At 38.6% G+C, this 72,089-nt stretch overlaps 3 protein-coding genes and 1 long non-coding RNA gene across 4 annotated transcripts; 3 read left to right on the top strand and 1 right to left on the bottom strand.

Annotated features, from left to right (window-relative positions):
- Nucleotides 1–15,538: 15,538 nt before the first annotated feature.
- LOC107824730 (14 kDa proline-rich protein DC2.15-like) lies at nt 15,539–16,245 on the bottom strand. The gene has a single exon (XM_016651536.2). The coding sequence runs from the start codon at nt 16,181–16,183 to the stop codon at nt 15,707–15,709; it is 477 nt and encodes a 158-aa protein (XP_016507022.1). The 5' UTR covers nt 16,184–16,245; the 3' UTR covers nt 15,539–15,706.
- A 17,054-nt stretch (nt 16,246–33,299) lies between these two features.
- Nucleotides 33,300–42,227, top strand: LOC142180329 (uncharacterized). Its single transcript, XR_012708808.1, has 2 exons — nt 33,300–35,892; nt 42,001–42,227. It is a non-coding gene; the product is annotated as an uncharacterized LOC142180329 (long non-coding RNA).
- A 10,241-nt stretch (nt 42,228–52,468) lies between these two features.
- Nucleotides 52,469–52,918, top strand: LOC142179990 (uncharacterized). Its single transcript, XM_075250906.1, has one exon. The coding sequence runs from the start codon at nt 52,469–52,471 to the stop codon at nt 52,916–52,918; it is 450 nt and encodes a 149-aa protein (XP_075107007.1).
- A 643-nt stretch (nt 52,919–53,561) lies between these two features.
- LOC142179989 (uncharacterized) lies at nt 53,562–53,984 on the top strand. Its single transcript, XM_075250905.1, has one exon. The coding sequence runs from the start codon at nt 53,562–53,564 to the stop codon at nt 53,982–53,984; it is 423 nt and encodes a 140-aa protein (XP_075107006.1).
- The last annotated feature ends 18,105 nt before the right edge of the window (nt 53,985–72,089 follow it).

The raw sequence follows: 72,089 nt of genomic DNA, 5'->3' as shown, positions 1-72,089 counted from the left end.
ATTGGGGCGTGTAAGGGGCCGTTGTTTGATGAATAATTCCATATTCTAAACATATTTTATCAAAAGAAGATTCGTATTCACCATCCCTATCACTTCTTATCATTTTGATTTTCTTGTTAAGTTGCGTTTCAACTTCATTTTTGTATTGCTTGAATACATCTATTGCTTCATTTTTACTATTAAGTAAGTAAACATAGCAATATCGAGTACTATCGTCAATAAAAGTTATGAAATACTTCTTTCCACCACAAGATGGTATTGTCACGACCCAAAATTCCACCATAGGCGTCGTGATGGCACCTAGCCTCTAAGACTAGGTAAGCCGATTTCAATTACATTTTGAAGCCATTTTTTTTAAGTAATCAAAACTAACAGCGAAAATAATTACGATATACAACCTCCCAAGACTGGTAGTACTGAGTCACGAACTCTAACTGAATACATGGAATGATCACGAGGACCGAATATACAATACTGTTTGATTACAATTTAACAGTACAATGAAATGAAAAGACTCCAAGGGACTGCGACGACCAAGCAGCTCTACCTTGAATCCTTATGATCGCGCTTTAACTCTGCTCAAGTCCGATATCTCCAATACCTGGCTCTGCACAAAATGTGCAGAAGTGTAAAGTGAGCACACCACAACAGTGCCCACTAAGTATCAAGACTAACCTCAATGGAGTAGAGATGAGGTACAGTCAAGACACTCACTAGTCTAATAACCTGTGCAATATAATATACAAAATAATAGAAAATAAATAATAATAATAATAATAATAATAATAATAATAATAATAATAATAATAATAATAATAATAATAATAATAATAATAATAATAATAATAATAATAATAATAATAATAATAATAATAATAATAATAATAATAATAATAATAATAATAATAATAATAATAATAATAATAATAATAATAATAATAATAATAATAATAATAATAATAATAATAATAAGTGATATGCACAACAGACAACAAGAATATCATTAATATCACTCAACAATTAATAAACACAATTACACCCAATTAAATCAAGTCCTTCAAATAAATGTCTTTCACATAGTTCTTCCAGATAACTCTCTTTCAAATATAATTTTCTCAAATAATTATTTTTTTCAAATATAATTCATTCAATAAATCTTTTCAAATACAATTTCCTCAAATAAATATCTTTCAAATACAATTCTTTTATATAATACTTTCTAAGTAAAATCCTTCCAAATAAATATTTTTAATATAATTCGTTCAATTAAAAAGTCACCATGTGACACCTCATTTCATAATCATCAAAATACGGGTCTCAGCCCATTTTTATATTTTTCGTAACTACGGGTCTCAACCCATTTTCATATTTTCACGGCACCTCGTGCCCCTAATTAAATCCTCATATTTCCCCGGTACCTCGTGCCCTCATTTCATATCACAATTGCACGGACAATTCACGTGCCAAATATCATTATCATTTCATCACAGCACCTCGTGCCCACATTTTATATCACAACTGCACGGACAATTTACATGCCCATTTCATATCACAATTCACGGTACCTCGTACCCATATTTTATATTATAAACCTCCTGGCAATAGCCACAGGCTCCCAATTTTAACATAAATCAGATTATTATCAATTTAATAACAATAAGACAAGTAACACAAGGTATAAAAAATAAAACACAAAAAAATCACAACATCACATGAAAATTGTCAACACCACAACCCCACATCATCACATATCGTCCCTGACAATAGCCACCGTTATCGCTCCTATTGCCACCGTTATCGCTCCTATAGCCACCCTTATCGCTCCTATTGCCACCCTTATCGCTCCTATTGCCACCCTTTTCGCTCCGCCCAGACAATACCAATAGCCACCCTTATCGCTCATATTGCCACCCTTATAGAAAATATTCAGCATAAAGAAAACCTTTATTAATCCAAGTTTAGATAATTATATAAATACCTCTTCTTAAACTCATTTAATTAATTTTTCATAGGGAGAAATCCAAAATGGAATTAAATTCCAATAATTATCAAACTAGTAAATTCACGGAATTTCATAAATAATCAAATAATAATCACATCAAATTGTCATAATACAACAGGGTCAACAACAAGGATTTAGGCACGACAATTAGATGATTAAATATATGCTCACAATTATCCAATTTACTACACAATATGCTCAAGACTTTAACTTAATAAAATTTGCACATATAACCCAAGCACGTACTCGTCACCTCGCGTACATAGTTTTTAATTATACAAATTGCACATAAGACTCAATGCCTAAGGGAAAATTCCACCACTCGAGGTTAAGCAAGATACTTACCTCTTTGAAGTTATGCCGATATTCCAAAATTGCCTTCTTACTTGAATTGACCTTCGAACCGCTCAAATCTATCCAAATTAATTGTATAACTTCATTAAAATTCATCGGAAACAATTTCGGATAATAATACATCGACTTAAAAATTTTATTCTAAAAGGTCAACGCAGGACCCGCCTCTCAGAACCTGACATAATTTTCTTGAAATCCGAACACCCATTCCGATACGAGTTCAACCATACCAATTTTATCGAATTACAATAACAACTCGACTTCCAAATCTTAAATTTTTGTTTTTGGAAGATTTTACAAAATTCATGATTTTTCCTCCATTAAATCCGAATTAAATGATGGATTCAAAGACATAATCATGGAAATTAATCAAAACTGGATAAGACTCACTTACCCCAAACACCCACGCAAGAATCTCTCCAAAAATCGCCTTCTACCGAGCTCCAAATTTAATTTTGAGTTATGAACTCAAACCTCCATTTTTGGGACTTTTAATTCTGCTCAGATAGGCCTTCTTTGCGTTCGTGACCATTGCTTCGCGTTCGCGAAGGCCAAAACCCAACTGCCTCAAATCCTTCATCGCGTTCGCGACCTCCTCGCCGCGTTCGCGAAGGCCAACTGTTTCTGCCCCATCATTTCCTCTTCGCGTTTGCGAACTCCTTGTCGCATTCGCGATGACCAGCTGACCAACTCCTTCGCGTTCGCGTTCCACTCTTCGCATTCGCGAAGGCCAAACTACCTCAGGCCCCACTCTTCCTTTCTTCTTCGCGTTCGCATTGCCCTGGCCATGTTCGCGAAGGCTTGCCCAGTTCCTTCTTCGTGTTCGCGTCCCCTGCTTCGCGTTCGTGAAGGCCAAACTAGCAGCCCCTCAAATTCCTCTTCGCGAACACGGGACTCCCTTCGCGTTCGCGAAGAAGGAAACCAGACTTCAGCAACAGCAGTCCAAACAGCTCCAATTTGGTCAGAAATCACCCTGAAATACACCCGAGCTCCTCGGGACCTCAATCAAACATACCATCAAGTCCCAAAATATCATACGAATTTAGTCGAGGCTTCAAACCACATCAAACAACGCCGGAATTACGAATCGCGCATCGAATCAAATTATGAACTTCCAAAACTTCCAACTTCTAAAACGCGTGCCGAAACCTATCAAACCAACCTGGAATGATGTCAAACTTTGCAGGCAGGTCCCAAATAACATAACAGAGCTGTTCCAACTCTCGGAATCGTATTCTGACCCCGATATCAAAAAGTCAACCCCCGGGTCAAACTTCCAAAAAATTCGACTTTCGCCATTTCAAGCCTAAATTGGCTACAGACCTCAGATTCACAGTCCGGACACGCTCCTAAGTCCAAAATCACCCAATGGAGCTAACGGAACCGACATAACTCTTTTTCGGAGTCATCTTCACATAGTTCCGACTACGGTAAAAATTCTAAGACTTAAGCTTCAATCTCAGGGACTAAGTGTCCCAAATTTCTCCGAATCATCCGTAAATCAAACTCGACCACACACACGGGTCATAATACTTACTGCGAGGCTGCTCGAGACCTTAAGTCACTGAACAGGGCATAAATTCTTAAATCGACAAGTCGGGTCGTTATATTCTCCACCTCTTAAACAAACGTTCGTCCTCGAACGTGCTAAGAATTATTCTACGATTACCAAATTGATGATTTTACTTTTACACATATACTCACAGTTGATCCCACGTTACTGCATTTGAGATAAGCCCGACAACACCATCTCATTTGAGATTATTTCTTTTATCCATATTTGTGAACCTTAAGACCAATTTCTTACACTCCAAACATTTTTAGAAAGTCCGATTCTTTTCATCAACGAACGGTATTAGTCTCAACTGGCTGTAGCAACTCGTGCCTACGCACACATTAACTTTCTTGATAGTGTTGAAGTACTTCAATTTTTTTTTCCTGGGGTGTTTCATTCCTCCTCGCTTAGGATCATCTGTCCTCAAACAAATAACATAATTTATCTCTTCTTTCACACATATCAATCTCCCATTTTCTTTTTTTCTAACTCCCAAATTTTTCAGAACATTTCGGCAAAGTCTCCCCCTGTAAATAGGCCTATCCACCTGCCAGAGTAACACCAAAACGACTCCTAACAACACATCCACAAGGTATATATCAATAACACTGATCTCAGCATTACAAGTATTGCATTATCATAACGATATCCGGACATGAAGTACATCATATGTACACTCATCACCACATATCTGGTCTTAAAAGCTGTTCATAATTAATTTCAGTATCATCAATTAATCTCATATTAACCACCACCTCATTTAGAATTTTCACAATACTGACAACAGAATATGAGGCATGAAGACCTCATGATTACTTACTCAGATTAATGAGTCACATTTAACGCCACCTGGGCACTTACCTCATAGGCTAAAACTCAATGTTTACAGCATGAAAATGGCTAAATATGAACAGAAAAATATACAAGAATTATCAGATAAGCCTAACAGGCGTGACTCCCTATTAATATCATTGTACAAATTAACTTCACAAAGGAATAATTTTAAACTCATAAATATTTCACCACAAGGACCTCATCCTTACATAACTTCCATCGCGGCTTGCAGCTCGATTTAAATATTTCACATCATGTAAAAATGTGAGGATCTCATCCTCAACTCTGAATCACAAGTATGTTGCACATTGTGCCAACTGAAATTTTAAATTTCCTTTCTTTCTTCTTTTCAATATATTTCATAAATAATTTTTTTTTCACAACATATAATGAACCCTCATACCTGTAGGGCATATAATTCATAAAAATTAGAATTAATTATTTCGAAACACATTAAACCCATAGTAATGAATAATAAAAATTAGTTTTGAACTTATATCCCTCACTGGTGTACAAAAGTAAAATGACAGACACGGGTTCACATCTTTAAATCTCCCAACAGGGATAAACATATAAGTGGGTCACAAATTTACGAAGCTCACCCATAAGTGGAGCATAATAGGAGGACTCACCTCAATATTCAGAACCGAATCAAATTAAGGGAAATATCCTTTTATAATAAAAATCAGGATCGTACCTGTAACGACACCATATGGTGTATTGGCCTCAGCCAAATCATAGTGATTAAATCAACGGGTCGGGCCTCCACCTCTTTGGCGCCCACTACACACCTGTCCTCCACCTCTAACTGACTGTGCACGTGGAGTATCAACTGGAATAAAGCTTGTAGCTGGAGTGTTCTGATGAAATCCACCCTTCCCAAATCTGGGACAATCTCTCATGATATGCCTAGTATCACCACACTCATAACAACCCCTCTGAGGTCGCGGCTATTCGTACTGAGTCTGCGCCGGATAACTGGAATAACCACTGTAAAAATTTTGTGTCGGTGGTGCACTGTAAATTGGAGCACTCCGAGTAATCTAATGTGCGGACTGAGCTGACCGACTGCTCAAGCCTCCGCTATAATGGGTTCTAGCTGAAGAGAAAAACCCACTGAACCCTCCAGATCTTCGAGACCTTTTGGCCTCCTTAGACTCCCTTTCCTCGCCTAAAACGCCCTCAATCTTCATTACAATCTCCACTACTTGTTGAAATGGAGCACCAGTTTGCAATTCTCGACCCATGCATATTTTAATATTATAATCGAACCAATCAATAAATCTGCGGACCCGCTCTCTGATTGTAGAAACCAAGATAGGTGCATGACGGGCTAACTTATTGAACATGATAGCATATTCTGACACTGTCATAGTACCCTGACGCAACCGTTCAAACTCTGTGCGCCACGCATCTCTGAGAGTCTGGGGAACAAACTCTTTCAAGAACATTTCTGAAAATTGAGCCCAAGTTGGTGGTGTGGCATCGGCTGGTCTACCTTCTTCATAGATTTTCCACCACCGATACGTTGTTCCTGATAGTTGAAATATAGTAAAGGAAACTCCGCTCACTTCCACAATACCCATGGTGCGGAGAATACGGTGATAATTTTTCAGAAATTCTTGGGCATCCTCTGTAGCTGTGCCACTGAAAGTTGGTGGATTATATTTCTTAAACCTTTCAAGTTTCTTTTGTTCTTCTTCTGATGCCCCGGGCCTGACCTTAGGCCGAACCGTAATAACAGGTTGTACCGGTACTACACCCAGAACCTGACCAACGTGAACCTGCTGCTCTAGAGTTGTGATAGGAGTTTGAGCTACTCCCCCAATCGGCGAAATATTTGGTGCAACAGAGATCAATCCCGCCTGAGTTAATGTACCAAACATACTCAGGAACTGTGCTAAGGTCTCCTGAAGTCCTGGGATAACAACAGGTGCTTCTGGTACCTGTCCCCCAATTGGAGCTACTAGTGGCTCCTCAACTGTTATTCTGACAGGTGCTCTAGTCACAGCACGTGCCCTTCCTCGGCCTCTACCTCGGCTCCGGCCTCTTGCAACCCTAGCAGTATGTGCGGATGCCTGCTCAGCTAACCCAGTAGCACGTGTCCTCACCATCTGTGAGAGAATGGAGACACAAAGGTTCAGATTCCAAATTAAACAAATTCCGCACAACAGGAATGAAAGAAATGGAAATTTTCTAATAGTTTTGTAGCCTCTCGAAGATAAGTACAGACGTCTCTGTACCGATCCGCAAGACTCTACTAGACTCGTTCGTGACTGGTAGAACCTATGAACCTAGAGCTCTAATACCAACTTGTCACGATCCAAAATACCACCACAGGCGTGTGATGACACCTATTCTCTAAGACTAGGTAAGCCGATTTCCATTACATTTTGAAGCCATTTTTTTAAGTAATCAAAACTAACAACGGAAATAATTACGATATACAACCTCCCAAGACTGGTAGTACTGAGTCACGAACTCTACCTAAATACATGGAATGATCACGAGGACCGAATATACAATACTGTTTGATTACAATTTAATAGTACAATGAAATGAAAAGACTCCAAGGGACTGCGATGACCAAGAGCTCTACCTTGAATCCTTATGATCACGCTTTAACTCTGCTCAAGTCCGATATCTCCAATACCTGGCTCTGCACAAAATGTGCAGAAGCGTAGAGTGAGCACACCACAGCGGTGCCCAATAAGTATCAAGACTAACCTCAATGGAGTAGAGACGAGGTACAATCAAGACACTCACTAGTCTAATAACCTATGCAATATAATATACAAAATAATAGAAAACAAATAATAATAAGGGCAGGATAAAACAACCAGTGATATGCACAACAGACAACAAGAATACCATTAATATCACTCAACAATTAATAAACACAATTACACCCAATTAAATCAAGTCCTTCAAATAAATGTCTTTCACATAGTTCTTCCAGATAACTGTCTTTCAAATATAATTTTCTCAAATAATTATTTTTTTCAAATAAAATTCTTTCAATAAATCTTTTCAAATACAATTTCCTCAAATAAATATCTTTCAAATATAATTCTTTTATATAATACTTTCTAAGTAAAATTCTTCCAAATAAATATTTTGAATATAATTCTTTTAATTAAAAATTCACCATGTGATACCTCATTTCATAATCATCAAAATACGGGTCTCAGCCCATTTTTATATTTTTCGTAAACACATGTCTCAGCCCATTTTCATATTTTCACGGCACCTCGTGCCCATAATTAAATCATCATATTTCCCTGGCACCTCGTGCCCTCATTTTATATCACAATTGCACGGACAATTCACGTGCTAAATATCATTATCATTTCATCACAGCACCTCGTGCCCACATTTTATATCACAACTGCACGGACAATTCACGTGCCAATATCCCCATTTCATTATCACAATTCACAGCACCTCGTGCCCACATTTCATTTTATAAACCGCCTGGCAATAGCCACAGGCTCCCAATTTCAACATAAATCAGATTATTATCAATTTACTAACAACAAGACAAGTTACACAAGGTATAAAAAATAAACACAAGAAAATCACAACATCACATGAAAATTGTCAACACCACAAACCCACATCATCATATATCGTCCCTGACAATAGCCACCCTTATCACTCCTATGGCCACCCTTATCAGTCCTATAGCCACCCTTATCGCTCCGCCCAGACAATACCAATAGCCACCCTTATCGCTCCTATTGCCACCCTTATCGCTCTTATAGCCACCCTTATCGCTCCGCCCAGACTATATTCCAACAAACACGACAACAGTGAAATGCCACCCTTATAACCATATAATATCAACGGTGAAATGCCACCCTTATCTCCCCAAAATAACAATTCACCCAACACAATAATTTACACGGAAAATTATCACAACAACATAATAAAATCAACTCATATCACAATTTGCCCAATGGCCACAACCAAATTCCAAAGATATAACAAATCAATTTATTTCACAACAAATAGCCCAAGGCTCCATAAAAATGTATATAACACCCCAAAGACAATCAACAGAGATAGAAAATATTCAGCATAAAGAAAACCTTTATTGATCCAATTTTAGATAATTATATAAATACCTCTTCTTAAACTCATTTAATTAATTTTGCAGAGGGAGAAATCCAAAATGGAATTAAATTCCAATAATTATCAAACCAGCAAATTCACGGAATTTCATAAATAATCAAATAATAATGACATCAAATTGTCATAATACAACATGGTCAACAACAAGGATTTAGGCACGAAAATTAGATGATTAAATATATGCTCACAATTATACAATTTACTACAAAATATGCTCAAGACTCTAACTCAATAAAATTTGCACATATAACCCAAGCACGTACTCGTCACCTCGCGTACATGGTTTTCAATTACACAAATTGCACATAAGACTCAATGCCTAAAGGTAAATTCCCCCACTCGAGGTTAAGCAAGACACTTACCTCTTTAAAGTTATGCCGATATTCCAAAATCACCTTCTTGCTTGAATTGACCTCCGGACCGCTAAAATCTATCCAAATTAAGTGTATAACTTCATTAAAATTCATCGGAAATAGTTCCGGATAATAATACGTCGACTTAAAAATTTTATTCCAAAAAGTCAACAAAAGTCAACGCGAGACCCGACTCTCGGAACCCAACATAATTTTCATGAAATCCGATCACCCATTTCGATACGAGTTCAACCATACCAATTTTATCGAATTCCAATAACAACTCAACTTTCATATCTTAAATTTTTATTTTTGGAAGATTTTACAAAAATCTTGATTTTTTCTCCATTAAATCCGAATTAAATGATGGATTCAAAGACATAATCATGGAAATTAATCAAAACTGGATAAGAATCACTTACCCCAAACACTCACGCAAGAATGTCTCCAAAAATTGCCTTCTACCGAGCTCCAAATTTGATTTTGAGTGATGAACTCAAACCCCCATTTTTGGGACTTTTAATTCTGCCCAGATAAGCCTTCTTCGCGTTCGCGACCATTGCTTCGCGTTCGCGAAGGCCAAAACCCAACTGCCTCAAATCCTTCATCGCGTTCGCGACCTCCTCGTCGCGTTCGCGAAGGCCAACTATTTTTGCACCATCATTTCCTTTTTGAGTTCGCGAATCCCTTGTCGCGTTCGCGATGCCTAGCTAACCAACTCCTTCGCGTTCGTGTTCCCTCCTCGCGTTCGCGAAGGCCAAACGACCTCAAGCCATACTCTTCCTTTCTTCTTCGCGTTCGCGTTGCCTTGGCCGCGTTTACGAAGGCTTGTCCAGTTCCTTCTTCACATTCACGTCTCCTGCTTCACGTTCGCGAAGGCCAAACCAACAGCCCCTCAAATTCCTCTTCGCGAACGCGGGACTCCCTTCGCGTTCGCGAAGAAGGAAACCAGACTTCAGCAACAATAGTCCAAACGGCTCCAATTTGGATTGAAACCACCCCGAAACACACCCGAGCCCCTCGGGACCTCTATCAAACATACCATCAAGTCCCAAAATATCATACAAACTTAGTCGAGGCTTCAAACCACATCAAACAATGCCGGAATTACGAATCATGCATCGAATCGAATTATGAACTTCCAAAACTTTCAACTTCTAAAACTCATGCCGAAACCTATCAAACCAACCCAGAATGACGTCAAATTTTGCAAGCAAGTCCCAAATAACATAACGGAGCTGTTCCAACTCTCGGAATCGCATTCCGACGCCGATATCAAAAAGTCAACCCCCCGGTCGAGCTTCCCAAAAATTCGACTTTCGCCATTTCAAGCCTAAATTGGCTACAAACCTCAGATTCACAGTCTGGACACGCTCCTAAGTCCAAAATCACCCAATGGAGCTAACGGAACCGACATAAATTTATTCCGAAGTCGTCTTCATATAGTTCTGACTACGGTAAAAATTTTAAGACTTAAGCTTCAATCTCAGGGACTAAGTGTCCCAAATCTCTCCGAATCATCCGTAAATCAAACTCAACCACACACGCAGGTCATAATATATATTGCGAGGCTGCTCGAGATCTTAAGTCACTGAACAGGGCGTAAATTCTTAAAATGACAAGTCGGGCCTTTATAGGTATTGACTTCATGTCGCAAATATCTGTGTGAATTAAATCTAAAGGATTGGATTCCTTTTAATTGACTTATAAGGATGTTTAACATACTTAGATTCCACACATATTTGACATTTCGTTTTGTCGCATTCAAACTTAGGCAATACTTCCAAATTAATCATTTTTCATAAGGTTTTATAATTGACATGTCCCAACGTATATGCCATAAATTATTTGACTCAAGTAAGTAAGAAGAAGCTAAAATTTTATTATTGTCAACAACCATTACATTCAGCTTGAAAAGGCCCTCAGTAAGGTAACCTTTTCCTAAGTACATCTCGTTCTTACTTATTACAACTTTGTCTGAAATAAAAACACACTTAAACTCGTTTCTTGACAAGAAGTAAAATAGAAACTAAGTTCTTTCTTATTTCAGGAACATGACAAACGTTGATCAGAGTCACCACCTTGCTAGAGGCCATCTTCAGGAATATCTTTCCATAACCTTCAATTTTGGTTGTTGGAGAATTTCTCATAAAAATGGTCTCGTCGGGTCCAGCGGGAGCATATGAAGCAAATACTTTTAAATAGCACAAACATGACATGTGACTTCAAAATCAATCCACCACACCTTAGTATTTCCAACTAAGTTGCATTCAAACAACATAGTGCATAAGTCATCAATATCATCATTTATTTCAACCATATTTGCTTGACCCTTTTTCTTTTCTTTCTTTGGAGCACGACATTCTACAGCTTTGTGTCTACGCTTTTCATAGTTGTGGCAGTTTCTCTTGAATTTATTCTTGCTAGGATAGTTCTTTGGTCCAGAAGACTTCTTCCTCTTTTTCGGGTTAGTTGGAGCAGTCTCAACAATATTCGCTCCCATAATTGTTGAGTTTCTATGTGTCTTCTTTTCTGCAGCTTTATTGTCCTCTTTGATCCTCAATCGAACGATGAGATCTTCGAGTTTCATCTCCTTGTGCTTGTGTTTCAAATAGTTCTTAAAGTCCCTCTATAAAGGAGGAAACTTCTCAATCATTGCTGCAACTTGAAATGCCTCATTGATGATCATACCTTCAATGAAAAATTCAAAATTAGTAACAAAATTAATACTTTCAATAGAAGCATTAGTTTGGATTATACCTTTAGCAAGAAGATCATGAATTATAACTTGCAGCTCTTAAATTTGGGTAATGATAGGCTTGTTGTCTACCATCTTATAGTCCAAAAACTTGGCTACAACAAACTTATTCAAACCGACATCCTCGGTTTTATACTTCTTTTCCAACGCATCCCATAGTTCTTTCGAAGTTTTCACATTACTGTAGACGTTGTAAAGATCATCTTCCAGTCCATTAAGAATATACTTCTTGCATAAGAAATCTGAGTACTTCCATGCCTCAGACACAATAAAACGTTCATTTTCAGGAGTTGATTCTGGCAGAACCAGAACGTCTTCTTGATGAACTTTTGTAGAATAAAAGTAGTCAAATAGAAGAACATCTTTTATTGTCAACGTTTGAAATCAATCCCGAAATTTTTTTCGGACTTTTTCGTCGGAACCGGTGGTGGCACAGAACGACTGAAAGAAGCAACATTGCTCGTAGAGCCAACCACGGGGTTCCTGTTTCTGTCATTTCTGTTAGTCACAAAACAGAAACAAAATTAATTAATGGTGAAGTGTTTAAAATATTCGAACCGAATAAACTTTAACATAAACAGATTAAATACCACGGTGAAGATTTTATATCTTCTAATTGAATACACAACGAGTAAAAAATCACAAAAATTTTAATCTCGTAATTGAGTAGAAAGTCCCAAGGAGTAGAAAATCTGAAGGTTTTAGTCTCCAAAATGAGAGTAGAAATTATTAGTATTTAGTCTCCCACAAATAGAATATAAGATGAATACAGAAAAAAAATATTAAGTTCCTTAAGCTTGTTAGTAATCTGTATTCGAAAATATATTCAAAATACAGTAGCAACGTAAAACCAAAAATTTAGAAGAAACAGAAAATTAATCCACACTGACTTCACAGTGTACCCTTAAGGAACTTAATCCTTTCGTAGTACCCGAGGTTTAGGATTATTTTTTGCCAGGATAGAACGGATTACCCTCACTAGTGTAGCGGTACTTCAAACCCCAGTGACCAACGAACTCAAAGATCAGTAGCAAATCACACTTACGACTTTCTTTATGTTAAAAATAATGCAGAAGGAAGAAGGAAAAATCAGAATTTTCGTAAGGAAAATCTGAGGGAAAGTTCATGTATTTATAGCCAAAACGTTGGGTAATTCTGAAGAGTTGCAACTCTTCATGTAAGGCTGCAACTCAAAATGGTTGTTTTATAAAACGGTCATTTACGCAAACCGTCAAATTTAAATTCTAACGGAAAATTCAAAATGGAGGAAAAATAATTTACCGTTACAAAAAATGGCAATTTGGATTAAATTAATATTACGTTAATCTTAATATTAACAAATAAATTTGGTTTTAAAAAATTATTCAATCAAATCATTTGACCAAATCCGAAGCTGAAACCGAGCGAGCGACGATGACGGCGCGAGGCTTGCCTTCTTTTCAACTCTTTAAGAGCTAGAAGAAGTGCAATTATATATATACCCATCAAAACACTTTTCCTCCTCCAATATAGAATAATGTCCCTTTATCAAAGAGGGAAATTCAAAATTTTTATTTTTTCCTCCATTTCCCATTCACTCTATTTTAAGCTCTAACAAGCTTAAACCCAACAGAAGTTTGGAGTTGTCCCAGTTGTTATCCTCCACAAAGTCCTTGACTTGTATAATTCCGAAATTAGACAGGGTATGATTGAACTTGGCAAGATGGCCTAAACCTGTCCTATTATCCCACAAAAAAAGAGAGTTACCATTATCGATTTTCCATAGCATATGTGGCTCTGTGCACTTCTTGATCTCCATCATCTCTTTCCGACTTTGGGATTTCCCAGAACTCCACTTTCTAGCAACAATATTAGCCCTTTACAGTACTAGGTTTTTAAAAAGTTAGTCTAGAGATTATCTTGGGTTCTAAGTCTTCACCACTTTTTCATGGCAAAAGAGGTCTTGATGTCATTAAGTCTCTTAAAGCCAATTCCTCTCTCATCCTTAAGATAACAGAGACTACTCCAAGAAACCCAATGGTATTTCTTCTTTCCCTCATTGAAACGCAGTAGAAATCTGATAGATATTTCTCTATTTGATCCAAAATAGCTTTTGGTGGGGCAGTGGCAGCAAGAAGATGCATAGTTTGAGATTGAAGAATCCGTTGAATGAAAACAACTTTCCCCCCATAGGATAGTAGATTACCTTACCATCCACCTGCCTTTTTAAAGACTTTGGTAGTTATATCCTGAAAGTGATCAAATCTTTTTCCTCCTGACATATATAGGACAACCTAAATATGTAAAAGGAAATTTTTTGTGTTTGAACCCAGTATTCTTATTCATCCTATTCCTGATGTCGCTATCAGTATAAGGTGTTGTGAGGAAGCAAGTTTTATCAATATTGATCTTTTGTCCTGGTACAAGCTCATATCTTCTCAGCTGCCTCATGGTGATTTTCAAAGATCTCTTATCCCAGTAGAAAAAAAATTACCACATCATCTGCATAGGCCAAGTGATTGATCTGAGGGACCTAGAGGCATATTAAACCCTACATACTTATTCTTCAAGTAGAGCCTGTGGAGCATAATTGAAAGAATCTCAGCCGCAATGACAAAGAGAGCTGGAAATAGTGGATCTCGTTGTTTAAGACCACTGTAGAGTTAAAAAAATCCCTTTCTATTAGTTGCATCCAAAATGGAAAGTCAGTAAGGTAGAGGTAGAGAACTTTAATATGTATGGACATGATTTAAGAGGTTTGTTGATATTCAAAGTCCTCAATTAAAGAATCCTGATCCAATTTTTAGGATCAAATTCCATCAAGAACCAGGCTAAATCTGAATTTATTTTATCATATGAGGATTTGGAATAAAACCAACCAAAATTTGGTTTGGTTCTAAAAGATAGAGCTCATGATCGCACCATCTTTTTCCTCTTTATCTCTTTATTTTCTCTCTTCTTTGTGAGCATAGTCCTTTTCATAAGAAGGAAGGAGTAGAACTTGAAGTTGTTTTAATCAATCGAATAAAGTAGCTAGAATACTGTTGTTCAAACTTGAAATTTTGCGAATTTTTGTCATTCAAGTCAGCTGACAATCGACATATATATATAGCCTACAGTCACCGCATATATATATAGCCTACAGTCACCGCTTGTCTAGACACCCTCCATTTTTTCTTAAGTTTCGAAATTTCCCATTTAATACAATAAAAAGTATAGTATTATGCGTTTCTTTAGCAACATTGTCGTCCAAAAAACTAACAAAAATTACAAAGATGATTTATAGGGACGTAATTTTGTCACAAAATAATTTGCACACTTTACTTGTCACCAGGGGTTTGCGGACAAATTTCTTGTAAGTCTTGAGAGATCCAGTTAATTCATCAAGAAAAATTCTCTCTTTATCATTTTCTTTACTTTTTAGCGTTTTCCCTTTCTGTTCATCATTCATAACCAACCATAGTCTTAAGACCATAGACAAGTCCAACAAAATCCACAATTAATATGCTTATGAAACAGAAATTGATAGTACATATATTAATAAACCTCCAAAATACATATATAAAATCAATTGTGCTTTACGATCCTGCTATTTTATATTGCAAGTTCGCTTATTTAGAACTGGTAACATAACACAATTGACAAAGTGATCATAAACAAAAATTCATGCAAACGCCAAAATGACTAACATAACAAAAGCCGAATGAGGATTAATAAAATTAATCGGGTACTTCGGCTTAGCAAGTGAAGCCAGTAGGAGGATTCCTACCGCAGTTGTTGAGAACAAGGCTAAGAGAGAGTGGCACATTCAGATTTATTCCCAGCACGTTTGCCCTTACAGCTGTGCACAAGCAAACTGCCGCCTCTAAATCCGCCAGCCCCGCGATCAAGCTGCAGCACGGCAAAGTTGGTGGAGAACCCACTATCACTCCCACCAATCCACCAAGTAAATTTGCACATACCCCCAACTTCAGAGCATCTCTCGGGCACCTGCCTTGTCCATTGCCACCTCCGCCGCCATTGCCCGAAGCACCTCCGTTGCTGGAGCCGCCACCATTGCCCGAGCCACCAGTGTTACCACCATTGCCACTACCATTACCGGTGCTAGGAGGATTATGATGACAAAAGCCACAATCAGTTCCACTGACTATGACAAAGAAAAGGAGATTCAATGAGAGGAAAAGGGTAACTGAGGCTCTTGTTTTGGAAGCCATGATATAAGGAATCTAAGGCAGAATTTCCTCCCTACAAAAATTGTAAAGAGAAGTAATTGCAAAGATGAGATGGTTGAATTGTCTCTAACGTAGGGTATTTATACTGCTAGGAGGATGAATAATTTACTAACAATCCCTCCTAAGCTTAGGGGGAGATATTAAACTAGTAATGTGTGTGGTGCATGGTGTTGAAAAAAAAGTGTCATTGTTACCAACTCTCAACTCTTAGATGATTTGTAGTTTACAGCTCCTCTGCTGCCTTCATAGCTAGGGAACCTTCTGTTTCCCATTCTGCTTTCCTGTTTTCCATTACTTAACCAAATTATTAACCTCCACATTAGGAGATCGTCAATATCACAGATATCAGGGTAAGGGTGGAACTAGTATGTAGATTACGGGTTCGGCCTCGACCGGGCGGCTGCTAGGTTTTATTGTAATTATGGCATAAGCATAAGCAAAGTGTAGACTTTGTTGGTAATATTCTTTGGGACCCAAAAATATTGTATTATGTGGTGGACATCATTTGCATAAGTTGTATCTCTTCTTTTACACCTAAGAGGCGAAGACTTTTTTGCCTATAAAAGAGAAGGCAATTAGTTTATTTTAGACACACCAACAAGATTTGAGTCTTCATTTCTTATTTCTTCCTTTCTTCCTTTTTAAGAGTATTTTGTATTAGAGTTAGTGTTGGGAAGTACTTGTGTGAACCCTTTTTTTTGGAGTGATCTTGTGAGGTTATTCTCATAGGATATTTGGGATTAATTAGAGTGTTTACTCTAATTTTGTACTCTCTTTTGTACTCTTATTGTTATAGTAAAATTGCTCCTCTCCGCTTGTGGACGTAGGTCACACTGACCGAACCATGTTAAATTGGTGTCATCTTTATCCACTTTAATTATCGTTGTTATCAACTTCCATTGTCTTTGTTATTGCCATTATACCGTAGTTTGGCTATATTCCGCACTACCCAGGTTCCTGATCCTAACAAATTGGTATCAAAGCCGGATCTAACCAGGTTAGTTTCAATAGCCAAAATGACTCTAACAAAGACCTATGTTGAGAAATTTGCCCGAAGTGCAAACTTCGAAATGTGGCAATTAAAGATGGAAGTTATCCTAATTTAGGATGGCTTAGACTTGGCGTTGCAAGGAAAGGAGAAGAAACCGGATAAAATGACGGATGAGGAGTTTGCTGTCATAGATAAAAGGGCAAAAGCAGGTATCATTTTAAATCTCTCAAATGAGATTTTACGTGAACTTTCTGAAGAAACCACTGCCAAAGGCATGTGAAAAAAATTGAAAACCTTATTGTCACGACCCGAAATTCTCACCTCCGGATCGTGATGGTCCCTAACATTTCACTTGCTAGGCAAGCCAACGTTAAAATAACATTATCCATTTTTAAAATAACTTTTAAATTTGATAATAACAAGGAAGCAAATGCGGAAGCAATTTTGAAATAATCCATAATAATAACGATGTCTAAATACCATCCCAGAATTGGTGTCACAAGTGCACGTATTTCTAGAATAAATATAAATAAAGGTCTGAATAAAGTAAGGCTGTCTGGAAATAAATACACAGCTAAAGTAAAATAGACGGGGACTTCAGAACTGCAGACGCCATACAGTTATACCTCAAGTCTCCTCCGAGTAGCTGAAATCCGAGCAAGTCTATGGTATGCCACCGGGACCAACTCCAAAATCTGCATAAGAAGTGCAGAGTGTAGTATCAGTACAACCGACCCCATGTACTGGTAAGTGCTGAGCCTAACCTTGACGAAGTAGTGACGAGGTTAAGGCGGTTCACTTACATTAACATGTACGCAATATTAGTAACAACAACAATAATAGGAATAAATCAAGTAATTTATTTATAATAATTGAAGGCAACTCAACAGTCATAACCAATTATCATTTTTATTATTTCTGTTGCATCGTGCAACCCGCTCTCACAATATATCCACATTCAGTTCTATTGCGGCGTGCAACCCGCTCCTCCAACATATTCATTTTAATCAAGTCTGTTGCGGCGTGCAACCCGATCCTCCAATATTAACTTTTTAACAAGTCTGTTGCAGCGTGGCAACCCGATCCTCCAATATTGACTTTTAATAAGTCTGTTGCGGCGTGTAAACCGATCCTCCAATATTGACTTTTAATAAGTCTGTTGCGGCGTGCAATCCGATCCTCCAATATTGACTTTTAATAAGTCTGTTGCGGCGTGCAACCCGATCCTCCAATATTGACTTTTAATAAGTCTGCTGCGACGTGCAACCTGATCCTCCAACATATTCATTATAATCAATCATGTTGCGGCGTGCAACTTGCTCCTCCAACATTTTTATTTACCAATTTTTATAGAAGAAAATTTCCCAATAAATGTAACAATTAATATAAAATTACGAGACAACAAGCATACAATAATTATGGTTTAATTATGAAGCAAACAATGACAAATAGCAAATTATTATGGAAATCAGGGAACAAATAGGCAGTTTATTATTTATTATGCTAAATGTCAAATAACAATTGAGGCACATAATTCGAATAGCATGTAACAATTAATGCAGAAATTCAAGAATTTATATTTGCAAAGAATAAGAGCTAAATAATTATTATAATAATTAATTTATGATTAAAAATAATTTATGATTTTTCAAATAAGCAGGCAAATAATTAATTTGACGACGTATAGACAATCGTCACCTCGCCTATACGTTATTTACATGCAATTCACATAACAAATAATTTAAAGGTTCTATTCCCTCAAGTCAAGGTTAACCCCGACATTTACCTCGCTTTGCAAATTCCAATCAATTATTCAACCACAACTTTTTCTTTTAAATTTGCCTCTGAAAGCTTCAAATCTATTTACAAACAATTTGATATATTCAATACGAATCATAAGAATTAATTCCATATGAATTTATAATTTTTTCGGATAAAAATCCAAAATTCATTAAAATATTCGGCAGTGGGATCAACGTCTCAAATCCCGAAAAAACTCGTGAAATCCGAACACTCGTTTCGATACGAGTTCAACCATATCAAATTTGTCCAATTCCGATATCAAATGGACCTTCAAATCCAAAATTTTCGTTTTTGGAAAGTTTTACAAAAATTTCAATTTCTTCCATCTAAATCCGAAATAAATGATGAATATAGACATGGATTTGCGAAATATAATCACTTTATGATAAAGAACACTTACCCAGTTCAAAGACGTGAAAATCCTCCTTGAAATCGCCCAAATCCGAGACTTAAAACTCAAAAATGAGTAAAAATGGCTAAGACCCGATTTTATGTATTCTGCCCCAGCATTTTCGCATCTGCGGTGCCTGGGCTCGCACATGCGAGCTCGCATCTGCAAGTGAAATCTCGCATCTGTGAAAAGGGGTTGCCAGGCGATGTTCCGCATCTGCGGACAAAATGTCGCACCTGCGAAGGCCGCATCTGCGATGGATGTCTCGCTTCTGCGAGCTCGCACCTGCGGTCAAAAATCCGCAGGTGTGATTATAACAGAAGGCAGAAATACAGATTTTGCTTAAGTCCAATTCTTGATTCGATTTCAATCTGTTTCACTCTCGGGGTATTCGGGACCCCGTACGAATATACCTACAAGTCCAATAACATAATGCAGACTTACTCGGGGTCTCGTATAACGTAAAACAACGCTGAAATTACAATTCACACCCCGATTCAAACTTTGAGTTTTAAACCTTTAAATTTTCAAATCTCATGCCAAAATATATTAAATGAATCCGGAATGACTTCAAATTTGGCACACAAGTCATAAATGACATAACAGAGTTATTCAAATTTTCAGAATCGAATTTCGGCTCCGATATCAAAAAGTTAAACCCGTGGTCAAACTTGGAATATTTAGCCTTTAAATTGCTAGTTCCGTTAAATGGTCATAACTTGAGCTAGGGACCTCCAAATTAAATTTCGGGCATACGCCCAAGTCCCAAATCACGATATGGAGCTACCGGAACTGTCAAAACACTGATTCGGGTCTATTTGCTAAAAATGTTGACCAAAGTCAACTCACTTGAATTTTAAAGCTCTATTTCCCATTTTAATCCATTTTTCACAAAAAAACTTTCCGAAAAATTGTACGGACTGTGAACGTAAGTCGAGGAATGATAAATGGTGCTTTTCGAGGTCTTAGAATACATAATTACTTATTAAATTTAAAGATAACATTTTGGGTCATCACATTCTCCACCTCTAAAACAAACGTTCGTCCTCGAATGGAGTTAGAAAAAGTACTTGAGCTGGAGAAAAGGTGTGGATATTTACTCCGCATGTCCGATTCGAACTCCCAGGTAGATTCCTCTACCGGCTAACCTCTCCATTGCACCCGAACTGAAGGATAACTCTTTGACCTCAACTGTCGGACCTGCCGGGCTAGAATAGCCTCCGGCTCCTCCTCGTAAGTCAAATCTTTGTCCAATTGGACTGAGTTGAAATCTAACACATGGGACGGATCACCATGATATTTTCGGAGCATAGACACATGGAACACCGGATGAACCGCTGATAAACTAGGTGGTAATGCAGGCCTGTAGGCTACTTTACCCACCCTTTCAAGAATTTCAAAGGGTCCGATATACCTAGGGCTCAACTTGCCCTTCTTTCCAAACCTCATTACACCTTTCATAGGTAAAACTCGGAGCAATATTTGCTCTCCAACCATGAATGCAATATCACAAACTTTACGGTCAGTATAACTCTTTTGCCTAGACTGAGCTATGCGAAGTCGATCCTGAATAATCTTGACCTTATCCAAGGCATCCTGTACCAAATCGGTACCCAACAACCGAGCCTCTCCCGGTTCAAACCAACCAACTGGCGATCGGCATCGCCTTCCGTATAATGCCTCATATGGAGCCATCTGAATGCTCGACTGGTAGCTATTATTATAAGCAAACTCCGCAAGTGGCAAGAATTGATCCTAAGAACCTCCAAAGTCTATAACACAAGCGCGGAGCATATCTTCTAATATCTAAATAGTGCGCTCTGACTGTCCGCCTGTCTGTGGATGAAATGCTGTACTCAACTCCACCTGCGTTCCTAACTCACGTTGTACAGCCCTCCAGAAATGTGAGGTAAACTGCATACCTCGATCTAAAATAATAGACATGGGCACACCGTGAAGGCGGACAATCTCAAGAATATAAATTTCAGCTAACCTTTCTGAAGAATAGGTAACTGCCACTGGAATGAAATGTGCTGACTTGGTCAGCCTGTCCACAATGACCCAAACTGCGTCAAATTTTCTCTGAGTCCGTGGGAGCCCAACAACAAAATCCATAGTGATACGCTCCCACTTCCACTCAGGAATTTCTAAATTCTGAAGCAAACCACCAGGCCTCTGATGCTCGTACTTAACTTGCTCACAATTCAGACACCGAGCTACGTATGCAACTATATCCTTTTTCATTCTCCTCCACCAATAATGTTGCCGCAAATCTTGATACATTTTAGCGGTACCTGGATGAATAGAATACTTGGAACTGTGTGCTTCTTTAAGAATTAATTCATGAAGCCCATCCATATTTGGCACACAAATATGACCCTACATTCGTAGAACCCCATATTCCCCCACAGCAACCTGTTTGGCATCACCGTGCCACACCGTGTCCTTAAGGACAAGTAAGTGAGGATCATCATACTGCCTCCCTTTGATGCGCTCATATAAAGAAGACCAAGCGACTATGCAAGCTAGAAACCGACTGGGTTCTGAAACATCTAACCTCACGAACTGATTAGCCAAAGTCTGAACATCTGTAGCTAATGGCCTCTCACCAACCAGAATATACGCAAGACTACCCATGCTCACAACCTTTCTACTCAATGCATCGACCACCACATTGGCCTTTTCGGGGTAATACAAAATGGTGATATCATAGTCTTTCAACAACTCCAACCATCTTCTCTGCCTCAAATTAAGATCTTTTTATTTGAATAGATACTGAAGGCTACAATGATCAGTAAATACCTCACACGAGACATCGTAGAGGTAATGCCTCCAAATTTTCAGCGCATGAACAATGGCTGCCAATTCTAGGTCATGAACAGGATAATTCTTCTCGTGAACTTTTAACTAACGCGACGTATATGCAATTACCTTGCCATCTTGCATTAATATTGCACCAAGCCCAATGTGAGATGCGTCACAATATACCGTATACGATCCTGAACTTGTGGGTAATACCAATACTGGCACCGTAGTCAAAGCGGTCTTGAGCTTCTGAAAGCTCAACTCACACTCGTCTGACCATCTGAATGGAACACCCTTCTGGGTTAGTCTGTTCAAGGTGCTTGCTATAGATGAAAACCCTTCCATGAATCGACGATAATAACCTGCCAAACCTAGAAAACTCCGGATCTCTGTAACTGAAGTAGGTCTAGGCTAATTTTGAACAGCCTCAATCTTCTTAGGATCCACCTTTATGCCTTCTGCCGATACAACATGTCCCCAAAAGGCAACTGAGTCTAACCAAAACTCACATTTTGAAAATTTGGCATATAACTGATTATTCTTCAAGGCGTGAAGCACACTTCGAAGATGCTACTCATGCTCCTCTCGACTACTGGAGTAAATCAAGATATCATCAATGAATACAACCACAAAAGAATCCAAATAAGGCTTGAATACCCGATTAATCAAATCCATAAATGCTGCTGGAGCATTTGTCAACCCAAATGACATCACTAGGAACTCATAATGCCCATACCGAGTCCGAAAAGCTGTCTTAGGGACATCAGATGCCCTAATCTTCAACTGATGATAACCGGATCTCAAATCAATTTTCGAAAATACCTTGGCACCCTGAAGCTGATCAAATAAGTCATCAATTCTTGGCAGCGGATATTTGTTTTTGATAGTGGCCTTGTTCAACTGCCGATAGTCTATACACATCCGTATCGAGCCATCTTTCTTCTTTAAAAATAATACTGGTGCACCCTAGGGCGAGACACTGGGTCTAATAAATCCCTGATCAAGCAAGTCTTGTAACTGCTCTTTCAATTCTTTCAACTCTGGCGGGGCCATACGGTATGGTGGAATAGAAATGGGCTGAGCGCCCAGAGCCAAATCAATACAGAAGTCAATATCTCTGTCGGGTGGCATCCCCGGCAGATCTGCAGGAAATACTTCCGAAAATTCACGAACAACTGGTACTGAGTCCATAGAAGGGACATCCATACTGGGATCGTGAATATAAGCCAAATAGGCTAGACATCCTTTCTCTACCATACGCCGAGCTTTCATATAAGAAATAACCCTGCTGGAAGAATGGCCAGGAGTTCCTTTCCACTCTAATCGAGGTAACCCCGGCATTGCTAGGGTCACTGTCTTGGCATGACAATCCAATATAGTATGATAAGGAAACAGCCAATCCATACCCAAGATGGCATCAAAATCTACCATATCAAGAAGTAGAAGGTCCACACTAGTTTCAAGATTACCAATAGTAACCACACACAAACGATAGACATGATCTACTACAACAGAGTCTCCCACCGGTGTAGATACAAACACAGAAGCACTCAGAGAATCACAAGGCACAACCAAATATGAAGCAAAATAGGAGGACACATATCAATAAGTAGATCCTGGATCAAATAGAACTGAAGCATCTCTATGGCAAACTGGAATAATACATGTGATCACAGCATCAGATGACTCGGTCTCAGGCCTAGCTAGAAAAGCATAAAATCGGGGCTGGGCCCCACCACTCTAAACTGTATCTCTGGGACGGCCTCTAACTGGCTGGCCTCCATCTCTAACGGTCTGACCTCCACCTCTAATGGCCTGACCTCCACCTCTAATGGCCTGACCTCCACCTCCAACTGCCTGACCCCTACCTCTAGCTGGCTGAGTAGGCGGTGAAGCAATCGGTGCCGGTATGATGGCACGAGAATCTTGCCGAGATCTGTTACTCGCCAATCTAGGGCAATACTTCCTGATGTAACCAATGTTCCCACACTCATAACACCCATCCTGATGTCGTGGATGCTGAAGCTGAAGCTGACCCAGATGGGCCGGATAACCACTGTAGTAACTCTGGAGTGGTGGTGCACTGATAGTACTGAATGTGCACTGAATATTGGCTGCCCAGAGTAAGGCATAATAGGACCGTGACTCCCTGAAGCACCAGGAGATACATGAAGTGCTGAATGAAATGGTCTGGGAGAATGACCCCTACCAAAATTACCCCTGCCTCCAGACGACGCACCACTGTATCCACCAAACTGATGATCTCAATCATCCTTGTGACATTAGCTGTTGCCTGAAAGGAAATCTCACTTCCGGTCTCCTTGGTCATCTGAAGTCTGATAGGGTGAGTGAGTCCCTCAATAAACCTCCTCACTCTCTCTCCCTCCGTAGGTAGTAAAAGGAGAGCATGACGGGCCAAATCCACAAAACGGGACTCATACTAAGTAACAGTCATACTGCCCTGCTGTAGATGCTTGAATTGCTTGTGGAATTCCTCTCTCAATGTGATAGGGAGGAACTTCTCCAGAAATAGCTGAGAGAACTGCTCCCAGGTAAGTGCAGGTGATCCGTCTGGTCGGGTCAATGCGTAGTCTCTCCACCACCTCTTGACGGAACCCGTCATCTGGAATACAGCAAAATCAACCCCATTGGTCTCAACTATACCCATGTTCCGCAGCACCTCATGGCAGCGTTCAAGATAATCCTGTGGGTCCTCAGAAGGTGTACCACTGAAGTGAACTGGAAAGAGCTTAGTGAACTTATCCAATCTCAATAAGGCCTCAAAAGACATGGCGGGCCTATCACCGGTCTGTGCCGCAACAACTGGCTGAACTACCCCAACTGGCGGGGCTGCTGGAGCCTGATTCTGGGGAGCCATCTGCTCCGGAGCGGGAGTAGTGGGAGTTTGTGCTCTTCCCCCAGCTTGTGAGACGGCTGGTGCTACTGGAAATGTACCATTCTGGGCCACACCCTCCATAAGACTCACCAATCGGACTAGAGCATCCTGAAGCACTGGAGTTGCTATGAATCCTTCCGGGACCTGAACTGGTCCAACTGGTACATTCTAAACTGGGACCTCTGCCTGAATGTCTACCTGAGGTTCTTCAACAGGTGTAGATACTCGAGCTCTGTACTGAGCTCTACCTCGGCCTCTGCCTCTAGCATGACCTCGGCCTCGACCTCTACCCCTGACCATAGTTTCCACCGGGGGTTCTGGTCCCTGTCCATCGGTAGAGGTATTACGTGTTCTCACCATCTGCGAGAGAATAAGAGTAGAATGATTCAATCATCGATGATAGAATAAAATCGCACGACAGAATAAGAAAGAAGTGATATTGTTCCTAAACTTCATAGCCTCTAAGAGATAAGTATAGACGTCTCCATACCGATCCTTCAGACTCTACTAAGCTTGCTCGTGACTCGTGAGACTTATGTAACCTAGTGCTCTGATACCAACTGTCATGACCCGAAATTCCCACCTCCGGACCGTGATGGCGCCTAACATTTCACTTGCTAGGCAAGCCAACATTAGAATAACATTATCCATTTTTAAAATAATTTTTAAATTTGATAATAACAAGGAAGCAAATACGGAAGCAATTTTGAAATAATCCATAATAATAATGATGTCTAAATACTATCCCAGAATTGGTGTAACAAGTGCACGAGCTTCTAGAATAAATACAAATAAAGGTCTGAATAAAGTAAGGCTGTCTGGAAATAAACACACAGCTAAAGTGAAATAGACGAGGACTTCAGAACTGCGGACGCCATGCAGTTATACCTCAAGTCTCCTCCGAGTAGCTGAAATCCGAGCAAGTTTATAGTACGCCGCTGGGACCAACTCCAAAATCTGCACAAGAAGTGCAGAGTGTAGTATCAGTACAACCGACTCTATGTACTGGTAAGTACTGAGCCTAACCTCGACGAAGTAGTGACGAGGCTAAGGCGGTTCACTTACATTAACATGTACGCAATATTAGTAACAACAACAATAATAGGAATAAATCAAGTAATTCATTTATAATAATTGAAGGCAACTCAGCAGTCATAACCAATTATCATTTCCATTATTTTTGTTGCAGGGTGCAACCCGCTCTCACAATATATCTACATTCAGTTCTGTTGCGGCGTGCAACCCGCTCCTCCAACATATTCATTTTAATCAAGTCTGTTGCGGCGTTCAACCCGATCCTCTAATATTAACTTTTTAACAAGTCTGTTGCGACGTGCAACCCGATCCTCCAATATTGACTTTTAATAAGTCTGTTGCGGCGTGCAACCCGATCCTCCAATATTGACTTTTAATAAGTCTGTTAGTGATCTGCATGGCTGAAAGATCGCCCCATATTGTATTGCATGGCTGAAAGATTGCCTCATACTGCATTGCATGACCGAAAGATCGCCCCATATTGCATTGCATGGCTGAAAGATCGCCACATACTGCATTGCATGACTGAAAGATCGCCTTATACTGCATTGCATGGCTGAAAGATCGCCTCATACTGTATTGCATGGCTGAAAGATCGCCTCATACTGCATTGCATGGCTGAAAGATCGCCTCATACTGCATTGCATGGCTGAAAGATCGCCTCATACTGCATTGCATGGCTGAAAGATCGCCTCATACTGTATTGCATGGCTGAAAGATTGCCTCATACTGCATTGCATGGCTGAAAGATCGCCTCATACTGTATTGCATGGATGAAATATCACCTCATACTACATCGGCATGGATGAAAGATCGCCTCATACTACACATCATAGGCTGAAAGATCGCCAATTTATCCAAAGGCTTCATCGTCCAAAGGCACCATTTTCATGGCCTTAGGACACTTTTTCATGGCCTAAGGATCTAAAAGTTGCACATCATTATTCAAAGGCATCATAGTCCAAAGGCTTCATCCTTATGGCTTGAAGACATCATTTCATCGCCTTGGAATCCCTTTATTATACATTTCATGACTCGGGACATCATGGTATAAGGACATCATTCTCATCGTCCGACGATAGCATTCATGGTCCAAAGAGAACCCGCATCATGTTTGAATCTCACAGTCACATCTATGATATTACGACTATATGTGTATATGTTTTCTGCATTCGTTGTGTTTTAAGTTTTGCAGGTAATACGTAAGGTAACCTTTCTTCAAATGGGAGCAATTCTTGCTCCGGTTTCCGTTCAATGTTCACATTCTTATCATACCCTAAATAATTGCCAACCGATAATCAAGCATTTCTTTTTTGTAGTGACTCCCTATCATATTGCCTTAAGCAGTCATAACGGTCGTCTTCATGTCATTGTTGCTCTTACTTTCCTTTTGTGACACCAACCATTCACAACACCATCCTACTCAAAGAAAACCATTCTTCGAAACATACAACTTTTCTTAGCGAGTTCAGAGGTATTGTTCGCCTTTGGATCTAGAACTACACATAGCCTGATTCTCATAAAGCCCGAGATATGTAGGCAACTCAAAAATCGGAGTTCGACCACAGTATTTTCAAAATTCTTATTCCTCTTTTTCTTACACAAACTATCTCATCAATCGGGCAAAATTGGTTACTATGTCAATTTCTTTGCCCGATAACTCTTTCATCATTCTCGGGCAAAGAGGGGCGGTTGTTGACATCCAATTTTGTCCCTCGTTTCTTCTAATTTATTTATTTGAGCTTCTATATCATTAGTTTATCAAATGTGTTAATTTAACTTATTTTATAACAATATAAGGTCAATTTTTCATATTCATTTATTATTTTCTCTATTACTACTCTTGTTACTATTTTCTTATTATTCTTATTATTACCTACTAATTACTATTACTACCACTACTTCATTTGTTATTATTATTATTATTATTATTATCAAAAGTCATCTCACTCATGCATTTACGGGTTTTTTTTAGAGTTGATCAAGCATGTTATACTTTTCATCATAATATATTTAGTTTCACATTGCATTAAATCTACTTTTATTTTACAAATATTTATTTGGGCATCTTCCTACTTATAGGTCACGATACTTTAGCAACTTATTTTATTACATAGCTTTTATTAATATATGGTCTACTTGCTTTGATCAATAATTAATATTTACTTCTTTTTAGCTAACATATTATTAGAATTTTAACAAATAGATATATCTTGAAGAGAAGCCCAATTATATAAAAGAAGAAGGAAAAAGTCCATCCTTCTCTAACCCATTAATCCCTTTACTAATAACCCATGAATACCCAAAACCCTTCACTCAAAATTCTTTCTCCCAGAACCCATGACCAACTCAAGTCAACCCTTTCCGATTCCCCTTCGTTCAAAATCATACCGGCAAATTCATCTCGTTTCTTCTTCATTTGATTTATTATATTCTCATTCCTTTTCTATGTCCTTTCTTACTTTATTTTTCTTACTTTTCTTCCTTATCGAATCCGTAAAGCAATTGATTTTTTACCTTAATTATGAGCCAATATATTAGCTTTATTTTTAGTCAAAATCGCCGACGCGTCTGAAGATTCACCTACTCTTCTTCCCATTCACATGTTCAGACTTATCAGTTGAATGTAGACAGGTTTGAAGTAGGCGTTTCATTTGTTACTGATTGGATTATAATATTGAAAGTTCAATTACATATATTTCTCTCATGATTTTCGGTTCAAATTCCACTGATTAAGGGTAAGTATTTTAGTCCTTTTCTGTTAAATTAATCACCAACAACTCTTCTTCCCTATTTCAATACTCAAATATCGCCCCAATCCTCGAATTTCTTGTTGACAGAATTCTTGTTTTTATATTCTAAATCTTTCTTTATTTGGATGATTCTTTTTCATTTTAGTGACACGACTTAAGTCAAATTTACTACTATAAATACCACTAGTTCTATACACTAGGGGGGACCTGGAATCACGATTTTCACTATATAGCTATTCTATTCTCCTATGTTTTTCCGAGGTAAAAATCAAGGCAGAGCTTTAGTCTTTATCTTCGTTCCAGACAAAGCTAGTCTTTATATTTGCTCGATACAATCGGGGCCTATCGAGTTCGAGTATTGGTTTCTCATTATTGTTGTTCTAATTTTCGCACGGGTTGTGGCATATTCCGAAGAGTAATTGGCTTATTTGTCGCTGTTGAAGTTACTGGATTCCTAATCTTCTTATTATATTATTCTGTTCTCCAACTGGTTAGTTTCTTAAGCAATGCATTACTATCCCTTGACGTGCTAGTTGTTTGTTAGAATAGACTAGTTGTCTTCTTTAGTTTTTGTCTCTCTTTTACTTTCTTCTGCGATTTGTTCGCGCTTGGTTATGCTGAATGCTGTGCGGCATTCTTTTGAAATACATACCAAGTAAAATCCCAGGTACGTCACTTGAATCTCCATATGTGCCTTCCTTCTATGCTTGGTTTAAAAAAATTAAGCAGAACCTTATGGTTTGGTCATCTATACATCATGTTCCGGGACTAACCTTGCTATTTTTAAAGTTGTCTCCCCAACTGGATATATGCCATGCTTTTTTTTTCTTCTTGTTTTGAATATCTAGATGGTCTGTAGATTATATAATAATTAGTTAAATACTAGAGATCCTACCTTTAGGATTCAATGGTAAATGAGGTCGACAATCTGTTTGTGGCAAAATCTATCTAGATGTATGTCTTTAATGTGCTCTTATATGACTGATAGGCAATTGGCCTGAATTGAATATTAGATATCATGCTCTAATGTGCTCTTATATCATGCTTTTAGGATTGAATGCTGGCCTGGAATCTTATTTCTTTCCTATTGACATGTATATTCATATTTGTGTGAGTTGACTTGACAGGGTCTCAAACTCTTGTTTGGGCTAAGTTTTGGATCTAAGTTGGGAAGGTCCTAAGATGTGATGACCCAAAATGTCATCTTTAAATTTAATAATTAATTTCGTGTTCTAAGATATCGAAAAGCATTATTTATCATTCCTCGACTTGCGAGCGCAACCCGTATAATTTTCCGAAAAGTTTTTATGTGAAAAATGGAATAAAATATGAAATAGAGCTTTAAAACTCAACTGAGTTGACTTTGGTCAATATTTTGAGCAAACGGACTCGGGTCAGTATTTTGATAGTTCCAGTAGGTCCGTATCATGATTTGAGACTTGAGCATATACCCGGAATCGAATTCCGAGGTCCCTAGCCCGAGATATGGAATTTTGATGAAAAATTAAAAGTTTGAAAGCATAATAACTTTTATGAATTTACTGATGTTGGATTTATTGATACCGGGTCCGTATTTTAGTTTCGGAGCCTGGTATAGGTCCACTATAATATTTATGACTTGTCTGCCGAATTTGGTGAGAAACGGAGTTGATTTGACGTGATTCAGACGTCTGGTTGTAAAAATATAAGTATTTAAGTTTTCTTGAAAATTTCCTTTGATTTGGTAGTAGTTCTAGGTGTTATTTTGGCGTTTTGATCACGCGAGCAAGTTCGTATGATATTTTAGGACTTGGTGCATGTTTGGTTTGGAGCCCCGGGGGCTCGGGTGCGTTTCGGATAGGCTACGAGATGATTTCGAACTTGGAAAAATCTGATTTTCTGCAAACTTCAGGCTTCTGGTGTGTTCTTCTTCGCGAAGGTACTCTCGCGAACGCGAAGAGCAAATTGGGCTGGCACGTTTTGTGCTTCGTGTTCGCCAAGGGTCGAGGTGCAAAGCTTCGTGTTCGCATTCGCGATCGAAGCCTCGCGTTCGCGAAGGGAAAGAGGCTGGCCAGAAAAATTTGCCTTCGCGTTCGCTAAGGGCATCTCGCGTTCGTGAAGGCCAAGCGAGGCAAGCATCGCGTTCGCGAGGTAGCCCTCGCGTTCGCGAAGAGTAAAATTTGGACAACACAAATTGTGCTTCGCGAACGCGAGGCACTGATCGCGTTCGCGAAGGGTAAAAATTCAAGAAACAGAACTTAAGTTCTAGAAAATGGGATTCGTCTCATTTTCAACCATTTTCCATTTTTGAGCTCGGGTAAGGCGATTTTTGGGCGATTTTTACGGAAAAATATTGGGGTAAGTGTTCCTTATCCTATATTGATTATATTTCATGATTCCATACTCATTTATATCATGAATCCGTAAAATTTTGGGAGAAAAATTAGATTTTTATAAAATCTTCCAAAAATAAAAATTTAAGATTTGAAGGTCCATTTGACATCGGAATTTGATAATTTTTATATGGTTGGACTAGTCTCGGAATGGGTGTTCGGATTTCGTAAGTTTTTTCGAGATTTGAGACGTGGGACCCACTGTCAATTTTTAAAGTGAATTTCGGATTTTATCCGGAAAATTAGTAATCAATAAAGGGCCAAATATACCCCTCTACTTTCGAAAATGGTCTAAAAATATCTCTCGTTATACTATTGGGTTATCTACACCGCTGCAGTCATACTCTGGGTTCAAATATACCCCTCATTTAAACGGAGGGGTACGTGTCATCGTCCTGTTGGTCAATTCTAAATATCTCCTAATTAATTAAAAAGACACATTACTCACACCCGAAAAGTAATTTTTTAAGCAATTCTTTTTTGTAACAACTGGAAAAAACTAAAATTATTTTTACTAAAAACTAAATAAACGAAAATATTTGTTTTTTCAGTTTTTACAAAAAAAAATGCTCTAGAAAAAACTAAAAAATATTTTCTAAAGCCATGCTTTTGTACAAACTGAAAACAAAAAAAACTGAAAATCAATTTTCTAAAGTAATTTTTTTAAAAAAACTGGAAAAAACTGAAATATTTTTTACTAAAAACTGAAAAAAACGAAAATATTTTTTTTTCAGTTTGTACAAAAAACTGCTTTAAAAAAAGCTGAAAAATATTTTCTAAAATAACATTTTTGTAAAAACTGAAAAAAAAAACTAAAAAGCAATTTTCTAAAGCAATGTTTTTGTAAAACCTGAAAAAATAAATATTTTCTTTTTTTTTAGTTTTTAGTTATAAATATTTCAGTTTTTTCCCAGTTTTTAATTGCTTTAGAAAATTATTTTTCAGTTTTTTTTGAAGTTTTTACAAAAATATTATTTTAGAAAATATTTTTTAGTTTTTTTAAAGTAGTGTTTTTGTAAAAGCTAGAAAAAAAATATTTTCATTTTTTCAGTTTTTAGTAAAAAAGAAATTTAGTTTTTTTCAGTTTTTACAAAACAAATATTATTTTTCGGGTAGAAATTTAGTTTTTTTCAGTTTTTACAAAACAAATATTATTTTTCGGGTATGGGTAATGTGTCTTTTTAATTAATTAGGAGATATTTAGAATTGACCAACAGGACGATGGCACGTGTCCCTCCGTTTAAATGAGGGATATATTTGAACCCAAAGTATGACTGCAGGGGTATAGATAACCCAATAGTATAACGAGGGGTATTCTTAGACCATTTTCGAAAGTAGAGGGGTATATTTCACCCTTTGCCGATTAGTAAATTCATATAAAATTAATTCCTATGATTTGTATGGAGTATATCGAATTGTTTATGAATAGATTTGATGCTTTTGGAGACAAATTCAAAAGGAAAAGTTGTGGTCGAGTAATTGATCGAAATTGCAAAGCGAGGTAAGTGTCGTGGTTAACCTTGACTTGAGAGAATAGAACCCTTAAATTAATTGTTATGTGAAATGCATGTGAATGACGTATAGGCGAGGTGACGAGTGTCTATACGTCGTTAAATTAATTGTTTGCATAATTATTTGAAAATCATAAATCGTTTAAATCATGAATGAATTATTATATTAATTGTTTCACTCATATTGCTTGTCAAATATTATTTCTTGAATTCCTATAAAAATTGTACATGCTTATTTGACTTATATGTCTTAATTGCTATTTGACATTTAGTATATTAAATATTAAACTGCCTATTTTCTCCACGATTTTCATAATTAATTGCTAATTGCCATTGTTTGTTCATAAATAAATTATAATTATTGTGTGTCTTGATGCTTAATAGTTTCTCATTGAACGTGGTATTTATTGGAGTAATTTTTATTACAATTATGAGTTTTATTACATTTATGAGTTGTTTAAAATTATATTTGGAAAACGGGTTGCACACCGCAACGGGAATGAAAATATATATATTTATATATTGGGGGATCGGATTGCACGCCGCAATATACTTATTTAAAAGTCAATATTGGGGGATCGGATTGCACGCCGCAATAGACTTATTTAAAAGTCTATATATACTTGATTAAAATAAATATATGAGAGGATTGAAAACAAATATATCGTGGGAGTGATTTGCACGCTGCAATGGAAATTTGTTGAAATAATAATGTGTTATGACTGCTGAGTTGGCTTCATTGATTATAAATGAGTTATCTAATTTATTTCTATTATTTGTTGTTACTAATATTGCGTACAAGTTAATATAAGTGACCCGTCTTAGCCTCGTCACTACTTCGTCGAGGTTAGGCTCAATACTTACCAGTACATGGGGTCGGTTGTACTGATACTACACTCTGCACTTCTTGTGCAGATTTCGGATTTGGTCCTAGCGGCGTACCATAGACTTTCTCGGATTTCAGCTATCAGAGGAGACTTGAGGTATAACTGCCCCGTCTACTTTACTTTAGCTGTGTGTTTGTTTCCAGGCAGCTATATTTTATTCAGACCTTTATTTGTATTATTCTAGAAGCTCGTGCACTTGTGACACCAATTCTGGGATGGTATTTAGACACCGTTGTTTTTATGGATTATTCACTACATTTCAGACTTTACTTCCGCATTTGTTTCAATTATTATTAATTAATTTAAAATTATTTTAAAATAGATAATATTATTCTAACGTTGGCTTGCCTAGCAAGTGAAATGTTAGGCGCCATCACGGTCTGAAGGTGGGAATTTCGGGTCATGACAGTTGGTATCAGAGCACTAGGTTACCTAGGTCTCACGAGTGACGAGCAAGCTTAGTAGAGTCTGATGGATTTGTACGGAGATGTCTTTACTTATCTCTCAGAGGCTATGAAGTTTAGGAACAATATCAGTTATTTCTTATTTTGTCGTGCGAATTTATTCTATCATCGATGATTGTACCATTCAACTTTTATTCTCTCGCAAATGGTGAGAACACGTAATACATCTATCGATGGACAGGGACCAAAGCCCCCGGTGGCAACTATGGTCGGGGGTAGACGTCGAGGTTGAGGTCGTGCTAGAGGCAGAGGCCAAGGTAGAGCTCAGTCAAGAGCTCGAGCAGCTACACCTGTTGTAGAACCTCATGTGGACCTTCAGGAGGAGGTTCTAGTTCAGAATGTACCAGTTGGACCAGTTCAGGTCCCGAAAGGATTTATAGCTACTCCAGTGCTTCAGGACGCTCTAGTCCATTTGGTGAGTCTTATGGAGGGCGTGGCCCAGAATGGTACGTTACCAGTGGCACCAGCCATCTCAAAGGCTGGGGGAGGAGCACAAACTCCCACTACTCGTGCTCCGGAGCAGATGGCTCCCCAGAATCAGGCTCCAGCAGCCTCGCCAGTTGGGGTAGTTCAGCCAGTTGTTGCGGCACAGATCGGTGATAGGCCCGCCATATCTTTTGAAGCCTTATTGAGACTGGATAAGTTTACTAAGATCTTTCTAGTTTACTTCAGTGGTACACCTTCTGAGGACCCACAGGATTATCTTGACCGTTGCCATGAGATTCTGCGGAACATGTGTATAGTTGAGACCAATGGGGTTGACTTTGCTGTATTTCAGATGACGGGTTCTGCCAAGAGTGTGGTGGAGAGATTATACGTTGACCAGACCAGTTGGATCGGCTGCACTTACCTAGGAGCAGTTCTCTCAACTATTTCTGGAGAAGTTCCATCCTATCACACTGAGAGAGGATTATCGCAAGAAATTTGAGCGTTTACAGTAGGGCAGTATGACTGTTACTCAGTATGAGTCCTGTTTTATGGATTTAGCCTGCCATGCTCTCCTTTTACTACCTACTGAGGGAGAGAGAGTGGGGAGGTTTATTGAGGGACTCACTCATCCTATCAGGCTTTAGATGGCTAAGGAGACCGAAAGTGAGATTTCTTTTCAGGCAGCTGCTAATGTCGCGAGGAGGATCGAGATGGTTCCTGCACAGGAGAGAGGGCAGAGGTCTGATAAGAGGCCTCGTCAGCTCGGTGGTTTCAGTGGTGCCTCGTCTGGAGGCAGGGGAAATTTTGGTAGGGATCATCCTCCCAGACCGTTTCATTCAGCACTTCATGCATCTCCCGGTGCTTCAGGGAGTCACGATCCTAATATGCCTTACTATGGGCAGCCAGCATTTAGTGCACATTCAGCTTATATTGGTGCACCACCACTCCAGAGTTACTACAACGGTTATCTGGCCCATTCTGGTCAGCTTCAGCTTCAGGAGCCATAGCATCAGGATGGGTGTTATGAGTGTGGGAACATTGGTCACATCAGGAGGTATTTCCCTAGGTTGGTGAGTAACAGATCTCGGCAGGATTCTCGTGCCATCATACCGGTACCGGCTGCTTCACCGCTTGCTCAGCCAGCTAGAGGTAGGGGTCAGGCAACTAGAGGTAGAGGTCAGGCCATTAGAGGTGGAGGTCAGGCCATTAGAGGTGGAGGTCAGACCGTTAGAGGTGGAGGCCAGCCAGTTAGAGGCCGTCCCAGGGACGCAATTCAGAGTGGTGGGGGCTCAGCCCCGATTTTATGCTTTTCCAGCTAGGCCCGAGGCTGAGTCATCTAATGTTGTGATCACAGGTATTATTCCAGTTTGCCATAGAGATGCTTCAGTCCTATTTGATCCGGGATTTACTTATTTCGATGTGTCATCTTATTTTGCTTCATATTTGGTTGTGCCTTGTGATTCTCTAAGTGCTCCTATATGTGTATCTACACCGGTGGGATACTCTGTTGTAGTAGATCATGTCTATTGTTCATGTGTGGTTACTATTGGTAGTCTTGAGACTAGTGTGGATCTTCTACTTCTTGATATGGTAGATTTTGATGTCATCTTGGGTATGGGTTGGTTGTCACCTTATCATGCTATATTGGATTTTCATGCCAAGACAGTGACCCTAGCCATGCCGGGGTTACCTCGGTTAGAGTGGAAAGGAACTCCTGGTCATTCTACCAGCAGGGTTATTTCTTATATGAAAGCTCGGCGTATGGTAGAGAAAGGGTGTCTAGCCTATTTGGCTTATATTCGCGATCCCAATGCGGATGTTCCTTCTATGGACTCAGTACCAGTTGTTCGTGAATTTCCAGAAGTATTTCCTGCAGATTTGCCGGGGATGCCACCCGACAGGGATATTGACTTCTGTATTGATTTGGCTCCGGCGCTTAGCCCATTTCTATTCCACCCTACCATATGGTCCCGCCGGAGTTGAAAGAATTGAAGGAGCAGTTTCAAGACCTGCTTGATCAGGGATTCATTAGACCCAGTGTCTCGCCTTGGGGTGCACCAGTACTATTTGTAAAGAAGAAAGATGGCTCTATGCGGGTGTGTATAGATTATCGGCAGTTGAACAAAGATACTATTAAAAACTAATATCCGCTGCCAAGAATTGATGACTTATTTGATCAGCTTCAGGGTGCCAAGGTATTTTCGAAGATTGATTTGAGGTCTGGTTACCATCAGTTGAAGATCAGGGCATCTGATGTCCCTAAAATAGCTTTTCGGACTCTGTGTGGGCATTAAGAATTCCTAGTGATGTCATTTGGGTTGACAAATGCCCCAGTAGCATTTTTGGATTTGATGAATCAGGTGTTCAAGCCCTATTTGGATTCTTTTATGGTTGTATTCATTGGTGAAATCTTTATTTACTCCAGCAGTCGAGAGGAGCATGAGCAGCACCTTCGGAGTGTGCTTCAGACTTTGAAGAATAACCAGTTGTATGCAAATTTTCAAAATGTGAGTTTTGGTTAGGTTCAGTTGACTTTTTAGGGCATGTTGTATCTGTATAAGGCATAAAGGTAGATCCTAAGAAGATTGAGGCTGTTCAGAATTGGCCTAGACCTACTTCAGTTACAGAGATTCGAAGTTTCCTGGGTTTAGCAGGTTATTATCGTCGGTTCGTGGAAGGGTTTTCATCTATAGCAAGCCCATTGACCAGACTGATCCAAAAGGTGTCCCATTCAGATGGTAAGACGAGTGTGAGTTGAGCTTTCAGAAGCTCAAGACTTCTTTGACTACGGCACCGGTGTTGGTATTACCCACAGGTTCAGGATTGTATACGATATATTGTGACGCATCTCACATTGGCTTGGTGCAGTATTAATGCAAGATGGCAAGGTGATTGTATATGCGTCGCGACAGTTGAAAGTTCACAAGAAGAATTATCCTGGTCATGACTTAGAACTGGCAGTCATTGTTCATGCGCTAAAGATTTGGAGGCATTACCTCTATGGTGTATCGTGTGAGGTATTTACTGATAATCGTAGCCTTCAATATCTGTTCAAACAAAAAGATCTTAATTTGCGGCAGAGAAGATGGTTGGAGTTGTTGAAAGACTATGATATCACCATTTTGTATCACCCCGAAAAGGCCAATGTGGTGGCCGATGCTTTGAGTACAAAGGCTGTGAGTATGGGCAGTCTTGCGTATATTCCAATTGGTGAGAGGCCATTAACTGCAGATGTTCAGACTTTGGCTAATCAGTTCGTGAGGTTAGATGTTTCAGAATCCAGTCGGGTTCTAGCTTGCAAAGTCGCTCGGTCTTCTTTATATGAGCGCATCAGAGAGAGGCAGTATGATGATCCTTATTTACTTGTCCTTAAGGACACGGTGCGGCACGGTGATGCCAAACGGGTTGCTGTGTGGGAAGATGAAGTTTTACGAATGCAGGGTTGTATTTGTGTGACAAATATTGACGGGCTTCATGAATTAATCCTTAAAGAGGCACACAGTTCCAGGTATTCTATTCATCCAGGTACTGCCAAAATATATCAAGATTTGCAGTAACATTATTGGTAGAGGAGAATGAAAAAGGATATAGTTGCATATGTAGCTCGGTGTTTGAATTGTCAGCAAGTTAAGTACGAGCATCAGAGACCTGGTGGTTTTCTTCAAGAGTTAGAAATTCCTGAGTGGAAGTGGGAGCGTATCACTATGGATTTTGTAGTTGGGCTCCCACTGACTCAGAGAAAATTTGACGCAGTTTGGATCATTGTGGACAGGTTGACCAAATCAGCACATTTCATTCCAGTGGCAGTTACCTATTCTTCAGAGAGGTTAGCTGAAATTTACATTCGTGAGATTGTCCGCCTACACGGTGTGCCTGTGTCTATTATTTCAGATCGAGGTACACAATTTACCTCACACTTCTGGAAGGATGTACAACGTGAATTAGGCACGCGGGTTGAGTTGAGTACCACATTTCATCCACAGACAGACGGACAGTCAGAGCGCACTATTCAGTTATTGGAAGATATGCTTCCCGCTTGTGTTATAGACTTTGGAGGTTCTTGGGATCAATTCTTGCCACTTGCTGAGTTTGCTTATAATAATAGCTACCAATCAAGCATTCAGATGGCTTCATATGAGGCATTATACGGAAGGCAATGTCGATCCCCAGTTGGTTGGTTTGAACCTGGAGAGGCTCAGTTGTTGGGTACCGATTTGGTACAGGATGCTTTGGATAAGGTCAAAGTTATTCATGATCTACTTCGTACAGCTCAGTCTAGGCAAAAGAGTTATGCCGACCATAAAGTTCGTGATGCTGCATTCATGGTTGGAGAAAGAATATTGCTCCGGGTTTCACCTATGAAAGGTGTAATGAGGTTCGGAAAGAAGGGCAAGTTGAGCCCTAGGTATATTGGACCCTTTGAAATTCTTGAAAGGGTGGGTGAAGTGGCCTACAGGCTTGCATTACCACCTAGTTTATCGGCGGTTCATCTGGTGTTCCATGTGTCTATGCTCCGAAAATATCATGGTGATCCGTCCCATTTTTTAGATTTCATCTCAGTCCAATTGGACAAAGATTTGACTTATGAGGAGGAGCCGGTAGTTATTCTAGCCCGGAAGGTCCGGCAGTTGAGGTCTAAGAGTTATCCTTCAGTTCGGGTGCAGTGGAGAGGTTAGACGGTAGAGGAATCTACCTGGGAGTCCGTGTCGGACATACAGAGTAAATATCCACACCTTTTTTCCAGCTTAGGTACTTTTTCTAACTCTGTTTGAGGACAAATATTTATTTTAGAGGTGGAGAATGTGATGACCCAAAAGGTCATCTTTAAATTTAATAAGTAATTTGGTGTTCTAAGACCTCGAAAATCACTATTTATCATTCCTCGACTTGCGAGCGCAGCCCGTATAATTTTCCAGAAAGTTTTTCTGTGAAAAATGGATTAAAACATAAAATAGAGCTTTATAACTCAACTAAGTTTACTTTGGTCAATATTTTGAGCAAACAGACTCAAATCAATCAGTTCCGGCAGGTCTGTATCGTGATTTGGGTCTTGGGCGTATGCCCGGAATCGAATTCCGAGGTCCCTAGCTCGCGATATGGAATTTTGATGAAAGATTAAAAGTTTGAAAGCTTAATAATTTTTAAGAATTTAATGATGTTGGATTTATTAATACCGGGTCCGTATTTTAGTTTCGGAGCCCGGTATAGGTCCACTATAATATTTATGACTTGTATGCCGAATTTGGTGAGAAACAGAGTTGATTTGACGTGATTCTGACGTCCGATTATAAAAATATAAGTTTTTAAGTTTTCTTGAAAATTTCCTTTGATTTGGTGTCCGATTCGTAGTTCTAGGTGTTATTTTTGTGATTTGATCGCGCGAGCAAGTTTGTATGATGTTTCAGGACATGGGTGCATGTTTGGTTTGGAGCCCAGAGGGCTCGGGTGAGTTTCGGATAGGCTACGTGATGATTTCGAACTTGGAAAATTTTGATTTTCTGCAAACTTTAGGCTTCTGGTGTGTTCTTCTTCGCGTTCGCGAAGGTACTCTCGCGAACGCGAAGAGCAAATTGGGCTGGCACATTTTGTGCTTCGCGTCCGCGACAGAGGGAACGTGTTCACGAAGGGTCGAGGTGCAAAGCTTCGCGTTCACGAAGGATCGAGGTTCAAAGCTTCGCGTTCGCAATCGAAGCCTCGCTTTCGCGAAGGGAAAGAGGTTGGCCAGGAAAATTTGCCTTCGCGTTCGTGAAGGGCATCTCGCATTCAGGAAGGCCAAGACAAGCAAGCATCGCGTTCGCGAGGTAGCCCTCGCGTTCGCGAGGTAGCCCTCGCGTTCGCGAACAGTAAAATTTGGACAACAGAAATTGTGCTTCGCGAACGCGATGCACTGACCGCGTTCGCGAAGGGTAAAAATTCAAGAAACAGAACTTAAGTTCTAGAAAATGGGATTCGTCCTATTTTCAACCATGTTCCATTTTTGAGCTCAGTAAGACGATTCTTGGGCTATTTTCACGGGAAAATATTGGGGTAAGTGTTCCTTATCCTATATTGATTATATTTCATGATTCCATACTCATTTATATCATGAATCCGTGAAATTTTGGGAGAAAAATCAGATTTTTATAAAATCTTCCAAAAATAAAAATTTGAGATTTGAAGGTCCATTAGACATCGGAATTTGATAATTTTTATATGGTTGGACTCGTCTTGGAATGGGTGTTCGAATTTCGTAAGTTTTTTCAAGATTTGAGACGTGGGCCCTATTGTCAATTTTTAAAGTGATTTTCGGATTTTATCCGAAAAATTAGTAAATTTATATGGAATTAATTTCTATGACTCGTGTTGAGTATATCGAATTGTTTGTGAATAGATTTGACGCTTTTGGAGAAAAATTCAAAAGAAAAAGCTGTGGTCGAGTAATTGATTGAAATTGCAAAGCAAGGTAAGTGGCGTGGTTAACCTTGACTTGAGAGAATAGAACCCTTAAATTAGTTGTTATGTGAAATGTATGTGAACGGCGTATAGGCGAGGTGACGAGTATCTATACGTCATCAAATTAATTGTTTGCATAATTATTTGAAAATCATAAATCGTTTTAAATCATGAATGAATTATTATATTAATTATTTCACTCATATTCCTTGAATTCCTGTAATAATTGTGCATGCTTATTTGACTTATGTGTCTTAATTGCTATTTGACATTTAGCATATTAAATATTAAACTGCCTATTTTCTCCACGATTTTCATAATTAATTGCTAATTGTCATTGTTTGTTCATAAATAAATTATAATTATTGTGTGTCTTGATGCTTAATAGTTTCTCATTGAACGTGGTATTTATTGGAGTAATTTTTATTACAATTATGAGTTGTTTAAAATTATATTGGTGGAACGGGTTGCACGCCGCAACAGAAATGAAAGCATATATATATATATATATATATATATATATATATATATATATATATATATATATATATATATATATATATATATATATATATATATATATATATATTGGGGGATCAGATTACACGCCGCAATAGACTTATTTAAAAGTCAATATTGGGGGATCAGATTGTACGCCGCAATAGACTTATTTAAAAGTCAATATTGGGGGGATCGGATTGCACGCCGCAACAGACTTATTTAAAAGTCTATATATACTTGATTAAAATAAATATATGAGAGGATTGAAAACGAATATATCGTAGGAGCGGTTTGCACGCTGCAACGAAAATTGGTTGAAATAATAATGTGTTATGACTGAGTTGGCTTCAATTATTATAAATGAGTTATCTGATTTATTTATATTATTTGTTGTTGTTACTAATATTGCGTACAGGTTAATGTAAGTGACCTGCATTAGCCTCGTCACTATTTCGTTGAGGTTAGGCTCAGCACTTACCAGTACATGGGGTCAGTTGTACTAATACTACACCCTGCACTTCTTGTGCAGATTTCAGAGTTGGTCCTAGCGGCGTACCATAGACTTTCTCGGATTTCAGCTATCAGAGGAGACTTGAGGTATAACTGCCCCGTCTACTTTACTTTAGCTGTGTGTTTGTTTCCAGGCAGCTATATTTTATTCAGACCTTTATTTGTATTATTCTAGAAGCTCGTGCACTTGTGACACTAATTCTGGTATGGTATTTAGACACCGTTATTTTTATGGATTATTCACTACATTACAGACTTTACTTTCGCATTTGTTTCAATTATTATTAATAAATTTAAAATTATTTTAAAATGGATAATATTATTCTAACGTTGGCTTGCCTAGCAAGTGAAATGTTAGTCGCCATCACGGTCCAAAGGTGAAAATTTGGGGTCGTGACATAAGAGGAGTCTTCCATAGAGACATGGATTTCGTTTAGTCATCTTTAGGCTCATGTTATATATTTTATTCTTGTAGTTTTTAAGCTCTATATAATAGTGGATGGGGGTTGCTGGGAAAAGGAAAAATCATGTGCTACTCGTTCATACGCCTCTTCTATACTTATGTGCTCAAGATATGCTTTAATTATTTTTTACTATAAACACTAGTCTTGTCCGTAGGAGATGATAAAGAAGACCTGCTTGTTATTTGCTTTTACATGAAACTTCCATAATTGGCATTTGAGTAGTACGTCGGTTTTTTTAAAAAAAAACAATAGTTCATGTCTTATTATGGGTCTATTTTTAGCTTTAAACTAAAGGCAGAACTTTCTTTTATTAAATCATATTTATCATCCTTTTATTAGTTATTTCAATTTCCAAACACTTAAGGAGTTTTATGTTTAATCTCATCATTAGTTTTTGTTTGTTTTATTACTGATAGGCTATTGTCCAGTGGACTAATATTTCACTTTTATTTAAATTTTGTGAGTATAGTATATATTCCGATAATTATTATTTTTACTCTAGTTGATTCTTGGTAACATTTTCACCCATTTTTTTCTTATTTCCTATGCATATAGCTATCTAATCTATTAAACTTGGTGTATTGTGTATCTGAATATTAATTCAAGGATCTTGAATATTTAAGAGACCACTTCATCGCTTTAGTTAATTTAATTAATTAGGAGGCCAACATGAACCCTTATTTGCCTTATGTGTTACTTGTTAAGTCTCTATGTGCTCCCTTTTATGTGACGCTAATAAGAATAGAAATAGAAATAGAAACTTGAGATTTTCTTTAAGTCTAGAACCATCCCTCTAGAATAGTGTCCGAAGCCTCCTGGACTAAAGGAAGGGACGAGTAGTTTTGAGTTAAGACGCGATTTAGAATTAATTAGTGCGCTCTTAAGTTAACAACTTAAAAATAGTAATGAGGGTAGCGGACATGATACACAAATTTTTTGAATAGCCATTGCACTTTCGGCTATAAAAGTCTTAGCAGACTTTGCACGGGAGTTGATCCATCAGGCTTAAAAATATAGGTCCCCCTTTTATGTAATTAAGTAGGCTTTTTACAATTTACAATTCTTACATTTTTCAGTTACTAGTTTTAATTAATTATTTTGATCACTTAGGATTAATTCACAACTCAGCAACCTTCAACTTAGTTTAACCCAATAATCCCACATAGCATAAAATTCGGCCGGGACCCACAGTTGTGGACCTCAAATAGTGCGTAACACCTTCTCTTCGAGATAATTTGAGCCCTTACCCGATCTTTGGTGATGTTGACTAGTCAAACAGAGTTTTTCGCAAATAGGTGTCCTAACGCACCTTAAAAATTGTTAGGTGGCGACTCTTCTCTTTTAATACCCATTTAAAAGAGTTGTCACATGTCGAAATCCGCTTTCGCGAGAAAATGGGGCGCGACAACATGACGACTCTGCTGGGCATACTCAGGTTCTTACCATAACATATTTTATTTCTATGCGGGATTTTTGTGTGATCGTACGGTTTAATTTCTTATTTTATTTGTTTACCTTTATATTCGTCTTATAATTTTACTATTTTGTTTGTGGCTTTCTTTATAGACCCCCCTCTTCATTCCCTTGGTTATTTATTTTTTTATAAATGCCTTTAAGTAGATTTAGCTATTTTTCCTTCTTTTTCCTCATTTGTTTAATTCGTATAATGTTTATATTTCTACTTACTTTCGTACATATCTTTGTTTACTTGGTGATTATATTTTAGTTACTCTTCATGTACACCCTCTTCCTCTTCCTCTTTCCCTTAATTGTTTATATTTCAATTACTATTTTTTTTAATGCACATCCTCTTTCCCTTAGTTGTTTACACTTTATGCATGCCCTCTTCCCCCTTCCCTTATTTGTTTACTTTGAAGCATGCTTTATTTTTTTCATGTACATCCTCTCCCCCCCTTCCCTTATTTGTTTATCTTTGTTTTTCGTTTAAAAAAAATGCTTTGTTTTGCTTTCTATGCATATCCTACTCCCTTTCCTTATTTGTTATATTGCGTATCTACATATTTTTCTTTACTTTTATTAGTTAATATGTTTTAATCATATATTTTCTCCTGTTTATTTGTTCAAATTTTATTGATCGCATTTACTTTACACTTATCATTTTTATCATATTTTTTTTCTTTCAAATTAATCCCATGTCTAATGTTTTCAACTATATTTGTTATATGTTGACGCTTTGATAATTGTCATCCCGTTCATATTTCCTCCACTTTAAAATTTTTACACTAGCACACTTGTAGTGGTTGCGTGTTTTCACGGCCGTGCACTCTCAAAATTCCTTTTAAGGGAAAGTTCTGTGGGTAGGTCGGTCAGCGGTGTGCCGACGGTCACAGACTTTTCACTCCCACATTGTCCGCTTGGGGGAACCTTTGATCTAGACAACCTACTCTTGTTCAATAGAGCCCAACCATGATATGATTTTTAGAAAAATCTTATTTTTTATAAACCTAGGTCGACGCAATATCTTTGGTTTATTAAGTCTGATACTATGACTATGCCCAAGTCCAAAAGGGTCTACGACCCTAGAAGGATGTAATCATAATTTATTTGCATTTTTTGCGGAATAAATGTGCCTAAATGTTGACCATTTGCTCTCAAGTTAGGGGAGGGGTATAAGGTAACCTTTTATAAATACATGCAATCATGAATCAATCCAAGGCTTATCCAAGGTTTAGCATGGTCTGGTACATACCCGATTCACTAAAGGATTGGTGGAGAGATCTGGGCATTCAGAGACAAGGAGAAGTACACAAAGTGTTGGGACATTTGCCTTCGCTTATGGAATTCAAGCCGTGCAAATAACTCATTGAGGCGGTCATTGCCTTTTGGGACAAGGAAAGAATGGTATTCAGATTTGGGGATGTTGAATTGACACCATTGCTAGAAGAAATCGGAGGTTATGTTGAAAATGCAAGTTTGTTGTGGAGGAATAAAAAGTAGGAATAAATCCTTCACCGCAAGAGTTTCGTGAAAAGCTGGGATTGCAAGGAGGCAAAATGATGACCCATGTAATGAAGTCAAAATTTCACTTCAATACTTGTATGATAGATTCGGTCATGGGTACGCTCGAGAGATATATAATATAGAATCGCATTGTCCCGATGCATGGACCCAAAAGAGAACTTTTGCATTTGTCATTTGTTTTCTGGGGCTAGTGGTTTTTCCTTGAGGGGCTAAAGAAGAAATTCACACCCGACTTATCATGGTAGCTGATGCACTATTTAATGGGATAGACGGTAATCTTGGTACTATAGTGCCTATGATCTTAGCTGACATCTATCGGTCTCTGAGCCACTGCAAAGACGGGGCTAGACATTTCGAGGGATGTAACTATTGGAGATGACTATATTCTATCACATGACTTGAGAGTTATTTTAGGGGTCAAGAAGATAAAACGCCCCGCTGATGTTGAAGGTTGGGTTAGGCTGCTAGATCGTTTGACAGAAGATTCGGTCCAATGGATGTTTGACTGGTTCCCTTCCTCAGAACTGGTAGTTTATGCCAAGGAAACCCCATACTTGGTTTTGATGGGAGTCCGAGGCCTTCGACCCTACGTGCCAACAAGGGTTCTTAGGCAAGATGGGAGAACGCAGACTATACCAAGGGTAAGCAACATGAATCGTTTCATGATTGACTATGAAAGCGATAAAATCCCGTTTGTTAAAGACATTCTCAAGATGGGGAAAAAAAAGAAATTCATGATGGTGGACACTATAGCAACACACATGTATCATGCATGTTGTGTCATTGGTTACGTTGAGTGGTTGCATGCTGACATAAAAGGGTCAGTCTCTTCTAGCATCAAGGGAGGGGAGCATATCGTCGATTCAAAAGAAAGGCTCATGACTCTGAAACCCGGCATCGAAAGCAACTTGAGGATCACGCAAAGGAACCGGAAGAAAAGGATAAAGAGATAGAGCGTTGGCGATTTCAAGCTCTTAGCCTGAAGCAAAGCATGCTAGAGTTGAGCGAAGAATTTCGTCGGCAGAGGGAAGAATGTATCAACAAGGGTTTTGAGGTTGGAGGTAATCTAGCAAAAGCATACCTAGTGACAAGACATAATCATTTCGAGAATGCCATCTGAGCTGCGAAGAAGCCAGAGATTGATGAAGGAGCATCTGCAAGCTAGACTAGGAGTTTTTCTTTCATTGTTATTATTATTATTACTTATTTATTTTTTGTCATTTACTTATGAACAATTGTTGGATTATTAATAAAATTTTGGGGTATTTGAGAACAAATGGAATGAAACATATTGGCACATTTATTTCTTGAATATTCGCTAGGCCTACCTCGGGCAAAAAGAGGTCCCCACGTTAGGGCATGCTTTAAATATTCTAATTGAATGATTTTTCACTATCTTTATGTGTTGTGTGTTTACGTCCTACAACTTTTTATTTTGCTGCAGTTACTTCACCTTGCTAACTTGGCTATTTTTTTTCTTTCTTTTTCTTTCTTTTGTTTTTTTTATTCCCTTTCCTAAAGGTTGATTTGTGCATCCTGACTGTGTTATCATATCATACTCGATCAAAAGGGCCTCCACCACCTCCTCCTCCTAGCAATCCCAACAACAAAAGAAAAGGTCTAATGGAAGATACAAGCGGTATGGCTGGTAAGGAAAGGATTCCCACTCCTAAGGAAACTGTGGAAACATCTAACGGAAGTCTGGCATGACAGAACGAGTTGCCCCCATTTGGACCAAAGGATTATGGAGTTACAAGGCGAATTGGAGCAAGATCGAAACATTGCAAAGTTATCCCTCTCCCTGAACATTCTAGACGTAAATCACCAAGACGACTCCAACCAAACCACTCCTGAAAATAACCATCCCCTTCCTCAGAACAAACCACTGCCCCTGAATCCGCTGCCACAAGCTCCACAAAATCCACCACCTCAAACCACTCAATACTATCAAAACCCTCCAATAACCCAACACTATCAAAACCCGCCACCCCCAACAATGCAACACCAAAGTCAACCATCATTCCAAACCTCGCAACACCACACCAATCCAATACTCCCACAAAATACCGTTTATCCCCTTGCCCACAATACCCCACAATCCATTACTCATACCCATGATCAAACCCAAATATTTATCAATAACCACCCATATACCCAAATTCCCGGAACCCACCAAACTAACCCCATATATGTGAAAACCTTACCATACATGCCCAACAAGCTCAATGTATACGTGACCCCACCGAACAAGACATGCTGATTAAAAGTATGGCCGAAGAGTTGAAAAGGTTGACCGGAAGAATCCAAACTGTTGAAATAGGAAAAGGTATTGAAGGTTTTAATTATGAAGATTTGTGCATCCAACCTAACGTTGAGCTGCCCGAAGGCTACAAGCCTCCGAAGTTTGAAATGTTCGATGGTGCTGGTGACACAAAGGCTCATTTGAGAATGTACTATGATAAGCTCGTGGGAGTAGGGAAAAATGAGCAAATCCGCATGAAGCTGTTTATGAGAAGTCTTACTGGGGATGCTCTATCTTGGTACATTGGCCAGGATCCAAAGAAATGGCACAACTGGGTTAACATGGCTTCTGATTTCATGGATAGGTTCAGATTCAACACGAAAAATGCTCCAGACTTGTTCTATATTCAGAATTTCAAGAAGAAACCCAATGAAACATTTAGAGAATATGATACTAGATGGAGATCTGAGGCAGCCAAGGTACGACCGCCAGTAGAGGAGGGTCAAATGAACAAATTCTTTGTGCGAGCCTAGGACCCCCAATACTATGAGAGGTTGATGGTTATTGAGGATTACAAGTTCTCAGATATCATCAAGTTAGGAGAGAAAATATAAGAGGGTATTAAAAGTGGCATGGTGACCAATTTTGAAGCTTTGCAGGCTGCTAACAAGGCCCTGCAATCGGGGTGCATTTCAGAACCGAAGAAGAAGAAAGAAGTGAGCGCTGTAATAGTAGCATAAGGCCCGAGGACTCCCTTAACATACCAAACACCTCCTCCTTCATATAAACACATACCACCAACATACCATTATCCCACAACCCCACAACATGTCTATGACACTCAACCCGCATACTTCCAATCACCTCCACCTACCCACCAAAATTACCCGACCAGAGCCAACTTCGAAAGAAGACCGCCTAGACAATACACTCCACTTGCCGAACCTATAGCCCAACTATACGAAAGGCTAAAAGTTGAGGGCTATATCATAACCATTCCCCCTGCTGTCGACACGCCCGCTAAATGGGTTAACCCCAACAAAAGTTGTGCTTACCATTCTGGCATAAAATGGCATACATTGGAGGAATGTCGCTCTCTGAAGGATAAGATACAAACACTTATTGATACTAAGTGATTCACTTAAAGGGGTCCACACCAAATGTTCATAATAACCCTCTTCCCGATCACAAAGATGGGGGAGTACACATGATAGAATGGGATGAAGAATGGGATGAAGAATGATCCATTGGGTTTATTCGGGATGGGGATACTGTGGTGGTCCCTCCTGTGGTACCTCCACCTGTTGTGGTGCGAGTTTGTGCACCATTTGTAGTTGAATTGGCTATATCTCGGTCACCGTTTACTTTCATAGTGGCTCCATCACCTGTTTATAATTCAAGAGCTGTTCCATGGAACTATGAGGCTGAGGCAAAGAGAAAAGGTAAGTCCAAGATGGAGGAAGCGGGAGCCATACAAGGTATGACCAGAACTGGACGAGTTTACACGCCTGAGAACATGACCCAAGGAGGATCGAGTAAGGAGAACATGCAAAGGCCACCTATTGTAGAAGTAGGAGGCGAGGAGATTTGGAGAAAGGTGCAAGCTAAAGAATATTCTATGGCTGAACATCTGAACAAGACTCCTGCTCAGATATCTATTCTATCCTTGTTGCAGAATTATGATGCACATAAGAATGCTTTAATGAATGTTTTGAGCGAAGCATATGTGCCGGCCAATATCACAGGTAAAGACATGGAAAATATGGTGGGACATATATTTGAGACCCACAAGATTTCTTTTCATGAATATGAACTACCTTCCTAGGGGCTCAGCCATAACAAAGCGTTGCATATCACTGTGCAACATGAGAATAAGTTCATATCCCGAGTCTTGATCGATGGGGGTTCTAGTCTGAACATATGTCCATTGACCACATTGAGGAAATTTGGTATAAATCTGTCTGAGATACAGGAGGGAAGCATGAATGTGAAGGCTTTTGACGGTTCCCAAAGGGCTACTATCGGGGAAATCCATTTGAGGTTGAAAATCGAACCGACGATATTCGATGTGGAATTCCAAGTACTAGACATCTCAACCACCTACAACTTACTGTTGGGGAGGCCATGGATCCATATGGCTGGGGCTGTTGCTTCGACTCTGCACCAAGTTGTTAAGTTTGAATGGGATCATCAAGAGGTGGTTGTTCACAGAGATGGAAACAATCCCATATACACCAATCAAACAGTCCCTGTGGTCGATATAGAGAGAAATGTAGGAGGTGGTACCTTTTACACTATCGAGCTAGTTGGAAATATTGAACAGAGTAGATGGTGGAGTGACCGAGTGATGAGTATGATGTTGTGGTTGGGATATGAACCAGGTAGGGGCCTTGGTCCTAAACTGGAGGGAATAGCTGAACCTGTGCAGCCTCGTTTTCAAAAGACTACTTTTGACTTGGGTTATAAGTACACCTCACGGGAATTCAAGGACTGGACACCTCCTTGGAGAGGGTTTTACTATCCTCTGCCAAAGCCGATACCGCATTTGCACCAAACCTTTCGAAAGGCTAAAACCATTTGGGGAGATAAAGCAGACAACATCCTGGAGGGGGTGAATAACTTGTTCCTGTCAGAGCACGAGGACGATGGAGATTGAAAAATGTGGTACTATTCGGGAAAATGGAGGAAGACACAATCCAGGCTATGGAAGCTGGGGCTATGCTCGAAAATTGGACTGTCGCTCCATCCCGAGCTCACCGCGCACCTGGGTAGCTTTTGGCAATTTAGCATCTCAATGTTTTAATTATAAAAAAAAAAACATTTAGCATTTCCTGTTTTAAATAAATGCTCAAGTGATTGAGCCTTGTTTTTATGTTTATTTCGCATTATGTTTAAAATAATTCGGCAAGTTTCTTAATGAAGTATTTACCTTTTGTACTTATTTTTATCTTGTTATCTTTACATTTCAGCAAAACTATTTTCTATCATGTTGAATCTACAAGCGTGACATGTAATGAGATAACGCGACATGAAATAAGTGATTCAGAGGATTGGGAGGACGATACACCACCTGAAGAGATTGTCAAAGAGATAGAGAATTTTGAGAATAAAACCAAGTCAAATTTAGAAGATATTGAGGTAGTTAACTTGGGTAATGCCGCAACAGTCACGGAAACTCGCATCAGTGTTCATCTATCATCGGTAGACAAGGAAGATTATATTGAGTTCTTAAAAGAGTACGCTGCCATCTTTGCTTGGTCCTATGATGATATGACGGGTTTGAGTACATCTATAGTAGCCCACCAACTACCTACTAATCCAATGTGCCCCCCTGTGAAGCAGAAACTCAGAAAGTTCAAACCAGATCTAAGTTTGAAAATCAAAGAGGAGGTTACTAAGCAATTAGAAGCCAACATCCTCCGTGTTGTCAAATACCCTATTTGGTTAGCTAACGTTGTGACCATGCCTAAGAAAGATGTAAAGGTTAGAGTTTGCGTCGACTACAGGGATCTCAACAAGGCCAGTCCTAAAGATGACTTTTCATTGCCAAACATACACATTTTGATCGACAATTGTGCAAAGCATGAACTCCAATCATTCGTAGATTGCTTTGCCGGATATCACCAGATTAGAATGGACGAAGAAGATGCTGAAAAGACTGCTTTTATTATGCTGCAGGGGTATATTGTTACAAGGTTATGTCATTCGGTTTGAAGAATACTGGAGCGACATATATGAGAGTCATGACTACCATCTTTCATGACATGATCCACAAGAAAATTGAGGTATATGTAGACGATATCCTAATCAAATCAAAGAGGAGCTCAGACCATTTGACTGATCTTAGGAAGTTTTTTGACAGACTGCGGAGATATAATTTGAAGCTAAACCCCGCAAAAATGAGCTTTTGGGGTACCCGCTGGCAAATTATTGGGTTTCATTGTCAGTCGTCGGGGAATCGAATTGGATCCGTCAAAGATCAAAGCTATTCAAGAGTTACCACCGCCGAGGAGTAAGAAAGATGTGATGAGTTTCTTCGGACGCCTCAACTACATCAGTCGTTTCATATCCCAATCAACCGTGATTTGTGAGCCAATCTTCAAGATGCTGAGGAAGGATGCTGCGACTGAATGGACTGAAGAATGCCAAAAAGTTTTTGATAAGATCAAGGAATACTTATCTCAACCTCCTGTTATGGTTCCTCATGAGCCCGGAAGACCGTTGTTATTATACTTGTCCATGCTAGATGGGGCGTTCGAATGTATTTCAGGACTACATGATGAAACTGGCAGAAAGGAGCAAGAAATATACTATCTAAGTAAGAGGTTCATACCATACGAGGCCCGCTATTCACTGTTGGAAATACACATGTTGTGCCTTAACATGGGTAACACAAATGTTGAGACATTATTTTTGTGCACATACTACCTATCTAATCTTGAGGATGGATCCTTTGAAATACATCTTTCAGAAGCCTATGCCTATCGAGAAACTAGCAAAATGGTAGATATTGTTGAGTGAATTTGACATTACCTATGTCACTCAAAAGGCAGTCAAAGGGCAAGCACTGGCGGACCATCTAGCGGAGAATCCCAGAAAACAAACCATTAAGGACATACTTCCCCGATGAAGAAGTGCTATTCATTGGGGAAGACATCTCAGAAGCATATGATGGTTGGAGAATGTTCTTTGATGGGGCCGCAAACTTCAAAGGAGTAGGAATTGGAGCGGTGCTAGTATCAGAGACCGATCAACATTACCCGATATATGCCAAACTCAGGTTCCCGTGCACCAACAATATGGCAGAATACGAAGCTTGTATTCTAGGACTCATGCTAGTTATCGACATGAACATTCAGGAAATACTGGTAATCGGAGATTCATATTTGCTGATACATCAAGTGCTTGGAGAATGGGCTACTAAGAACTCAAAAATACTGCCTTATTTACACTGTGTGCAAGATTTAATCAAGAGATTTGTCAAGATACTATTAAAGCATGTTCCTCGGACTCAGAACGAGTTTGCAGACGCCTTGGCCACATTATCATCCATGATTCAACATCCGGATAAAAACTCCATTGATTCCATACCTATAGATATACGCAAGCAACCTGCCTATTGTACTCATGTTGAAGAAGAGTTCGATGGGAAGCCATGGTTTTATGATATCAAGGAGTACTTGGAGAATGGGAGAATATCCAGAAAGTACTACACATGTTTAGAAATGCACATTGTGGAGGTTAGCTAATCATTTCTTTGGGAGTGGAGGAATCTTGTATAGGAGGACCCCCTATCTAGGTTTACTAAGATGTGTGGACGCTAAGGAGGCATCTAGACTACTTGAAGAAATCCATGCTGGAACATGCGGACCTCATATGAATGGTTTCACTTTGGCAAAGAAGATATTGAGAGCTGGATATTTCTGGATGACTATGAAAACCGACTGCATCCGGTATGTCCAAAAATGTCATCAATGTCAAGTTCATGCCGATATGATATGAGTTCCGCCCAACGAACTCAATGTGACAAGTTCGTCTTGGCCTTTCGCTGCTTGGGGTATGGATGTTATTGGTCCCATCGAACCCCCCGCATCTAATGTACATAGATTCATCCTGGTTGCCATTGATTACTTTACCAAATGGGTGGAAGCCACGTCATATAAGTTGATCACCAAGAAAGTTGTAGCGAATTTTGTGCGAGATCATCTTGTATGTCGATTTGGGGTCCCCGAATCAATCATTACAGACAATGCTGCCAACCTCAATAGTGATCTGATGCAAGCTATGTGTGAGAAGTTTAAGATCAAGCACCGCAACTCTACCGCTTATAGGCCTCAGATGAATGGAGCTGTAGAGGCTGCCAACAAGAACATCAAGAAGATACTACGCAAAATGATAAATAACCACAAGCATTGGCATGAGAAGCTACCTTTTCCATTGCTGGGATATCACACCACTATCCGCTTTTCCACTGGGGCAACACAATACCTTTTAGTATATGGTACTGAAGCTGTGATACCCGTTGAAGTAGAAATACCATCTTTGAGAATTATACAAGAAGCTGAGTTGAGTGATGCTGAATGGATAAGGAGCAGATACGACCAATTAGCACTTATTGACAGAAAAAGAATGAATGCAGTATGTCATGATAAAATCTATCAGAATAGGATGGCTAAAGCTTTCAACAAAAGGGTGAAGCCTAGGCAATTCACACAGGGGCAATTGATTTTGAAGAGGATTTTCCGCATCAAGATGAGGCGAAGGGTAAGTTTTCACCAAATTGGCAAGGCCCTTATATGGTTCATCGAGTCTTGACAGGAGGGAAACTCATACTAGCAGAGATGGATGGAGAAATATGGCAAAAACTTATCAATTCAGACGCCGTCAAAAGATAATACATTTAGAGACAATCTTTTGTATTTCTGTCTGATATACCATGAACTACGTTTGACCTGATTCCTGTTTAAGAGGGGATACGTAGGCAGCCCTGTGGGTTCGGTCACATTATAATAAAAATACAATTTTTCCTTCAAGACAGAAACTGGGGCAGAAATTTTGAGGGAGCCCTCAAAATTTCATAAAGAAATTTGGCATTACAGCATCAGAACATTGCCAGAAAGCATAAAGAGCTAGAGTAATCTGAACTGGGGTAGAATTTTTGAGGGAACCCTCAAAATTTCATTCAACATAAAGAAATTTGGCATTACAACACCAAAACATCGCCAGAAGGCATATCAGAGCCAGAGTCATCTGAACTGGGGCAGGATTTTGAGGGAGCCCTCAAAATTTCATTCAACATCAAGAAGTTGCAGTGTCTCAAAACATGTTACAATTTTACTATTCAACAAAAGCTTTTTTTAATGTATGTGTATCATGCATTGTCACTTATTTTATTAAAAAAACTAATTTTTATTTATTTATTTATTTATTTTTATTTATATATTTATTTATTCATTTATTTTGAAAAAAAAGGATAACTCCTAAATCACTTGTTTCCAAAAACACTTGTGTTAGCCAAATACGTTACCTAGGTGAAGCCCGAGGATTCAAAGGCTAAAGTCAGGAGCAAGGACAACACGCGGAACCAAAAACACGAATCAACCTTTTCCTCAAACTTACAAATTTTCTTTGAATGCAGGAATATTAGGAACAACATTGTCAAGAATACTTGCAAAGGATATATGATGAAATCACTATCTGCACAACGACATACATTGCGAAGAAAAATTTCGTAAGAATAAGAATTGCTAAACGTTGTTTTCATCCTTGCACAAGGTTTAAACACTGACTTCATCCTTGCATAAGTCTAAATACTGCCCTCATCTATGCATAAGTCTAACCACTGCCTCACATACTTGTATAAATCTAAACTCTGCATTGCATGGCTGAAAGATCGCCCCATACTGCATTTGCATGGCTGAAAGATCACCTCATATTATATTGCATGGCTAAAATATCGCCCCATACTGCATCTGCATGATTGAAAGATCGCCACATACTGCATTTGCATGGCTGAAAGATTGCCCCATACTGCATTGCATGGCTGAAAGATTGCCATATACTGCATTGCATGGCTGAAAGATCGCCCCATACTGCATTGCATGGCTGAAAGATCGCCCCATACTACATCTGCATGGTTGAAAGATCACCCCATACTGCATTGTATGGCTGAAAGATCGCCTCATACTGCATCTGCATGGCTGAAAGATCGCCCCATATTGCATTGCATGGCTGAAAGATCGTCTCATACTGCATTGCATGGCTGAAAGATCACCTCATACTATATTGCATGGCTGAAAGATCGCCTTATACTACATTGTATGGCTGAAATATCACCTCATACTACATCGGCTTGGATGAAAGATCGCCTCATACTACACATCATGGGCTGAAAGATCGCCAATGTATCCAAAGGCTTCATCATCCAAAGGCACCATTTTCATGGCCTGAGGACACTATTTCATGGCCTAAGGATCTCAAAGTTGCACATCATTATTCAAAGGCATCATAGTCCAAAGGCTTCATCCTCATGGCTTGAAGACATCATTTCATGGCCTTGGAATCTCTTTATTATACATTTTATGGCCCGGGACATCATGGTATAAGGACATCATTCTCATCGTCCGGCGATAGCATTCTTGGTCCAAAGGGAACCCGCATCATGTTTGAATCTCACAGTCACATCTATGATATTACGACTATATGTGTATATGTTTTCTGCATTCGTTGTGTTTTAAGTTTTGCAGGTAACCTTTCTTCAAATGGGAGCAATTCTTGCTCCGGTTTCCGTTCAATATTCACATTCTTTTCATACCCTAAATAATTGCCAACCGATAATCAAGCATTTCTTTTTTGTAGTGATTCCCTATCATATTGCCTTAAGCAGTCGTAACGGTCGTCTTCATGTCATTGCTGCTCTTACTTTCCTTTTGTGACACCAACCACTCACAACACCATCCTACTCAAAGAAAACCATTCTTCGAAACATACAACTTTTCTTAGCGACTTCAGAGGTATTGTTCGCCTTTGGATCTAGAACTACACATAGCCTGATTCTCATAAAGCCCGAGATATGTAGGCAACTCAAAAACCGGAGTTCGACCACAGTATTTTCAAAATTCTTATTCCTCTTTTTCTTACACAAACTATCTCATCAGTCGGGCAAAATTGGTTACTATGTCAATTTCTTTGCCCGACAACTCTTTCATCATTCTCGGGCAAAGAGGGGCATCTGTTGACATCCAATTTTGTCTCTCGTTTCTTCTAATTTATTTATTTGAGCTTCTATATCATTAGTATATCAAATGTGTTACTTTACCTTATTTTATAACAATATAAGGTCAATTTTTCATATTCATTTATTATTTTCTCTATTACTCCTCTTGTTACTATTTTCTTATTATTCTTATTATTACCTACTAATTACTATTACTACCACTACTTCATTTGTTATTATTATTATTATTATTATTATCAAAAGTCATCTCACTCATGCATTTACGGGTTTTTTTTAGAAGTCATCTCACTCATGCATTTACGGGTTTTTTTTTTAGAGTTGATCAAGCAAGTTATACTTTTCATCATAATATATTTAGTTTCACATTGCATTAAATCTACTTTTATTTTACAAATATTTATTTGGGCATCTTCCTACTTATAGGTCACGATACTTTAGCAACTTATTTTATTACATAGCTTTTATTAATATATGGTCTACTTGCTTTGATCAATAATTAATATTTACTTCTTTTTAGCTAACATATTATTAGAATTTTAACAAATAGATATATATTGAAGAGAAGCTCAATTATATAAAAGAAGAAGGAAAAAGTACATCCTTCTCTAACCCAAAATTTCACAACCCATCAGATTATCCCTAACCATTAATCCCTTTACTAATAACCCATGAATACCCAAAACCCTTCACTCAAAATTCTTTCTCCCAGAGCCCATGACCTACTCAAGTCAACCCTTTCCAATTCCCCTTCGTTCAAAATCGTACCGGCAAATTCATCTCGTTTCTTCTTCATTTGATTTATTATATTCTCATTCCTTTTCTATGTCCTTTCTTACTTTATTTTTCTTACTTTTCTTCCTTATCGAATCCGTAAAGCAATTGATTTTTTACCTTAATTATGAGCCAATATATTAGCTCCATTTTTAGTCAAAATCACCGACGCGCCTGAAGATTCACCTACTCTTCTTTCCATTCACAGGTTCGGACTTATCAATTGAATGTAGACAGGTTTGAGGTAGGCGTTTCATTTGTTACTGATTGGATTATAATTTTGGAAGTTCAATTACATATATTTCTCTCATGATTTTAGGTTCAAATTTCACTGATTATGGGTAAGTATTTTAATCCTTTTCTGTTAAAATAATCACCAGCAGCTCTTCTTCCCTATTTCAATACTCAAATCTCGCCCCAATCCTCAAATTCCTTGTTGACAGAATTCTTGTTTTTATATTCTAAATCTTTCTTTATTTGGATGATTCTTTTTCATTATAGTGACATGACTTAAATCTAATTTACTAATATAAATACCACTAGTTCTATACACGGGGGGGACCTGGAATCACGATTTTCACTATATAGCTATTTTATTCTCCTCTGTTCTTTCGAGGTAAAAATCAAGGCAGAGCTTTAGTCTTTATATTCGTTCCAGACAAAGCTTTAGTCTTTATATTTTCTCGATACAATTGGAGCCTATCGAGTTCGAGTATTGGTTTCTCATTATTACTGTTCTAATTTTCGCACGGGTTGTGGCATATTCCGAAGAGTAATTAGCTTATTTGTCATGTTGAAGTTACTGGATTCCTAATCTTTTTATTATATTATTCCGTTCTCCAACTGGTTAGTTTCTTAAGCAATGCATTACTATCCCTTGACGTGCTAGTTTTTTGTTAGAATAGACTAGTTGTCTTCTTTAGTTTTTTTCTCTCTTTTACTTTCTTCTGCGATTTGTTCGAGCTTGGTTATGCTGAATGTTGTGCGGCATACGTCACTTGAATTTCCATATGTGCCTTCCTCCTATGCTTGGTTTAAAAAAATTAAGCAAAACCTTATGGCTTGGTCATCTATACATCATGTGCTGGGACTAACCTTGCTATTTTTAAAGTTGTCTCCCCAACTGGATATATGCCACGCTTATTTTTTTTGTGCTGGTTTTGAATATCTAGATGTTCTGTAGATTATATAATAATTAGTTAAATACTAGAGATCCTACCTTTAGGATTCAATGGTAAATGAGGTCGACAATCTGTTTGTGGCAAAATCTATCTAGATGTATGTCTTTAATGTGCTCTTATATGACTGATAGGCAATTGACCTGAATTGAATATTAGATATCATGCTCTAATGTGCTCTTATATCATGCTTTTAGGAAATAGCAATAATCAAATCAAGTATGTGAAAAGTTATAAGTTCATTCAAGAATTGAATGCTGACCTGGTCGCTTATTTCTTTCCTATTGACATGTATATTCATATTTGTGTGAGTTGACTTGACAGAGTCTCAAACTCTAGTTTGGGCTAAGTTTGGATCAGGAAAGTTGGGAAGGTCCTAAGAGGAGTCTTCCAGAGACATGGATTTCGTTTAGTCATCTTTAGGCTCATGTTATATTTTATTCTTGTAGTTTTTAAGCTCTATATAATAGTGAATGGGGGTTGCTGGGAAAAGGAAAAATCATGTGCTACTCGTTCATACGCCTCTTCTCTACTTATGTGCTCAAGATATGCTTTAATTATTTTTTACTATAAACACTAGTCTTGCCCGTAGGAGATGATAAAGAAGACCTGCTTGTTATTTGCTTTTACATGAAACTTCCATAATTGGCATTTGAGTAGTACGTCGGTTTTTTTAAAAAAAAACAATAGTTCATGTCTTATTATGGGTCTATTTTTAGCTTTAAACTAAAGGCAGAACTTTCTTTTATTAAATCATATTTATCATCCTTCTATTAGTTATTTCAATTTCCAAACACTTAAGGAGTTTTATGTTTAATCTCATCATTAGTTTTTGTTGGTTTTATTACTGATAGGCTATTGTCCAGTGGACTAATATTTCACTTTTATTTTAATTTTGTGAGTATACTATATATTCCGATAACTATTATTTTTACTCTAGTTGATTCTTGGTAACATTTTCGCCCATTTTTTCTTATTTCCTATGCACATAGCTATCTAGTCTATTAAACTTGGTGTATTCTGTATCTGAATATTAATTCAAGGATCTTGCATATTTAAGAGACCGCTTCATCGCTTTAGTTAATTTAATTAATCCGGAGGCCAACATGAACCATTACTTGCCTTATGTGTTACTTGTTAAGTCTCTATGTGCTCCCTTTTATGTGACGCTAATAAGAATAGAAATAGAAATAGAAATAGAAACTTGAGATTTTCTTTAAGTCTAGAACCATCCCTCTAGAATAGTGTCCGAAGCCTCCTGGACTATAGGAAGGGACGGGTAGTTTTGAGTTAAGACGCGATTTAGAATTAATTAGTGCGCTCTTAAGTTAACAACTTAAAGATAGTAATGAGGGTAGCAGACATGATACATAAATTGGCCATTGCACTTTCGGCTATAAAAGTCTTAGCAGACTTTGCACGGGAGTTGATCCATCAGGCTTAAAAATATAGGTCCCCTTTTATGTAATTAAGTAAGCTTTTTACGATTTACAATTCTTACATTTTTCCGTAACTAGTTTTAATTAATTGCTTTGACCACTTAGGATTAATTTATAACTCAGCAACCTACAACTTAGTTTAACCCAATAATCCCACATAGCATAAAATTTGGTCGGGACCCACAGTTGGGGACCTCGAAGTGTGCCTAACATCTTCTCTTCGAGGTAATTTGAGCCCTTACCTGATCTTTGATGACGTTGACTAGTTAAACAAAGTTGTTCGCAAATAGGTGTCCTAACGTACATTAAAAATCGTTAGGTGACGACTCTTCTCTTTTAATACCCATTTAAAAGAGTTGTCACATGTCGAAATCTGCTTTTGCGAGAAAATGGGGCGCGACACCAGGTATTAGAGATATCGGACTTGAGCAGAGTTAAAGCGGGATTGTAAGGATTCAAGGTAGAGTTGTTTGGTCATCACAGTCCCTTGGAGTCTTTTCATTTCATTGTACTGCTATTTTGTAATCAAACAGTATTGTATATTCGGTCCTCGTGATCATTCCATGCATCCAGTTAGAGTTCGTGACTCAATACCACCAGTCTTGGGAGGTTGTATATTCATATTTATTCCGTTGTTAGTTTTGGTTACTTATTTAATTAAAAAAAATGGCTTCAAAATATAATAAAAATAGGCTTAAGACTAGGTGTCATCACGACGTCTGTGGTGGAATTTTTGGGTCGTGACAGTAAACCTTGCTTTTGGTCTTGCTACTTTGTTGAACATGAGCTTTTCCATTCAACTCTTGGATAGTTACCAAGAAGAGTTAAATAGATTTGCCTTGTCAAGCTCTTCTTGTGAATCTGCTCATACTGAATATTGCAGCACATTTCTTTAGAAGAATCGACTTACAAATAATTAGTACCAAGCAATCATAAAGATGATATTTCAGCTGGATGCGCCCAATGTAACTAAAATACACGTAACTTGCCATGTCTGAGGTATCTACTTGATACACTTGATCGCCATTTGAAGTGTCTCAATGGTAAATGGGTCAAATATTATATTGAAGTGTACAATTTAAATGGGTAACGGTACTTTATAATCATTCTTCACAATTGACGTATCACAAGATATTAATTTCTATTTTTTTTTAAACTAAAATTGTTTTCTTGAATATCCAGTAACTTAAGAAGGAATTTGGATTATTTACAATTGTTTCTCCGAAGTCCAGACTAATGAATACGATCTCCAATATTAATCCTAGTCCGCTTCTTTTCTTTTTGCTTACTTTATATAAGTGTCCCAACCGATTCAAACCGTTCATACTTTATTTTCTCAATGAAGACAAATCTTACGCTAAATAAATCTAACATCGCAGCTTGATAAATTAGAAAAATTCTCCCATTTTGATTTATTTGCGGTACTGCATAAAAACTTCATGCTGTTTGAAAAACAGTACTAATAAAACAAATTATGGAGTTGAATTCATGTGGTTGAGTAACAAATTGTTAAGCTTGTTACTGAGAGCGATTTCAGCGTCCATAAGAATCTTCGACTCCCATGTCAACTGGGGAATGTGAAGGCCATCATTCAGCATTATAGGCAAACCCACACTAATTGTGAAACAAGTTCCGAGGAGTCACTCACTACATTTCAAAAGATAATAAACATAATCAAGTTAATTAACTGTTTGGCTTATAGCAAGATTTGCAAATATTTCGCTCAAGAGTTAAGAAAGTGTAAGGGTAAAATCGGGCATAAAGTTACCCCCGATTTTCCGATAAAGAAACGAGAGGGAAACACGATTTGACATGACCTCGAGTAAAGCCGCGGGTTTCCACGTCTCAGAGCCCGGGAAGTACTAATAATGCACCCGGGACCGAACACGGCCGAGCATCGAGTCCGAGCAGAGTGAAGGGCCTAGACTAGGAAAAAATACGGTTAGGCCCTCAGCCGAATGTTACAGCGCAAATCTCGCCCGACATCAACTGCATATCAATGTTTACTTGGAGGGGAAGAGTTTTTATCGTATTTAGACTTGTACTAGGATTGAAACTCCCCTATTATATAAAAGGGAGAACTTTTTCATTTTAAAACCACTATTGATATGCATATCAAAGCAATCAAATTAACTTTTGTTCTTTAGGTGTTGTTCAAAGTGTTGTTCAACTGCTTCTTTATTAAGTTGTAATCGAGCTCGTTACGAGGGCAAAATCGGAACCAATTCCCAAACGTCCATTGCAAAGCTAGACTTGCTCATCCATTGTCATACCCCTATTTACCCCCAAAAGATATGTGTTTTATGGATTGTCGTGGGTTAAAAAGTTTTTACAATTAAAGTAATATTTTTGAAGTAGGGATTATTTTATTATTCAGAGTCGCCACTTGGAATTTAATATTTGGGTGTTCCAAATTACCTTTTATTTGAATCCTTATTCAAAGGAAGATTTGACTCTTTTATTATTGGTTTGTAAAAATAAAGTTCGGATAAGAAATTCTGTTGAGATGGAGATGGAGAGATGTTGGTTCAGAGATTTACATAGCTGAAACAATGGTGTAGTTTAACAACCATTTTTTGATGGAAAAGGTTTTTTATTTATTTTTATGAATGTGTCCTCATTTTTCAGATCTGTTTCCCCTCTCTTTTGTGTGCTATGTGTGTGTTTATCCGTTCTCCTTCTGTACTTGGGGAGATGAGGGTTTTAGTAAGTGAGGGAGGTAAATAGAGGACAAGTGAGGGAGGTAAATGGAGGACAAAGACTGGGGGCAAAGAGTGGAGGATAAGGAGTGGGGAACATGAGTGGAGAAATGAGTGGGAAAGTGGAGTGGGGTAAGTGGAAAGTTAGGGGAAAAAATTCAAGCACGGTCAAAAATTAAGTGCTCACAGCATGCCCCTCTTTGCTTGAAAACATGAAGAGTTTTCAGGCAAAGACAAAGTGAGTCATGTCACTAATTTTTGACTAAACTGTTATTCAAAAGAAAAAGAAATAAAAGATATGGTGCAACCGTGTCTTGGTTATGGACAACCTATATATACTGGGGTATAAGGGAATCGGGTCATGTGTAGCTCAAGAAAAATGATGGAATGATGAGTTGGAGAGTCGAGTGAGGTTCCGTCGAGGCTCCGGTTCGTGGTCCTGCTATTTCATCAAAATCAAAATAAAAAAGAAACTAAACAAGTATATGAGTTATGAGTTACAAGATTCCTATATATAAGTCTTCTAAAGTTTGATCTCGAATCTTGAATAGAGAATCATGCAGACTTTTGATTTGAACCTTGATGATTGCTAGCTGTAGGTGCTAGTTCATTATTCTACGGCTTCTTCTGATCAGAACGGGAAATGTAAAGCTCGTAACTTCAGTTATGTCTTAAGCGATCCATATCCTTTCCATTTGCTTCTGCATTTGGATTCACTTATTTTTCTTTTCTTTTCTTTATTCTGGATTGAGAAATATTCTTTTGGTCATCTCGAACCCTGTGCCTCGAGCTAAAACCTGCTCAGACACCAAAACAAACAAACGAATGAACAAAATTTTTCTGCCCTAGTTTTCACTAGGAAACTTTCGTGAGTTATTGTAACAAAATTATAAACTACTTCTTTATTAAAAGCACTAAAGTGTCGGGAATGGTGTACCCTGGAAAAACATGATAATGATATTTTTTTTTGTGGAATGGTGTACCCTTCTAGTCAAAATGATGTCTCAACTAAGGATTGGTGTACCTTATATTGGAAAAATGTGGCAAGGGAATGGTATACCCTATATTGGCAATGCTATCAGAGAGTGGTGTACCCTGCATTTAAGATCAAATTAACTAGGGAGTGGAGACCATATATTAGAAATGAGATTAGGGATTGGAGACCTTATGTCTAAAATAAAATTAACTAGGAATTGGAGACCCTATGTTGGAAAAGATACTAGGGAATGGAGACCCTATGTCTAAAATAAAATCAACTAGAGAGTGAAGACCCTTTGTTGGAAAAGGAGACTAGGGAGTGGAGACCCTATGTCTAAAATAAAATCAACTAGGGAGTGGAGACTCTATGTTGAAAAAGAGATTAGGGAGTGGAGACCCTATGTCTAAAAATAAAATCAACTAGGGAGTGGAGACCCTATGTTGGAAAAGGCGACTAGGGAGTGGAGACCCTATGCCTAATACAAAATCAACTAGGGAGTGGAGACCATATATTGGAAAAGAGACTAGGGAGTGGAGATCCTATGTCTAAAATAACTTTAACTAGGGAGTGTAGACCCTATGTTGGAAAAGAAACTAGGGAATGGATACCCTATGTCTAAAATAACTTCAACTAGGGAGTGGAGACCCTATGTTGGAAAAGAAACTAGGGATTGGTGTACCTTGATACTAGTAAGGAAATATAACCAAGGGTTGGTACCCTGTCTTACTGAAAAAGGAAATGTAACCAGGGGTTGGTGCCCTGTATTACTGAAAAGAGATGTAACCAGGGGTTGGTGCCATGTATTACTAAAAGAGATGTAACCAGGGGTTGGTGCCCTGTATTACTGGAAAAAAAAATATAACCAGGGGTTGACACCCTGTATTACTAAAAAATGAAATGAAACTAGGGATTAAGGCCCTGTATTACTGAAAAGGGATGTAACCAGGGGTTGGTACCCTGTATTACTGAAAAAGAAAATGTAACCAGGGGTTGGTACGCTGTATTACTGAAAAGGAAATGTAACCAGGGGTTGGTGCCCTATATTACTGAAAAGGAAATGTAACCAGGGGTTGGTGCTTTGTATTACTGAAAAGGAAATGTAATCGGGGGTTGGTACCCTGTATTACTGATAAAATACTGAATTCCCTAGGCGAAAAGGTTCTACCTGGGTTAAACTACGAAAAGCAAACCTGAGCGAATAGAATTTCTTCTCGCAACTATGAACTGGATCCCCCTAGGCGAAACTGTTCTACCTGAGTTAAGCTACGTAAAACAACCTAAGTGAAGAGTACTTCTACCCGGAACTATGAGCTATATCCCCCTACGCGAAACGGTTCTACCTGAGTTAAGCTACATAACACAACCTGAGTAAAGAGTACTTCTACCCAGAACTAAGAGCTGGATCCCCCAAGGCAAAACGGTTCTACCTAGGTTAAGCTACTTAAATCATACTGAGCGAATAGTACTTCTACCTGGAACTATGAGATGGACCACCCTAGGCGAAAAGGTTCTACTTGGGTGATGCTATGTAAAATATCGTGAGCGAAGAGTACTTCTACCCGGAATTATGAGCTGGATCCCCCTAGGCGAAAAGGTTATACCTGGGTTAATCTACGTAAAACATCCTAAGCGAAGAGTACTTCTACCCAGGACTATGAGTTGGATACCCCTAGGCGAAAAGATTCTACCTGGGTTAAGCTACGTAAAATATCCTGAACGAAGAGTACTTCTACCCGGAGCTATGAGCTGGATCCCCCTGGGCGAAAAGTTTCTATCTGGGTTAAGCTAATTTAAAACATTCTGAGCGAAGAGTACTTCTATCCTGAACTATGAGCTGGATCCCCCCTAGGCAAAACGGTTCTACCTGAGTTAAGCTACGTGAAACAACCTGAGTGAAGAGTACTTCTATCCGGAACTATGAGCTGGATCCCCCTAGGCGAAACGACTCTACCTGAGTTAAGCTACGAAAAAGAAGCTTGGGCAAAAAGTACTTCTACCCAGGACTATGAGCTGGATCCCCCTAGGCGAAAAGGTTCTACCTGGGTTAGGCTAATTTAAAACATCCTCAGCGAAGAGTACTTTTACCACGAACTATGAGCTAGATCCCCCTAGGCGAAAAGGTTCTACCTAGGTTAAGCTACGTAAAACAAGTCTGGGCGAAGAGTATTTCTACCCGGAAATATAAGTTGGATCCCCCTAGGCGAAAAGGTTCTAACTGGGATAAGCTACGTAAAACAAGCTTGAGCAAAGAGTACTTCCACCTAGAAATATGAGCTGGATCCCCCTAGGCGAATAGGTTCTACCTGGGTTAAGCTACATAAAACAACCTGAGTGAAGAGTACTTCTACTCGGAACTATGAGCTGGATCCCCCTAGGCAAAACTATTCTACTTGAGTTAAGCTATGTAAAACAACCTAAGCGAAAAGTACTTCTACCCGGAACTATGAGCTTTATGACTCTAAGCGAAACGATCCTACCTGAGTTAAGCTATGTAAAATATCCTGAACGAAGAGTATTTATACCCGGAACTATGATCTGGATCCCCCTACGTAAAAACGGTTCTACCTAAGTTGAGCTACGGGAAACAACCTGAGCAAAGAGTACTTCTACCCGGAACTATGAGCCGGATCCCCCTAGGCAAAACAATTCTACCTGAGTTAAGCTATGTGAAACAACCTGAGCGAAGAGTACTTCTACCCGGAACTATGAGCTGGATCCCCCTAGGCGAAACAGTTCTACGTGAGTTAAGCTAGGAAAAACAAGCTTGGGCGAAAAGTACTTCAACCCGGGACTATGAGCTGGATCCCCCTAGGCGAAAAGGTTCTACCTGGGTTAGGCTAATTTAAAACATCTTGAGCGAAGAGTACTCCTACCCGGAACTATGAGTTGGATCCCCCTAGCCAAAAAGCTTCTACATGGGTTAAGCTATGTAAAACAAGCCTGGGCGAAGAGTATTTCTACCTGAAAATATGAGCTGGATCCCCCTAGGCGAAAAGGTTCTACCTGGGTTAAGCTACGTAAAACAAGTCTGGGTGAAGAGCACTTCTATCCGAAAATATGAGTTGGATCCCCCTAGGCGAAAAGGTTCTACCTGGTTAACCTACATAAAACAAGCCTGGGCGAAGAGTACTTCTATCCGGAACTATGAGATGGATCCCCCTAGGCGAAACAGTTCTACCTGAGTTAATTTACGTAAAACACCCTGAACGAAGAGTACTTCTACCCGAAACTACGAGTTGGATCCCCCTAGGTGAAATGATTCTACCTGCGTAAAGCTACGAGAATGATATGTATGAACAATAGTGATGCATGCTGAAAATAAAAGAAAATTTAGATTTCGCGGAAACTTACCTTTGGTGACATTCGTCCTTTAAAAATCGCCTCTGCACTGCTTTGTTCCTTTTCAAAACAAAGAAAAATTATGAGTTTTAAAAGTGGTGGTCGGTGTGTGGCCTTGATGTCTTTGGTAGCTTGGCTTTGTGCCCGTCTTCTTTTGATGGTGATTTCAACCTGCCACTAGATGTTTCCTGAATACCACTTGCATTTCTGGCTCCAAAGAGCCTTTGACTTTTCAAAATTTTACATGACGGGTTGTCGCATGGGATTTAACTTTTTCAACTTTATTTTTCCTTTGTGGCATTTCACTTTCGACTTCTTTATTCCAAAACTTTCCATTTCGGAGCATTGGGAACATTTGGCTTTTCAAACTTTGCCAAAACGGTTAGCCACTTGTGACTTAACCTTTTCAACTTCATTGTGCCCTTGTAGGTACTTTCAATATGATTTCCTCCTTTCGAGAGTTTTTGATTTCAAAGCATCATCCATCATGGCCAGTCGGGGTTGACTTGATGCCCCTGCTAAGGTTGAGTACCTCTTGAATATTAGCTTGTATCAAACGAAAGCCATGTAAATCAATCTTGTTATCCCTTCTTTGCCTTAGTTTTGGAACAGAGTTAGACCGAAAGGGATTCAAAGAAAATCAAATAATGGAATGGACAATGAATTTAGACAAGAGGTATCCATTTCGGGGGAAGAAAAAAAGGACTTATCTGGAGTACATGCAGACTTCAATGAACATGACATACCTTTTGGACTGGATGCCTGATCTGTATAAACCGTCCGACTCTTAGAAATTCATCACAACTTTTACCTTGAAACCGAGATACCTTGCCCAGGACTATCAATACCAATGGCTGTGAAGATCCTTTTTTCGATCAGTAGCGCTCTTTGTGGGTTTTCACCAACTGACCTCTCTTATTTGTCTTCTCACCATCGCCTTATAGTGTCTTTTGCGGGTTTTCACTAACAAGATTCTCTCATTTTTATTTTATCTGCTCGCCATCGCCCTATGGTGCCCGTGAAGGTTTTCACCAATAAGACTCTCATTTTATTTCTCTCATTTTGGTGGCATCTGATCCAAGTAACTGTATCCTCCAATTCTTGAACATTCATATTCTCATTGATTGATCGGAAAGACTTGAAAAGAATTTGCATAAAAAGGATTTATATTGAATTGCAACTTTGGAACCTCTCAGGCGAGACCATTATCGAACCATTGTAACAATTTTCCCAGTTTCAACTTTTGGGGGAATGCGAATTTTTATTTTGATGTGACTGAACCCCAGAGAGAGGCTAACTACGTATCCTTTCGGAATCAAGTCGCACGTAGTTCAAATGAACTTTGTCTCTGATTTTCTTTTGTTTTTCTTTTCTTTTGTTTTTATTTTTCATTTTTCATTTTTCATCATCTTTTTTTATTTTTTTATTTTTTATAATAACTTCCAGGTTCCAAAGAGGGTAATCAAATAAAGGTAACCGGCTCAAAAGTTGGCAAAAGGGTTAATAATGTTTGGATAGTGAGAATGAAAGCCTTTGTCATTCCAATCAGAGAACATTAATGCTACATAGAGGGTCATGTGTGGACCTTTCTAATTTGGAGCAAAATTTTTCTTTAGCTTCTTCATGAGGTGGGAGGATACGTCTCAGAATGAATTGTCTTATTTCAAATTTCATGGGCCTCACTTCCTTGTTGTAGACATGGGCCATTCTTTGTTGGTACAACTGCCCGTGACAAACAGCGGCCAATTTCTTTTCAAAGTTAATTGTTCCAACCGGGTCTTGACCCAACCTTTATCCTCAATATCAGCTTCATAAATGATTCGAAGAGAGGGAATCTCAACTTCGTTCCAATTTTCTATTTATTTTCTTACAAGCCTTGTATTCAAAACATTCTGCTTCTTGATTCATGACTTCGAGGTCTCACATCATTTTAGAATCTAGTGATAAAGTCCACAAGCATGTCATGTTATCAAAATCTGCATTAACAGAACTGAAAAGAGAATAAGAAAGGTGACAAGATTAAGACAAGAGATATTCGTTAACAATGAAATATTAATTTTATTTATTTGATTTTTTTAAGCTAGAAGGGTTTACATCAGAAAGCAAAAAAGTGAAGTAAAACATCCGGATTACACCCTGAAATAATCCAGAAGCAGAAAAGACAGCAAGGACGGCTTCCGAGACTCTCATCTGACAGAGAACTTTTCAGGTTTAGAGCCCATTTTTAGTTTTCTCTTCTGCAAGGGATTGTTTGTCACATCATGAGCCTCCTCGTCCTGAAGAACTATTGCCTTGATCTCGATGAGGTCTTCCACTTCTCTTTTGAGAGTCCAACAATCTTCAGTATCATGTCCCACTGCTCCGGAGTGGTATTCACATCTAGCATCAGCTCGGTGCGAGGGGGACTCGGGTTTTGGCTGGTTCGGGGCCACTGGCTGCAGCAGACCTAGCCTAACTAGCTTTTAGAACAAGCTAGAATATGATTCACCAATAGGGGTGAACTGACCTCCTGAGGGGCTCTCTTGGGCGAAGATTGTGTTAGGGAATATTTGGTTGTGGATTATATGGAGCTTGGTAGGGACGGGCATTTCAGGGAGGTGGAGCTCAGTTGCGTGTATAATGTTGTGGCCGCGTGTAAGATTGCTCATTCATCACCGCATAGGGATGCGGTGCCATGACATAAGGAGCACCTTGATGGGGATAATAGTGTTGTGGGACCTCAGGAAGCATATATGATTGGTTGAATGCCATGCGGGCCCCCCTCGGGCTGGAAGCCATCATGGCTCTCTCTTCTCTCCCGTTTCTGTTCATCAACCCCCCTCCCCCCCCCCCAAACTATTTTGAACGCCCTGTTATGCGGTCTTAAATGCAGCTTGATTCAAGATTCCATCCGTTTTCAAACCATTTTTGACCATCTCCCCAATTTGGATAGCCTGAGCGAATGGTCTACCCATAACAAACATCATATTCTGGAAGTAGTCCGCCTCTTGGGCCTGTAGTAAGACTGTAACCATTTCTGCTTTGTCCTTTGGAGGATTTACCCTGGCGGTTTGTTCGCGCCATTTGACAGCATATTCACGGAAACTTTCCGCGATTTTCTTTTTGAAATCGGACAAAGAGTTCTCTTTTTGGATTTTTTTTTGCTTTCTTGCATTTTGTTTATTGGGTTATTTTTCGCTCTTTGTTTTTCTTTGTTATTTTTATCACTCCTTTCTTTCCTCTCTTTTTTTTTCACTTGATTTATTTAATGACTATGATCGAATCCGATGGGGATTGCCTACGTATCATGACGCCACATGAATCAGATCTTGCGTAATTCGGAAAGATCGGGAATAAAGTAAATAAACAAACTCTTGCTCTTATACAATTCAGATCATGATAACTCCTAACAAGAAAAATATTTTGGTTTTTTTTTGTTGAAAGAAATCTCTTAAAGAAGAAAGAATTTTTTTTTTTTTTGGTTTAATTTTTTTTTTTGTTTTTTTTATATCTTCAAAAGAAAGAAAGTAATTTTGATTTTTGAGTTATCGAAAATATTTTTGGATGCTTAGTTTTCTTTTTAATTTTTGAAAGAAAAACTTCTGAAGAAGAACAAAAATATTTTGGAATTCAAATTTTTTTTCAATTTCTAGATTTGATGTCTTAAAGATAGACTTAAAGGAAAATAGTTTTGGATTTTTGAAAATTGGGGGCCGGACCTGATAAAGGTTGCCTACATATCTCACATCCGGTGAGAATCAGACCTGCATAGTTCGGTCAAATCGATTATTTCTCTTTTTGATTTTTATGAAAATTAATCTTTACACCACACGCCAGACTACTACAAAATCTTAGTAAAAAATATTATTTGTACCAAACTAGGAGAATGATTTTTTTTAAAAATAATTCAACTCAACTAATTTTCTAAAGCCGGTCAACAATGCAAGAAAGCCTTCCAAATGATGTAGCACGTAGCACAAAATTGAACATGATGGTCTCTAAAAGGATACTTGTCTTTTATGGACCCGGCCTTGTGCCGAACTTCTCTAAGTCAAATGCACATGATGTAACAAAAATGATCCTACTAGGGATAACCAGACATGTGGCTTGTTCTTCTAGGTTTTAAAACTCCTTAGGGATGAGGTGTATCTAGACTGGCCGTAAAACGAGCAGACAACTCAAGTTGAGAAGGGGTAGCGTACCGAGAGTAATACTTCTCCGGCTTAACTACTGGACTCTCCCCGTTCTTAAATATGGTGACCAATAATCCTTCACCGGGAGCCCAGGACCACCGGCTTTATCGCAAAAAGAATGGGGCGCGTATCCGCGATTCCCGAGGTTGTATTCAGAAGACTAAGAAGGGCTGCGCAAGAAAATAATTTATAATACAATTCAACAATATCAAAGCGGTAAAGAGCACGCAAGTAGCACATTAGGCCCAAAAACAAATCACAGTATATACAAAATTAATAAAGCCAAATAAAAGTCAACATGTACAAGCTCGAATTCTGGTTAGATCCCTAGCAGAGTCGCCAGTGCTGTCACACCCCTTTTCTACCCCTGCCCCCTCCCAAAAACAAGATATGTATGTATGTGGATTGTCGTGGGTTGAAGAGTTTTTCCAATTAAAGTGATATTTTTGAAGTAGGGATTATTTTTTTTATTCAGAGTCGCCACTTGGAATTTGATATTTGGGTGTTCCAAGTCACCTTTTATTTGAATCCCTATTCAAAGGAAGATTTGACTCTTTTATTATTGGTGTGCAAAAACAAAGTGCGAGTAAGAAATTCTGTTAACCGGGGAGAATGTGTAAGGCATTTTCCAAGTCCCGTGGTTCTAGCACGGTCGCTTTATTAACTATAACTTAGCTTGAATTAATTTTTGATAAACAGTGATTTATTATTTTTCATGTTTTATATATCCGCTTTTAATTATTAAAATATAGAATTATCTTTGAAACGAATCACGTGTGTGAATCCGTTTTGTTTATTGTGCAAAAATTATATCACGCGCATGTGTACACAATTAATAGCATTTTTATTATATTAAGATTATTTTTGTCAAAGTTGCGTGAACACATACTTCGATTTTAATTTTGGAAATCACAACTATACCACGCGAACGTATACATAATTGCGATAAACTAATTAAAAGTGTTCCTAAAGCACTCTAACAGTATTCATTATTTTTCATAAAGTTTGAGATTATTGTAAGGCATGAGAGTTATGGAAGGAGTTATTTAAGAAGTCAAGAAATCTTTTGGCAATTTAAATTATTGACAAGTTATCCCCATTTAGAG

The sequence above is a fragment of the Nicotiana tabacum genome, chromosome 4, assembly GCF_000715075.1.
Source record: "Nicotiana tabacum cultivar K326 chromosome 4, ASM71507v2, whole genome shotgun sequence".
Lineage (NCBI taxonomy): Eukaryota > Viridiplantae > Streptophyta > Magnoliopsida > Solanales > Solanaceae > Nicotiana > Nicotiana tabacum.
Note: the sequence above shows the minus strand (reverse complement) of the source record. Positions and strands in the feature narration are given on the sequence as shown.

What these genes read in the sequence shown, in the direction of transcription:
- LOC107824730 (XM_016651536.2), bottom strand. Translation starts at nt 16,183, where the DNA reads ATGGCTTCCAAAACAAGAGCCTCAGTTACCCTTTTCCTCTCATTGAAT.
- LOC142179990 (XM_075250906.1), top strand. Translation starts at nt 52,469, where the DNA reads ATGGCAGAATACGAAGCTTGTATTCTAGGACTCATGCTAGTTATCGAC.
- LOC142179989 (XM_075250905.1), top strand. Translation starts at nt 53,562, where the DNA reads ATGATAAATAACCACAAGCATTGGCATGAGAAGCTACCTTTTCCATTG.